Consider the following 60,948-nt stretch of genomic DNA (forward strand, 5'->3'; position numbering starts at 1 on the left):
AATCGACTGCGGGAGATTTAAACTAAAGTTCTATGGGGTTTAAACTTATGGCCTGCCATTACGTAAGCGCCAAAAGCGGTTCAAACGAACCGGTTTTATGTCTTGTTTCTTTATTATAACAGACACCAATTTAGAACTAGGACTGTTTCAAAATATCGGATTGGTGCCAATGCCCGACGTTAAGAGATTGTATCGGTACTTAGCCCCACAATGTATTTCGGAAGGTGAACCGATGTCAATAGGCCCAATCAGGATTATAGTATAAGCGAGGCAAGGCTAGAAAAACAAGCTTGCTCTGAGGTTTTAACCAGCTAGCATTTAGCTTGTGGATCTCAGTCGGAAGAGAAACAGCCCCGGTATGGCCGAGGTCGTTTTTTATTCAATTTTTAAACAGAAGTTTAATAAAAAAACAAGACTTTTTGGTTGATTGAAAACAAGACTTGCAAACCCTAGGTTGGGAAACATTGATTTAGCAGAAGCGTGCTGATCTTTATCGATAACGAAACAAAATATAAGGCGTCGCTTATCCCAAATTAACACCAACACAGGATTGCATCATGAAGCACATCATGCCTCAGTTCCTTATCAAACCAAGCCCCATCGAAGAGGATGGAGAAGATGGGAGTCGAACCGTAATTGGGAGCCGGGGCAAAACTCAGCTACAAGGAGACGAGAAACGTCTCCGACTCGCCACCCGGTGTCTGGCCATGCTGGCCGGATCCGTGGATATTGATCGCCTTCTCACGATCTCCCGTCTGGCCGGAGTTGCGAAGGCGAGTGGTAGGAAGAATGGTGAAGACCGCTTCGTTGGAGCCATCGCTTCTCTCCTCGAGTCAAGCGGACTTGATAAAACCGAAGTTAAGGTGAGAAGCGAATCCTCGCGTAGAAAAGAGATTTTTACGTTTTTTCGTTGATAAACTTTCAGTAGCCTCTCCGAAGGCATCTTGTGTACTATACATAATATATGGGTGTCGTTATCATTGGCCTGTACTACTCCAGAAGGAATGATTGTCGAAATATACGTTTTGTATTTGTATATTTCAGTTTACCCTCAATAGGTAATTAACTCCATTAGTGTAAAGAGCGCATTTTGTTCGATCAAAACTTGGTTCAATGCAGTTAAGCTATGGAATTACTAAGAGTAATGTACCAGTGTTGTAAACAAGTAATTTGGAAATGACTAAAGTCCCATTCAAAAGTCAATTCACCAAATTGAAGGTGAGGAGAGAAATAAGGTTAGTTTTTTTATTGGAAAATACCTTAAGTAGCCTCTCCGAAGGCATCTTGTTTACTATATACGGGTAACGGTATCCCTGACATAATGTATGTATGTTTCAGTCATACCATTGTATTATTAAATGTACGGTTTTAGAATGATTAGGCTAACAGACCTGTTCCAAGGCGATTATCGTCAGTTGGCACTCACTTCTAAGTCATACGGTCCACGTAAGCCGGAGGTCGTGAGTTCGAACCTCATCGTAGGCTAGTTGTATTGTAGCCTAAACTTGTTTGCACTACAATCCTGATCTGGCTGAATAATTTCGGTAAACCTCTATAAAGGCATGTTGTGTACTATATATGGATGCCGTTATCGTTGGCCAGTAGACTTCACAGGGCTTGATCACTGAATACACATTATGTATTTGTATATCTCACTTCACCCTCACTAGCTAATTCTTCTATCACTGCAAAGAGCGCATTTGTAAGATCATACTTTTGTTTAATAGAACTAAGCTATAGAAATCTTAGTGGTATTTACCAGCGTTGTTAACAAGTCATTTTAAAATGACCAAAGTCCCAGTCAAGTCATTTGTAAAATAACCTCAGTCCAATCAAGTAATAATTGAAGTCCTTGTCATAAGAATTACACATCCCCGTCCGATGAGTAACACCACAACTGAAAAATACCAAAATCTGAACATCATGTTGAAAATAAATAAAGAGTTATTTGATAAATGATACCTACTTCTATAGGTAGTACACCGAAAGCCATTGCGGACTCACCGAATCTGTCGATTAATGATGCAAGCAGGTCGAACAACTTATACTGTAGTTTATCTTCAAACTTTCCTTTCTCTATTTTTTCCAGGCTTGGGCCTCTTTCGTGATCCCCTTACTTGATGACAAACGCGCTTCCAAGAAGTTCAGTTCTTCTTCAATCGTTCGCAGAAATATCAACAAGGCTTCGTCCAACAGCCTTGCGACCCTTCGTAAGTTTATAACAATAGGAAACGTTTTTAGCAAGAGGAAAAGCTAGTTGAGTACGCCAATGAACGTCAAATTACCTAATGTTATTTTTTAATATTTTTCACTGAGAAAGCTCAATGGCATCGTTGTGATTTCCCTATGTTTTATAAATGATTGTAATAAAGCAATAAATTGCTATATGTAACAATTTTAAAAGGGAAAAAGCTATGTTAAGCACGCCCTGATAAACGCCAAATTAGATATTGTCATCTTTTGCAAATTGGATATTGTCATCTTTTACCATCTCTAGAAATTCCCATGTTTTTTTTGTGATTGCCCTATTTCCCTGCAGTGGCTATAATAAATTTCCTCCAAACTCAATTTAGGATAAAACAACGCGATAAGGTATTGTCTTTATATCTTCAATAAAAATTTGAATGATCAGACAAGTTTCTGCCTTCAATTAAGCGGAGAAAAGCTATTGTAAACAAAATTACCTCTCAAATAAAGTGAACTTGCCCACATCTCCATATGGGATTTGATGTTTTTTCAACTAATAAAAACGCTTGATAATGAATTGCTAAGTCAAAAAGGTCGAGTAAATCAACATCGTCTTGTGACCATTAACTGGATATGATATAAATTCGTATCGAAACGTCTCAATCAAGATGCTGTCGATCTACTCGACTTTTTGGCTTTAACATTCATTTTCAAGCTACCTTTCAGATCCGTGCATAGTTTACCCAAATAATAACTGTTTAACGAATAAACAAGAAAAAAAAACATGTTTCCTTTGCAGATGAAAGTAGTACGAGGCACCACGCGAAGCGAGCAAGTCTGGTTGTCGCTTCACAACATTCAGATCTCAACCTTGGCACTGAAGACATGTCCGACGCGGAAAGCTCTGCGCGAAACAAAAGGTTGCACAACTTTTTTTAACCTAGTGGAAGTTTAGATATAGATTAAGAGATAATTCTTGTTTTCTAATTCAATAGACAAGAACAAAATGCGGTTTATTCTACTCATCTAAGGTGTGATTTGCTTATATGCTTAAATTCTCGCTTTATTCTAATTTGGCTTTTACCAAAAATGCTACTTGGTCCCACAGAAATTTTAGTTTTCCAGTCGAAACAAATGATAGTACTCTTTGGTCGAAATGACTTTTTGTTGTTTTTTAAAGTTTAAAAAGAATGTGCTATGCCAAAAAGTATAAAAATAAGCACAGAAAATCGTAGCATTAAAGTTCCTATGTAAATAATTTGTGATTTCAATCAATTTGCTTGTGAAAAATTAACTCTAATTCTAGTTTTCAAGAATTTATAAATTCTAATCTAATTTAAAAAAACTAAAATTATCTATCTTTAATTTTAATTCTAATCTAATTTGGTAAAACTGAAATTCCTTGTAAAAACACCAACATAATCGTTTTTCAAAAAAATTAAAATTAATATTACATGATTTTTAGTCAGTTCTTTTACGATCATAAATTCGCAAAAAGTTCGTTCTTTGAAAGTGTTTAAAATAGCGAATAAACGTAACCTTGTACCTTTTGTAGCTTCAGTACTGGCTCGACCGAACAAAGTAGACGAAGTAGTTCAGGTGAGTTTTGTGTTCGTAAAACTAACACGATTTTAAATATGTTTAAGCACTCAGTTAAACTTGCTTTATTTTTTACACTTTTACCTCAATGCCTTCTACCGTTTTGTAAACCTTATTAGCCGATCCGTCGAATTTATATGGCTCCAGTCTCTTTACTATCACACTTTTATTGCCTTCAAGCCTATAGCAGGATCTGCTGATCTACCGTCAAATTTAGAACGATTTTAACCCGACCTAAAGCTATCCAAAGTGATCTGATCGGGCAAACTTTTTGTCCAGTATTAATTTTTCAGTAAATGTTCATTGTAGCACCAATGCAGGGATGCGGAGTCGGTTAAAAACAACCCAAGTTCGAATCTGGCCAAATGTCTTGATTTTGCCAGTACACTTTTTTGTCAAACAAAAACAACGGTTGTGTGGTTGTTGTTCGACGTGGTGTTGAAACTATTTATTGTTGGTTACCAACAATGTGCGTTAAATATATTCATCTGCTAATTTCCAATCTTGTGACTATTTAAACTGCATAACTCTTTTTAACCTGCATAACTCAGTGTTTCTCAACCCATGGTTCGAGACCCAAAGTTGGGTCGCCATTGGATTTGTTTGGTTTGCCGACCGCTGTAGTCTTATATTCTGAAAAAAATTGTCCAAATTATGATAAATTGTTTAATTAATGCGAATACATGGCACATATTTATTCAATTTTCATTTCTTAATGTTATCATGGTGTTTCTTAACTTCAGGCTTACAATATGTCCAATAAAGGGAATTGGGCCGCCAAAGCTTCGCTGCTTATATACTTATGCTTAGGGATGCCCGATAATATCGAATTATCAGTAAACCGATATATCGGTCTATCTCATCACAACTTAACGATCCAACATCAAGTACCCGATCAGGTCCTACCGGACACCCCTAATGACCCATTGACCCCGTTTCCAGGCAGGGTGACCGCCCCGGGCCTCAGGGTGTCGGTCCACCGCTCCACCACCACCCCTGTCCACTTCACGTCGTCCGACGATTTCCGGGAAAGCCCCCCTTTTCGGCCGGTCAGCGTCTCGGCCACGGTGACGAAGCATTCAAGCACTGGACTGCGGTAAGTTGTGAGTTTTTACGACGTTTCGAAGCAGGTCGAAAAATAAAGCATATATATCAAGTCTGTCCGATACTTTGCATTTATTTTCGATACCGATAAACGATATTTGGGGAAAAAATCTTGCGATCCGATCCGATACTTCATGACGTCATAAGCAAAATAGATTAAATTCCTTCGTGAAACGTTTAAAAAGGACTTGTGCAAGTTAATATGGCCAATTTTGCATTAGTGATTTGAAGGTTAATAATGATCACCTCTAATTTTTACCGACTAATAGGTTTTGATCAATTCATTTTACAACGTCAAATTAAACGAATTAATTTAGTGTCGTTTCGGCACCGATCTGATATTATTGGTCACCATAATTAGCAGTTTGAATTAATGTAATAAGCTAAACAAAATTGTCTGCTAACAACCTGAAAAAGAGCCTTTAAATAATTTCAATTTCGTTTAGTTTTGCTCGTAGTAGCATAGTAATGACGTCATTGGGTATCAGATCAAATCGCGATACTCTTTGTCCAATATATCGGGAATCGGTATCGGAATAAAATGTCAAGTGTCGGAAACTTCTCCGCTGCGAAATATGCATACCTTTCATGACAACTCAATATGTGCGACTTTAGTTCTAGCTTTGACAGGGCCATCGTTTGTAATGCTGTCGTTGTTAAGCACAGGATTTTTTTTAAGGTTTGGTTTGGGTGACCGCTAAGTAGTTTTAAGAGACCGCAAGTGTTTCATTTAAATACCAAAAAGTTGCAAGTCCAAAATTTGAGAAACCGCTGGAGAAAAGACACCTTAAAAAAACGCTGCTTAAGCGTGTCAAATGTACGCCAAATGTTTGCCCATCGCCGCTCCAATTCACTTTGGTTAATCCCGGGATTAAGGCAAGTGCTTGAGAGCCTTTGTTCGAGTAGATTGAGTCCCAAGTCGCGACACTTCTAAACTTTTTTTGAACCCAAGTAGTTCGCAACATTCTCCTCTTTTGAAGTCATTGGTTTCGGCGGCGTGCCTATACACAATCTTGTAGGTTTAGTTTTTGAAAAAAATGTGAAAACGAGCATTATCCAAATAACTGGAGTAGTTTCTTAAATTTTTACCCGCGGAGCACTTTTAGTTTGGAAAGATCCATTACGCCAGAACGAGTAAGTACACAAAACTTATTGTTTTTTTAGCTTGATTTTCATGCACTTGTTGCGAAACTACTTGCTTAACATTACAGATGCTTTCTGAAAATCTTGTCTGTAACGAAATAGCACTTCATAAAATCTTTTTACAACATGTATCTGCGGTAATAATATTACTTGAATTAAAAAAAAATCAATTTGAAAACCCTTGTTTGAGGTATTTTGTTCCATAATGCAGTGGTTATCAACCGGGCGCCATTTCTAATGCTCAAGGATGCTGAGTGATATTTGAGAATCTTCGAAAATCTGAATTTTGCTTAACTCTTACAACTTCTTTCGTAAAGATTAGAGTGGAATAAATCCAATTAAAACTTTCTACGCTGTGCAGAGTTGATGTGTGTTGTTCTAGTTCCGTTTATTGTGACATTCAAGTAAATTACCTACGAAAAACTCTCGTAGGGTTGCCGAAATCTAATTGTTATTTCTGAGGGGTGCCGCCAGCCATAAAAGGTTGAGAAACACTGAAAAGCGTTGAAAATTAATACCGCCGAAAAAACAAGCATAAACCGCAATGAGAATTAATTTTAAGATTTGCTGTGTTGCAGACCTGGAGCTTGCAGGTCAAAGGAAGACAATCTAAGGCGGGAATCGGTCCAAGTTCTTAAAGTAATGCGACGCGCGTCAGTCAGAAGCCACCAAGACCTCACTAAACTGCCGTCGTCAAGTAAGAACGTGAATTAATTGACAGTATTATAAACATTCTTGGTAAATAGCCGTGTTTGTCTAATTCTAAATAGAGGAATCAGGTGGCACTATATAAAGGCAAATTGTACTGAGTTATCAACAAGCTTTCGCACAACCGTGCTTCATCAGGTCAAAGTAGAAATGAAGACAGTAAAAAAGCACGTAAAAGCACGTAAAAGCACAACCGCGAGTAAAAGGCGATAAGAATAGTGGCGTCAAACATATCCACAGGCACATGCTGGCAAAGACGTGTGCAACTGACAAAAACAAACACTAATTACTGGAGGTGTGCGCTTCAAAGTGCTCTGGGTGTAGCAAAGCGTGCTATGTGGCGTAATGTGACATAAAGCCCAAATCCCGCTTAATTGAGCCCAACATTGGTGGCACAAACTTTTTGATATGCTTTGTTCGACTGTGAGACTCGTTTGGGTGCCGTTCCTTACTTTTTTGATCACATAAACTCGAAGGTATTTTATATTGTGTAATCCTTGGTTGAAATGTTCGCCAACAGGTTTGTGCATAACCAACAGGTTTGTCCATATGTCCATGCCTTGTTATGAACAAGTCAGTTTAAAATGACTCAAGTCCCAGTCATGTCATTTGTAAAATAATTGAGGTCCAAGTCAAGTCTTAGTCCAAGTCATCATTTGCCCAAGTTAAGTCATATTTTTTTTTTTTGTCAACTTTAAGTCACACCCTCGTCATAAAAAAGATGTTGTTGGAATTGGTAAACTCGTCCGAATGTGAACATTGAATAATAGCTAAACTAAAAAATAAGCAATCCCTACCATATATCCAATGAAACCTGAACACACATATGTGTGTTAACAACTTAAATCTAGCCATTCTGAAGCTGTTTTTTGACCAACGACTGCGGCTTACATATCATTAGTACACTGAAAGCCATTGCAGACTCTTTACCGAATCTGTCGATCAATGATGCAAGCAGGGCAGACGAGAAAAACAACCAAACCACATAGTAAGCAAAATTTTGCGTGCAAGAATTGGATAAATAGCTCAATTGTATAAAAAAAATACCTAAGGAAAACACTTCATTTCAACCCAAGTCATTTGTTCAAAAGACTTAAGTCAAGTCAAGTTATTTTACCCCCCAAAAAATATATTTATCGCAATAAGGTCTAAATGGATAAAATATCGTCTAAAACTGTAAGTAGAGGGTATGTGATGATCACCAAATTGTTTGCCCTGTTTGGGGTTATTGGTTGGTAATGGGTAGGGTTAGAAAATGGGTAAAAATTATTAGGGGAGTTAGTAATGTACTTAGGTAGGGTTTGGTATTAAGTAAAATGCTGTACACCTGATTCTAACAATTTGGGTCTTATTCCAAGAGGCTTAGGATTTAAACGGTACGACCATAATTTATTGGTCCTATTCTGGTTTTATTCTGAAGGGTATTTTATTCCGACTTTGGTGCTGTTCTTATCTCGGTTTTATTGCTTGAATCCCAAGAAACGTATAAGAGACTTAGGCAGGCGTCAGACCTCGCCCTAAGGGTCAGCGCCTTTATCACTCTTACACACCCGCAACGCTAAAACCCTTTATATCAGTAATTCCAAACCAGTGGGCCGCGAAGCTATTTCTAATGTTATAGTTTTCTATTAGATCGGGAAATCATTGCATTATCATTACGTAACATTTATGCAGCAATACCAGAAATACGTAACAATGAGAAGTGTTGAAACATGCATTAAAAGTGGCTCGCGAACTTAAAAAGGTTGGGAAGCATTGCTGTCAAAGATTGTTTATGCCAGTTACCGAAATGGTTTGTAAATTTCTATATATGCTGGTAGAGATAAAATGAACACACGAACTTGATCTACTTTCGTGTTCTAGGTCGCAAAGCATTTCTAACTGAAATTGCATTAAAAGTGGGTCGCAAACTGAAAAAGGCTGGGAAACACTGCTTTATACTGTTTTGCACAGAATTAAAATCAAACGATTCAATCCCAAACGCAGCGAGCCGTAATTGTTTGAGCGCGCGAAACAATGACAAAAGTTCAAAATCCAACCTGCTAACGCCCTCCAGTGGACACGACCTACGTCACAGCCCGGAACGTCACGTGATCGTTCCACCTACAGGATTGCGAGAAACGGAGAGTCTCGTTTCTGTTACGGTAAGCACAAATACGAATGGAAATTGTTAAAAATGAAAAAAGATAAAAATCATAAAAAAAAAAAAATGAAAATAATAAATAAAAACAATGAAAATAATAAAAAATAGATGGAAATATTAAAAAATTAAAAAAATAAAAAATGATGAAAATATTAAAAAAATTGATGAAGATATTAAAATAGAAAAACAATTTAATCACATATCTTTCATTTGAAAGATAAATGTATCAATTAGCTATAATGATATTGGTACACCTAATCATTGAGCATAGTGGTTGTTAACCTTAGTGTTTATCTTATTAAACACTGTTCCTAGTGGCACGATTTGCCAAGAACATGAACGTGTGTACTTTGTTCTTCATTTGAGACGAGACTTTGTTACTGTTACCTTCTACTTGTTGCGGTGTAAGTTAGGTTTTATATCTATTTTGTGTCGATTAATAGTGTCGGTAAACTTTGTGTATTTGATTCTATTTGAATAAGGAGCTAAGTTATTGCAACCATCATTGCGTTTATTGACTGTTAACTGTTAACAAGACTTCAGTCGACATCAACTTTGAAAAATAATTAAAAATAATAAAAAAATAATAAAAAATATAGAAATAATAAAAAAACGAAAAAAAATTAAGCACGTTATATCTTTCACTTGAAAGATGAACTTGTTAATAAGCTACAATTTTGTTGCAAAAAATTATACAACCCATATTTTAAGTCAAGCATGGTATTGGTACACCTTAATTATTAGGCGTAGTAGTTACAGCACAACAAGGTCTATCAAACAAGCATTTTATTGTTTAATTGTTTACCCTAAAAAGGCCAACTGGCGGCAATAAATTCATTTCACTTTTCTATTGGTTTTAAAATAGCTCTAAATTTAATTTCATCCTCAAGCATCCAGGGTACAAGCCTTTTTGCCTTAAATCACCTAGTACTAATACTGGTAATTTAACTTTGTAAGGCGTTTAATATTCGTTCTACGTCTAACTACAACCTCAAATTATCATAATATATATATATTCAAAACTTTTCACCTCTACAGTTTCCAGTTGACAGCCATATCAGTTTCAAAATTTGGTACTGCGCATGTCGGACTCGGGACTGGGGTAGTCTTGCGTAGGTTTACTCGAGTCCCGAGTCCGACTTCAGCAAAACAAACCGACTTCCTAGCCCTGGTTTCAATATTAATCGACATTTAAACATAAGCGTTGTGTTAAATTTTATTTGAAACGTTCACAAAATGAAACCGACTTTTGTATGTGCTTTACTATTCCTACTACGTCTAACTACAATATACTCTGAAGCCATTATTTAAGATTGATCGAGATGTTTAAAAATGGTAGCCCACTTCTTCATGGGCTGTTATATTCCTACTGTGTACGTCTAACTATTTCTAAACATTATCTTAAGATTTTTTCAAAATTTTTACAAAATACTACCTACTTTTGTATGGACTTTACGTCTAACTACGTTCTACGTCTAACTACAACCTCTAGCTAACATGTTCCGAAACTAATTGCAAACGTTTTACAGTCGAGCGAACCCATCGAGGAGCTGGTTAGTTTACCAAAAATTACTATTTCGTCCCCTATTCGTTCCGAAAACGCCAGTGAGCTCTTGTGTTCGTCGACGGAGGCAGAAGAGTGGAAATCGCAAATTCATAAGGTTCAGAATTGTACCTATCTGTACGGGTTTTAATGTCACATTTAATTCAACCTCCAACGTTGTCTTAAGTTTTATTACAAACGTTTACAAAATGAAACCCACGTTTGTATGTGCTTTAGTATTCGTTGTAGAATACAACCTGAAGGCATTGTCTTAATATTTAGTCGAAACCTTCACAAAAATGCTACTGGTATGGGCTTTGATATTCGTTGTACATTTAACTACAACCACCAGACATTTTTCTGTGGTTTATTCGAAACGTTTATAAAATGCTTTCTTATTCTGCATTTTCTTGATACTTATTTTACGTCCAACTGCAACATCAAGGCATTATCTTAAGATTTATTCGAAACGTTCACAAAATGCTACTTACTTCTCTATGGAAACAGAAAATGCCTTGGGGAAGATTTGCCGAAATCAGTCAGATTGACCAGGATTGTAGCGCAAGCAAGTCAAGGCTAGTAAAACAACTAGAAGGTCGTGAGTTCGAACCTCACCACAGGGCTAGATACCGTTATCGCTGGCCAGTACGACTTCAGAAGGACTTGATTACAGTATACTGTACATATTCTGTATGTATGTTTCTGTGTTTTAGTTACTTTTCTACGAGTCTAACATCACTTTACATCTAAATACAACCTCGAACGTTGTCTTAAGATTTATTAGAAACGTTTAAAGTGCTTTCTACTTCTGTATGGGTTTGATATTTGTTCTGCGTCTAACTACAACCCCCAACCAACATGTTCCGATTTTTTACAGTCGATCGAACCTATCGAGGAGCTGGTTAGTTTACCGAACATTACTTTGTCGTCCCCGATTCGTTCCGAAAACGCCAGTGAGTTGTTGTGTTCGTCGACGGCGACCGAAGAGTGGGGATCGCAAATTAACGAGGTTGGTGCAAAACCTTTGTTTGTAGTTTTGCTAAAACGTGCTTTTGTGATCTAGTGCTTATTGACATGGGGCCTATGGACCCCTGGGGACCTAAAAAGGGTAACAGGAACCGGTGAATGAACTAAGTTTGAAAATATTCAAAGGCGTTATTTTTTTTTATTGTTGGCTCAATACCTTGTAGAAACGTTAAAAAAAGTTGCCGCGTTGCACCAAGCATCCGACCCTGCTTCCCTTATTAAACATTATCGGTGAAGTAAACTGAAAGCCATCGCAGACTTACCGAATCTGTCGATCAATGATGCAAGCAAGGCAGGTTATAAAACCTACAGTAAGGAACTCACGACCTCGCTCTACAAACTGAGCTATGCAGGCTTGAAAAACAACTAGCCTGCAGTGAGGTTCGAACTCACGACCTCTGGTGGTCATACCGGGACTGGTGCTCTACCAACTGAGATGCACAGGCTCAGAGAGAAGCGAGTCGAGAAACAACCACACGCCAAGGCTTTCTCAATTTGTTAGTAAGCTAGAGATCGACTGATATCACTTTTTTGGATCGATACCGATATTTTTTATACCAGGAAAAGGTTTATGACTTAAACTAATTAAAAATAAAATCCAAATAACGTTTTAGTTTGTATAACTTTAATAATTATATCTTGTTAAGGTGTTATTTTGCATATTAAGTTAGCGTGATGCTAAAACCCAAATTTTTTTGATTAAAAATTGGTTAAGTTTTTTGTTATACAAGAAAATATATACCATATTTTCGCACTAAAATATCGGCCAAAGTATCGGCCTCGATTTACCCATACCGATATATCTGTAGAAGCCTAATATCGGCCGATATTATCGGTAAATCGATATATCGGCCTATCTCTAATTCAAGCAATTTCACATTAAAGGCGATCTCAGTAACATATCATCATTCAATGGAAGCTACACCCACATATGTGTTTAACAACTGTGTATTTTTTGCGCCCGTTGCAATAATTTCCGCAGCTTGGCTCTCCAGCCACCGGATCCGAACTCCAAAGCCCTTCGGATGCATCTCTGGAAGCTGAGGCATTTTTAAGCGACTCAATTTCGCAAAGCGACTCGCAAGATTGGCGCTCCATATTGAAACACCTGCGTTCTGTGCGGCTGCAAAATCAAGCCATCATATCTGCTGACTGCGGAGGGTGAATGTTATAACGTAACATATGATAGAAGTCTTTTTTAACGTTTGCTGAAACCTACTTGTGAGGAATGTCTGATTTTTTACATTTATTTCGATGCCGATACCCGATATTAGTGACAAAAGGTATCCCGATTCGATACCAAATGACGTTATTAATATGCTCAACCGGCAAAACGATAAAATTTTAAACGTTAAAAATCGTTTTTTCACGTTTTTAGTTCACAGTGTGCTTATGTCGTTAAGAAGTTTAGTTACCTTATGTTTGTTGACCTATATATATATATTTTTTTTTTAACTTTCGATGAAGAAATTGCTAAACCACGCAAATCATGGGAAGTAGGAGCATAATTTAGCACCTTCAGATGTTGAACAGGTACCTCAGACTGATAACAATTGCGTCCCATATCTTATAAGTGATGCTTGAATTGCTTCTCAGTCACATAAACTGAAGATGATACAAGCTCGTATCGAAACGTCTTAATCAAGATGACGTCGATCTACTCGACCTTTTTGGCTTTGAAATTTATTATCAAGTTACATTACCGATCCGTGCATAGTGTACACAATAGAAATAAAAACGGCATTTTATAGGTCTAGGAAATTGGAAAACCAATCGAAAATACTTTCACCCTTTAAAAACGAGGATGACACATTTCTTCGTAACAATAAAAAAAAACTAAGTTTAAAAACCCAAGTAAAACTTGAGTTTTATTGTTAATATACGCGTCAGCTAAGCAGTGATTCTCAAGCAGAAACCTGCTGCCAACGGTTTCGGATTCCATAAAGATATTCTATTTTAATATATTTTAATTGCTAAGTACGATACAAGCTAAAAAATTTAAGAACCACTGCTTTACACAAACTAAACCTCACGATTTTTTCGATTTGTTTTGCTTTAAAAGCAAAGCGTTTATTACGTCATCAACCGCAGATGGATACACTATTGGGAACACACAATAAGTACTAAAAAGCAACAATACCTAAAGCAGAAAAACCTATAAAACCATAGTATTAAGACCAACGACATAATAAAGCCTTATACTTTACTTCGTAGGAGCGAATCGAGTCAAAGACGAACATCTCTTACTCCGGAACAAAAACCAAGCTCCCACGGTCGCAACTCTCCGGCGCCACCAACCGCCACGTCTTGTTCCGCTCCACGGCGCCACCTGACGGAAGTGAAAGTGGCCAGGAGGTGGCGTGATTTCACGGGCGGTGTGCGCGATTGTGAGAGTCCGGCCGAGTGTTACGAATGGGAACGTCCAATGGTCTGCGCCAAGGTGCGATCAAAACTGCTGGACGCTGTTTGACCGTCGCCCGATGACCACTTATCAGCTTTTTCTGCATTTTTTTTCTTTTCAGCGGTCTCTGCCGGTTTTCTTTGCGAGTCTGAGGTGTCTGATGGATATTTTTTAACATTTTCTCCGAGGTAAATTCGTTGGATAATACCGGATTTGCCGATATGCGTAACATTTTGAACAATACACTATACTTAAAAGAAAAAATATATAGAAGGCGTAGCAATGACAAGAATTTAAATTACCTTAAGTTTATACTTACCTTTCTAAGTTCGGGTGATATCAGTTGAAGCACTAATAACTATTCATACATTATTGATTCAACTGACGAAATTTCATCGGATTTCGCAAATAGATGTTCCACTATTTTTTCGGAATTAATCTCTTCCAGCTTGGTACGTTATTGACTGGCGTTACTTCTACGGCACTAATGACCATCTATTTTTGCAAATCTAATACTGTTGCCGGTTTAAGGAGGTGCAACTTTAATTTGTATTCTACTCACGATTTTGCGAAGTACTATTACCACATACACACCAAACAATAGCTCACCATTTTTTGATGCGAAGGGGTAATATGTACGGCAAATGTGTAGATAAAATACCGAACACTAAACATATTAATCTATAGCACTGATCAATTCTATTTCATCTTCTTGTTAGTCGAGGTGAATTATAATTATATTAAGTGGGCCTACATTAATATACTCTACTTCTATGAGCATCTTCAGTAACTTATTCACAATAGTTAATTGCGGTTTTCAAATGTTTATTGTGCAGTCTTAAGAAGGTCTAAGTTAAATAGAATGTCTTACGATGCTTGTTCGAAAGTGCTAAAAGTCTCCCGTTAAGTTTTATGGTCTGAGAAAGCTTGAATATGAAAGTAGTAAAGCCTTCCGCTTACCTGTTAAACCTTCTACCTATACGTTAAAGTGGAGTGTCGTTTGCAAGTTCTGTAGCTCAACCAGACTTTGTGTTACAAGAATAAAAATTTAAGTCTTGCAGTGAAATTTGCGGCGCCCTGCGATTCCAACTTTTGCTAAACTATTTTTATATGCGTCTTTAAAAGAAGGCTCAATCAAACACTTATTTACAAAGGCTTTTATTTTACTTTTCTGGTTAAACTTGCTCACCACTAACTAGCTGAGCTAGTTTTAGCAACGTTCCACGCACAAAACGGAGTTCGACATTTTAAATGCAAAATGACTTTAAACATGAAATCAAATCATTTCTTGTTGTTCTACTGTCGTCAGCTTGCGGAAAAATTCGCTATTGCTTGTCAATTTGTGTAAAGGCCACTTAGAATACCCTGTCATGAAAGTTTCTGGGTCACTACGTTACATACACTTCTTATACATGGCTTATTTAGTCGAAAGTAGCAATAGCTTGTTGTTTTATTGCAAAACAGGAACAAATCGAAATATAAGCGTGAAAAGCGAGATACTAAACCCGACGTAAAAAATCAATCAGGTATATAAAAGGCTGTAACTCTTGTTAGGAAAAGAAGTAATAAATAGAGAAAAAGTTTAAAAAGAAGGAAAACGTAGTAGAAACGCGATTGGCAGGCGTGTATTTTAAGAATATTTTTTCAGATAAGCACTCAATACGATTCACGATAATCATGAATTGAACCTGGTTTGGGGGAAAGTAAGAATGTGTATCCGACCAATTCCAGAAACTCGGTTTAAACTCGACTCAAAACACCTGTGTTCAAAATGCATCATATTTAATTTTTTGCAAAAAAAATGAGTAAAAGTACTATAAAACATGATTGTTTTAGCACAAGCAAGTGTTCACTCTTCACTGTGAGCAAAATAAGGCTTCCTCGTCCGCTTAATTCCACCGTAAGCTCCTTAACCGTTTAGCGGCTTCCACTTCAGCCAACGCCCTCCGGTTATTCGAACCACAACAAATCAACAAAGCGCTGTGTTACGTCACAGTACGCTGTTGTCAATCAGTGTGTCTGCACTGTGCGAGAACGGTTCGCCCACGCTTAGGGTCCTAAAAACGCTGCAAGGGGTGGCAGCGTGGCTTCTTGACCCCGCAGTGGGGTCAGCGGTGGTCCTTGGGGTCAGGGGAATCCCGCAGGCCGTGTTGGGGCGCGGCGCCGGCCTCGTGGTTACCCTGGCAACGGTCACGGGCGTCATATTTATGCTGGAAGCGGCCGGCGGATAGCGCAGCGGCTGTAGGGCAGAGTTTGGTCGACGCGTTGATGACGGAAGCGTTTGATGACGTTGCACGAGGCGCGGTTGCGGCGTGACGTCATTCTGCATGTAGTGACGCAAGCGCGGTGTGCCCTGCTGGGGCTGGGGCGTCATGCCGGGGGCCTGGGGGTGCTGGCGCTGTGTTGGGGCCACGACTACAGAGTCGAGTCTATGTTCGTTGTTGCTGGTTGAAGAGCTGAGAAGCTGTGCGTCACGGTTGAGTGGCATCAGCTCGTGATGGTCGCGGTCGCTTTGAACTGATTCGCCTGAAAACGAAGATGGAAGAGCGTTAAAAAAATCGATTTCGGGTCAGAATGCCAGTTTGAAAGTAAACAAAAACTTGGAAATATGTTAATATAGCGAAAAACCTTGTGGTTAGGGAAGAGAAAGAAGTGCTGGTTGCCATATGAACATTCATAAATTCTTTATAGATAAAAACGGGAAGGGGCATAAAAGTACGGTGCTTCGTGTTTTTTTAAATACGATGTTTCGTGATTTGCGCTAAGTTAATACTAAGCAGGTTACAAAAAAACGACAATTGGCCGTTTTCAAACAAAATTGGAAAAGCACCCTAGCTAAAAAAATGATGGGTAATTTTAAAAAGTGTGGGGCTCCAAATATTTTTTACCTTCAGCGCTTCTTCCTGACGTAGTAAGCTTTCTTCGGCGCTGAGCTTTCGGAGTGACGTCGAATATTTGTGTGTAAAGGACAGCGCCCACTATGCAACCGGTAAGCGGGCCAACCACGTACACCTGGAAAGTAAGAAAGTAGTTGTATTAACAACTTGCTATTACACCGAAAGCCCTTCGATCGAATCAGTTAATTAAGATTGCGGTCTACTGTGATAAGTAAGCCGTTATCGTTGATCAAAAAGCGACTTTAAAAGGGATACATCACAGTTGTTGTACACTTATTTGTGTGTTTCTTTCATTTAATGAATACTAAATTACCATCTTATTTAAACAAAACGTTTATTTTAAACGTGTCGTTTGGCAGTCAATTTTTATTCTTTGATGTTTAAATAAAAACTAAAAGATCAGCAAAGTCGATTTTTGTTTAACGCACCACAAAATATTTTAAAATTGGGATATTTTTGTTTAGTCAGGGGGTAAATGCCCATAATCCAGAGGTACTTTTAATACGCCAACAAAAAACATAAACGGTGCATAAACTTTGAAGACCTGTCTCGTATAGGTGTTACTGCTGCTTATATTCGTCAAAACTAGTTAAACCGAGGTTTTTAGGTTAACAACTTACCCATAAGTCTTCCCATTGGCCGGTCAATACAGCAGGTGCAAGTGATCTAGCCGGGTTCATACTCGAACCAGTCAAAGAACTCTGCGAATATAGAACGGAAATTGTCAGTAGTGTACAAACTTTCAGTGCTCGGTAATTTGCAATATTGCCTGAAAAAATATTTAGTGGCTCTATAAAAGTGTATCAGTGTTTCATTTAATTTCTTTTAAATGTAAACATTAATTAGATTAAAATATTTTGGGCAAAATGACATGACTTGACTTCAACCTTTTAAACAAATAACTTTGGTTGAAATATACTGTTTACATTAAGCTTTTTTCATAAAATAGTTTTTTTATCTCAATTTTTTTCAAATAAAACAATTTTGCTTAAGTTATTGCTCATAATCAAACAAGTTTACCAATTTTAGTAGTTTAACGTTTGATTTTTGTGACAAGGACCTGACTTGCTCTAGTAATGATTTGACTTGCTATTTATACAAAAGCCTTGACTTGGACTTTAGTTATTTCACAAATGACAAGTCATTTTTACATGACATGTTTTAACAACACTGGTACTTACCGCCCACAAGCTGTTTGCCAGATAAGCAATGCCCACTGGGAGCGCTGAAGAGCCGAGCTGGGACTTGCTTGTGACGTAGGTGGCAAGCCAAGCTATTGTGACGATCACTGTTTGCAAAATCTCAATGCCGAAACCTTGCAGGGGTTGCAAATTCTCGTTGAGCTGTGACACCGCGTCCAACTTCTGGCTCGGGTTCGGGATCATGCTGTGAGCGAACAGGGCGATGATTATTACGTCACAAACGGCACCGTGATAGATTTTTAGATGTCGGTGTGAGAAAACCCGGGAAACGTGGCTGTTGTACGACGATGGTTTTCAGCTTTACTTTTTTTTATCAGTGATTCATTCAAACAGCCGAAGTTAAACATACGGCTAAAACTGATTTCACCTATAGCAGTGTTTCCAACATTCTTTCGTGGCAACACAAATACTTAGCGTTGAGGCCTGTTTACGCTACAGCTGCACTGAGCTGAGCAAAGCGTAAACTGCATTCAAATTATATTGTTTCGAGCTTTCCACGCTTTGCTAAACTCAAGCTCAGTGCAACTGGAAAAAATACGCTTTGAAGCGATTTTCACCCTTTGCCAAACTCAAGGCAGTGTACCTATCGAAAAACGTCAGGTTTTTTGGATTTCTACGCCCAGCTCAGCTAAGCGCAGCTGTAGTGCAAACGGGCCTTTTCTCTTAATTTAACTTTTTGCAATCTTAAAGTGAACAAAGAATAAATAGGACTGAATCATTAACAAAATCAATTTTAATAAATACGCGTAATAAATGTCTCCGTAAAAGGCTTCCGCAAATTTTGGAAAACTCTTGCTGAGGATCAATCTCAATAAATCCTAATCACTTGAGACTACGGCGGTCGGCGACCCAACCAAATCAAACAGTCACCCAATTTCGGGGTTGCGACCCATCGGTTGAGAAAAACTGGCTTACAGGCAGGTTTGCATACCTGCTTACGCACAACCAAACTTTTTTTTTTTTAATTTTATCATGGCGCATGATGGTACGAAACAGAAAGAAAAAAGTGAAAGTTGAATGCTTAAACAGCCAAAAAACTATCTGACTGAGAATTATCCTGACTGAGAATTAATCCTTGCGTTTTTCAAAGAGGCCATTTCTGCCGGCCAGTTCGGTACGCTGCTGCATAATCTCCTTTAAGCCAGTGTGGCTTAACTAGTGGCGAAAATTACAGCGGTTCTTTTGATAACGGATGATAATTTCATCCGCTGAAGCTAGCCAACAGCTGCCATTAGACAATCTGAAATCGTTGGGGCTCAAAAAGCATTGTTGTCCAGTGTGGGAAAAGTGTTAAATTGATTTAACACCAAATTGACGGGAAATGGTTACGGTTTTAAACGTTTGACAGCTTGTGATTTTTAAATTCTTCTAGAAAAGGTTGAAATACACAATATTTAGATTGCACTGCGTAGTAAGAATATCAAAGTCCATACAGAAGTGGGTATTATTTTGAACGTTTCGAATAACTGTTTGTTTATATGATGTTGAAAATGTGGAACGAATTATTCGAAACGTTCAAAATAATACCTACTTCTGTATGGGCTTTGATATTCTTACCACGTATTGCAATCAAAATATTGTTTTTTTTGCAAACTTATTGCACTGTAATAAGAGTATCAAAGCCTATACAGAAGTAGGTATTATTTTGAACGTTTCGAATAACTCTTTATTCATTTTCAACATCTGTCGAAACTTTTAAAATAATACCTACTTCTGTATCGGCTTTGATATTCTTACTTAGAGTGCATTAAGTTCGCAAAAAAAACACCGAATATCCATCGCTTTTTCTCACGCAGCGACACATCGCCTCTTAGCTTTTCTAAAACGATCAGCGACAATAAACAACTGCGTTTTGCAACAGTCGCTAAAGAGGTTCGCTACAAGAAAACAAAACGGAAAAACCCACAAAAACAAACAAGTGCAGACCCGAAGCCATAAACACCTCGACCACTCTGCAAACAAGGGCCATTCTGACGTAAACAAACGCTTATTTGTTTGCTCAGGGCACTTGCGTTGTTTGAAAATGCTCGAAGTTATGTCGAAAGTGGCGAGATTTGCAGCAGTCGTGTGTGCCTTGTTTGTTTGCGATGTTTTTGATTGATGGGCGCCGAAAACGTTAAATATTTATTTACGTATGGGAGTTGTTTTGGACGAGATTTGTTAATTTACTGTCGTAGTTTTAAAACTCTGTCAAATAGGTTGAACTAACAAATGAAAAACAGTAGCCATTACTTGTTTCGGGCGATTTTTTTTGGGGTTGATTTGAACCGTTAAAAACTTAAAACACTTATTAAAAAACAAGGGTCAGTTCTTATTTTGGGCGATATTATTTTGCATTTAGTTTTGGCTATTTTAAAACGTTGACAATTTCATTTTATGAATAAATAAAAAAATAAGCGCCATTAATTTTTTGGGGGGCCAATTTTATGAAGTAATTTCAAGAGTTTTATCATCAAAAAGTTGATCGAAGGCAAGCAGATTTACGAAAAACCTAACGTTGGCGAAAAACACCTTTACACATCACTTAAAAATAGGGCCTCGCTGTTTTTCAGTTCAGCACCAAAACAAGTTTCAGTACAAGACGAGCCCTTGAAAAAGCAACGGCCCCAGTCAAGATTGCGCAGCGGACAGGAAATTTGGTCGAGTGTCTTTTTCCGAGTCGCAAGCGCTAGTAATTATGACGTCACACAATAGTTTAGCGATTCTCTCAAAGGGCGGGCAATTATGGCAATCTTAGGCTGTCCCTTATGTCAGTGCTTCCTAAACTTTTTTAGTTTTCTCCAGATTTTATTCACCCTTGTCTTATGCTATCGTCGATATATAGCAGTACAAAATAGACACACATATCCGCCCTGCTCGCAAGCTATCATCCATTTTTGACGGTTCACCCCTTCATTCACCCCTTTTGTTGGTTCACCCCGGCAAACATTTTATTCACCCTGGGGTGAACCATTCACCTGCTGATTAAGAAACACTGCTTTATGTTACAAGCGGGCTACTACAGGGGCACTGAGATTACAAATTGATAATTATTTCAGCGATGATTTCCGATTCAACGCAGCGATTCTATCTTAAGTAGTAAATTTCTTATAAAATTAGGAGCGAAACAACCACCAGAGTTAACTAAACTTTTTAACGCTAACGGAAGATTTCGCCTAAAATATTCATGAAATGCTTCTGAATTTTTTAATTTCGTCTATTTTGCTTGTTTGCTATAGTAAGAAACTCCAGTCGTACCTATCAAAAAAACTTTGAAGCATAATGGTTGGAGGCTTAAGTTACATGTAATAGGATTATTATCGAATAAGTAGAATAAATAATGTTAAAATAAATAAAGAGCACTTCGAAACGTATTTATTTTTCGAAAACAAATGGGAAGACCTGCTTACATGGGTAAACCGAAAGTCATCGCAGACTTACCGAATCTGTCGATTAATGATGCAAGGCAGGCTAAAAAACAACTAGCCTGCAGTGAGGTTCGAACTTACTACCTCGGCCAAAGCGGGACCGTCGCTCTACCAACTGAGCTACACCGACAATTACTACGTATAATATAGGCTTCGATATTCATACCAGGATTTAACACAATCCGACTCTTACCCGTAGCAAAGAGCCACAGCTCCGAATGCGCCGGTCAGTTGGGCCACAGAGTAGACGGCCGCCTTTAGGGGGGTGATGTGGCCCGCTATCACCATAGCAACGGACACAGCCGGGTTCATGTGGCCCCCGCTGATGTGCTCGAAACACTGGATGAGCGTAGCGTAGGTGAGCGCAATTCCAACACTGGTCTGTATAAAAAATAACAAAAACCGTGTTACAAAGTCTAAACTTTTAAATGTGGCCTGCGTTGCGTCACTTGAGGTAACACCGGTTAACGCAGTCGTTCTCAAAACTGGGGTCCGCGGTCCTTTTGGGGTCCGCGAGACAATTTTCTGGGACCCCAAAGCACCTAACAAAAATCAACTAGACCTCCTGGAGGAGAACATTTTAATTTCAACGTGTTTGCGCTCGCCATCAAAAGCTACGATTAGTTGTTCATTCACGTGATTTCATGCTTTGAGCTGAATTGTGCATTGTGACGTCATAATAATGCGTTGTGCTAATAAGAATTACATTTCTACAGCTTGCTGTGCTGCCATTGTGTGATGTACGGTCGCGGTTTTAAAACTTATCGTGATTGCTTCACTCAAATAAAGTGATTTTGTTAGCGTTACAATACTAAATACGGCACCAACAAGCCTACCTAAGACTGTAAGTGCCCCCGTCCCATCCAAACGTGTTATTTTATGTTTATTTGTGTGTAAGGGGACCGCGAGCAATTGAAAAAATTGCTTGGGGACCGTTGCGTAATTTTTTAGAAAAAGTTTGAGAACCACTGGGTTAACGTCACTTTATGCTTTGTTAAAGAACCTCGTGCTGCGTTTTGTCTTATGCGATGCGTATGATCTGTTCTTGTTATGCTATGTGGCCATTTCTTAAATGGCATTTTATAAGGGCTTTAGCCTGGTAATGTATAGGTATTCAATAACTGTTGTTTTAATGTGTTTAGTAGAAGTTTAATCCTTTACTTAGGAATGACAGAGTCAAATCGGTATGTGACATTCCTTAATGAGTATGTCGAACAGAATTACAAAAGCAACAGTTCAAATACAACAACAGAATAGGCCTCTATTGGTACATTCTTTGGCATATTTTAAATTATATGAGGCATTTTCTCTTCATAAAATATATACTCTAAGTTCTAATCTATTGAAAAAATGAATATTGTAACAAAACATCACCTTTTAAAGACAAAAAAAATTTTTACAGACAAAAAAATTACCTGTAGGTTGTTATTGACTTTGGGTATTTCCCGCCTTGGTTCCATCAAACCTTCAGCTAAAAACAAAAAAAAAACAATTTTTTTTTAAAAGTGAACTGAACTTTTTATGATCTAAGCCTTGACAAATGGTTTTCACGGCTGTTGTATGTCGCTAATTCAACAAATTTAAGAGATAGACCGATATATCGATTTACCGATAATATCGGCCGATATTTGGCTTCTACCGTTATATCGGTATGGGTAAATCGAGGCCGATACTTTGGCCGATATTCTAGAACGAAAATATGGTATAATTTTTCCTGTACAACAAACAACTTTTTAGCATCACGCCAAGTCAATATGCAAAATAATAGTGTACTAATTAATATACGTACATAAACTAAAGAGTTACATAAAGATTTTTTATAATTAATTCAATAAAAAAATCTGTATCGGTCCAACAAAGTGATAGCGGTCGATCTCTACTTAAACTACAGTTCTGGTTCATTTAAAAGTAGCACCTACCTCGAGTTTGAATGGGAATCATGTGCGTAATGCAAACGATGAACATAAAGATGAAAGTGGCCAGGAATTCGGCGGCCGAAGATCTCCACAGATCGACGTCACGCAACTGACGTTTCACCCTCTCTACCGCCCACTTGCGACGAGCCATGCCGCCGGGACGCTTCGTGGTCACGTGATCGGAACCGCCCTGGCTCAGGTGACGTCCCATTGGTCAATCGATACTGAAAAAGGGCGGTGTTTTGATGATGAAAAACTCACAGTAGGTTCACTTTATCAAAGCCCATACAGAACTAGGTGTCATTTCCAACGCAGAATTTTCTTGAAACGTATGTTTCAAAAATATAGTAGTTTAAAAGGGGACACTAATTGGGTTTAGTTAGGAATTAAGCTGCAGTCGATTTAACCCAGCGTTTTCTGAGTTACAGGTTAGGACAGTGGTTTTCAACCGGGATGCCGCGGCACCCGTGAGTGCCATTTCTAATGCTTAAGGGTGCCGAAAGATATTTGAGAATCTTTAAGAATCTAATTTTCGCCCAACTCTTACAACTATTTGTGTAAGATAAGAGTGTAATAAATCCAATTATAACTTCCTACGTTGTATAGAGTTGATGTGTGTTGTTTCAGTTCTGTTTATCATGAAACTATAGTAAATTACCTACGGAAGAATCTTATAAGGGTGCCGCTGCCGCAATCTATTTATTATTTTTGAGGGGTGCCGCAAGCCATAAAAGGTTGAGAACCACTGGGTTAGGAGCACTGGAGCACCGATTATTCGTAAAGAGTTGGGCGTTAACATAAAAACAAGATAAATCGCAATGCACATACATCAGCTGAAACCATCTTAAATTCTAACGACAGTTTGCCTTAAAAAGGTTAAGCGTTCAGAGGTAAACTATTTTTAGATTTTAGCAAATCTAAAAGCACAAACGCGCAACCTAATCGTAAAACAGCAAACTCCTTTAAAATACGCCCACCCCTTTATGGCAAAAAAAAAGCTTTAAAAAACGCGTCTCCGCGATTTCACAGGGCCACACCTTTTGCCATGCTAAGCAGCTTAGCGCCTAATCCTTGTCTGAGAAGCAACGAAAAAAGGAGATATAGCGCCTTGGTCGCGTCTTGCTATCTACTCACCCCAACTTAATGCGCTGGCCCGGGTCCAAGATCCGCAAATCCTTCAGCGGCTTCAAAGCACAAGGACGTGTAAATCCCTTTTGGTTCGCCGCTAAGAACAGACGTGCATTCCTCGATGGATTAGGCGTTACAGAAATAGGGCCTTTGGTGTTGTTTTAGTGAAAATATTTTTTTCTGTATATTTTGCCAATATAGTGCTGAAAAGTAAGAGAGAAACCGTTATGATGGAATACCATTCTCGTAAGTTTTTTATCGTTTTAAAATTAAATATTTATATATAAATTTACTACGTTTCCAAAAATTTCCTAGGACACAACACTATTGACTTTGCAGTCAAAGCACTTTTACCTAATTCTTAAAAAAATCCTATTCTGCCATTGCGCCTTAATGGCCTAATGGTAGGGCGTGGTGCACAAACGATGAAAACCCGCATTCTCACTTCTCATTTCGGCCGAAAACAGTCGTGTTGAGCGCAAAAAAATCAGTTAACCAAACAAACACAGAAGCAAAAAACCCTCCGGTCCGCCATGCGCATTCAGGCCCGTCTACTTCGCGCGTCGATCCATTAGAGCGGCCCCCGACAGACCCTTGACCCCCTAAAGCCCCAGCCAGGAAAAAGGGCGCTTTGCACGACAGCAAAATTGCGAATCTAACGGTCGCCGAACCCTGAAAAACTGGCAAACCCAGGTCCCGTGTGTTCGTGGTTCGGCGACTTTCTAACAGCAATTTACGCTCCACCGGTTTTCCGCCCCGGCGCCCCAAACAAAAATACGACGCAGTTTGACCCAACTCAGGAAAATGGGGGCTGGGTTACACGTCCGCTTTTTCAAAATCGCCGGCCACAAAACTTCATAAAACCGATTTATTTGGCCAAATTGAAAACAGTTGGATGTGGTTATTTATCATTCTGGTTTTAGAGCTTGACTGTAAGAAAAAAAAAACGTTTTACCTTTTTTCAATATTTCGACTAGTTCATACCACCAATGTAAAACAACAGTTGTCCCAATATTTGTAATACTGTTTTTCGTACTGAGCCGTTCAAAAAAAATAAAAATAAAACTGTTTTTCTGCCCTTTTCTAAACAACTAGCCATTCCCAGTTTGTAACAATTATTATAACCTATAAGAAAATAACCATGAAATCGTATAGAAGAAAAAATCCAATAGAAAAAAATCCATGTTTAAAAAGTGGATTTACCAACTGACCGGGGCAAACGAACCGCAAAATTAAAAGCAAACGATTTTGAAGAGTCAACATGTTGCATGGCGCGTGGATTTTCAACAAAGGCGCTGAAAGGACACAGCAACGAACCCAGCCTACGGGCCGCTGAATTTCGAGCCAATTTCCTGCTGTTTCCAAAAAGCAGACCTCTGCCCGATATCTTTTTACGTTCGTCAGCCGCTTTTAATCCTTTCCGTCTGTTTGCGCGTGCTCGCCCACTCGAAACTCAAGTCTTCGGCGCAATTATTTGACCGCAGCGCTCGAGAACTGAGTTTAAACGCTAGATCTTGTCCTGTTTGCTTCCTAACCCAGTAGTTCTCAACCAGTGGGCCATGGAACATTTTTAGCAGGACACAGAGCAATTTAGAATTAGCTAGATTTATTAACGAATTTGGTGTCATCTGGGTCACTTATAATTAATTTTACAGAATTTTTTTTGCTTCGAACCTATTTTGTAGTTTGTTTTTTTTTCTGTTAGAAAAATTTTTTGAGCCACATGCTTTTTGTGCAGCGAAAAAAACGCGAAATTTAAGAGACGTTAGCGCATAATTTAGCGACTTTGAAACAAAAAGCTATAAAAACGAAAAATCCAGTTAAAAAAAATATAAATCCTAAGATTGTTAACACAAAAATAACAAGACTTAAAGGCAAAGTGTAAAAGACTTTTGAACGAAACGCATAAAACGCAAAACTTGGAAGCATTTCAAAGCACAAACAAATTGGACTCAACTACAAACTGAATGCCAAACCAAAATTAAACAACACTTTGGTTAAGTTTCTCATTGCCGTTACTTTCAATAGAAACTTTGCAAAATTTAAACGTTATGCAATACTTTAAGCAAGGCAAATGCTGCTATACTGAAAGAGCAAATATCAAATTTAATGCAGAGGAGGCAATAACACTTCCTAATCAGCACGACATCGCCATAAAACCGATTCGCAGAACGAGCGAATGATTGACTAAACCAGTCGTCTGGCCTTTCTTTTTTACCGACACTTCGTTTAAACCATTTCGCCAGAATCGATTTCGGATTAGAAAGAAACATATACGCGTCACTTGTGTTTTCAAGACAAGCATGACGGACTGTTGAAGGCCAAGAGTGAAAGATGTTCAAGTCGTTTCCGCATCTACTTTGCTCAGCCATTTACCAATCGCGTTGGTCGCTCGTTTATTAGGCTCGGCTTTTGAGCTTCAAGGTAAAACTTTGCAAAGTAAACCGGTGCCGTAACACGTCACTACTGTCTGACAGTTACATCACGTAAGATTTACGACAAAAAGTATTTGCAATTACGCATTTCAACTTCCTTTAACACAATATTTAAAACCGCATGAAAAAATCAAACGTTTTATTGATTTGCTAAAAAATGTACAGGTTCAACTCCATATTACTATTTAATTGCAAAAGCTTTTTCATGCTTCTTATGTTTACACAAAATACTGTTCAGAATGTTAATAATTATATTTGTAGACAAAATTGTTTATCAGCAATCTTTTCAATAAAACGACAGACCACATTTTTCACCAAAAGCACATTTCTGATAAACAGCATATTCTGCGTTCAGGGTTGTGGTATCAAAAACCAAAAAAATATTACAGACTTGGTTTGTTAGCCTGAATGAAATACCGTGTGTTACCCAGGTTAAACAAAGAATTTACCAGTTATAATACTATGGAGCCTTAAGCTTGGTCTAAAAGTCGAAATAGTATTTATTATGTGCAAAATTGTATTTTTAGGTAGTATCGGGTACATGCTATATTGCAAATATTTTTGATAATTGCTTTTTCAGCAACTTTTTTTTTCTGTTTGCTTGTTTGTTAGCTTGGAATTGCCGGGCAGTTTTTAACAAGCGTCGCGCGCATGTAGACAAAAGGGCGACGCTTCACAACTGTACAACTACGACGACATTAAAAAGCGGCCCGCCAATTCCACAATAAAACAATCGAGCGCGACCGGCGATTGAAAGTATCGAGTGACAAAAGACTCGGCGGGCCGCGAGCGAACGTCGTTCTGATAAAGCAGTGATGCCTAGGGGCAACGTAACGCTATAATGGCGGAATTACCTGAGATTTGCCTGATTTGGATGGGTTTGTCGCCAGGCCTTATTCTGTTGCCATACGAAACTGCTGCCTTGACATCGAATGTAAAGAATCAAGTTGTCTAGTTATTTGGGCGCACTTGATTGTCGTTTAAAGGCTGTACGCCGACTACAGATGGACAAACATACCATTTCCTTTATAGATTCAAGCAATATAGTATTGTATCCTTATTAACCATCGCTAAAGTATCTCATATCTGTTTGGCACTTCATTATGGGTATATTTGCAGTTTAGCAAAGGTAAACTGGTGGGAAAATAAACTTTAGTCCATCACTGACTTTTAAAACAATCGATCAATACTTTTAAGTTTTAACTAGGTAACCTCACATTGCACATATTTTGCTTAAATGTTAAGCTACGCTCTACATTTTGCTTAACTTTACCTTTAAAAGCTGTTAGAAGTATTTAACTTCAAACCTTTCAACGTAAAAACACATTAACTTCTTAAAAGTACAGTACCACGAACAGTTAAACACATTTTTGCCAAGATCATGTTATCATTGCTGTTATTTCTTACTCATTTTTTGCATATAAATCACCGAAAATAGCTTACAACTTTTAGATCTACTCTTTAAACACTAACGATCACTTTTCGCCAACACCACTTATTTTTGTCCCTGGCGACAGTTTGTCCTGAATGTCGGGTAAACTTGACAAACTAAAATAAACAAACCAAGCCAATAAACACGGTAAAACAACAACTTGTTAAACTCTAGAAAATCATCAATGAGCTGTGTATTGTCAAGAAACAATAAACCGAATGTTCCATTGTTTCGTTAATCATTACAATCCGGGTGAAAAAACTCAGGAGTTCTACTCTGTTTATTTGAAACGAAAAAGCACCAGCTGAATTTTGTAAGCTGCATGCGTTTGATTTATAGCAACAAGGCATGCTGTCAAATATATATCAGGCACTTAATATCTAATCAACCTTATATAAATAAAGATTTTTTTAACCTTGCCAAAGCAGTTCACATGTTTTCCAATGATTTAGGTAAAATCTCGTTTTACTTATTAAGTTGGCGCTGGCAAGCGTACAAAAATCAAAATAAGCATCTATCTGCTTTATAAGAATACAAGGTTTGAACTGTCTTCGTTTAAAAGTAACTTGGTGCTGGTAAGGCAAAACTTCAGCCCAGCAAAATTAACGGCGCTGCTCTAGAATCCTATATTGTGCGTTGCTTTATTAATTGTTTCAACGCTGTGGCAGGATTCTAAACTAGCGCCAACACAATTACCTCTTTCACAATAATACCCTTAACAATATTCTAATACCCTTAACAACCTTTCTAGTACCGTAATCTCGCCCTGCTGTAAAGAAAAATAAGTAAGGGCGAGGGTCTAGACTCCTACCACAACACACATTATTTTGGGTTAGGGTGCTGGTTTGGGTTTTGGTAGGTTAAGCAATATTAATAAAAGTAATACTCGGCCCACCCTTACCCAAACACTAACCGACACCTTAACCCAAATATTGTGCGTAACTTTATTAATTGCTTCAACGCTGCGGTGGAAAAACTCTTTCGTAATAAGTCGTCGACTTCTTATAGGCCTACCCTTAAAAAACTGTTCTAGCACCGTAATCTCGCCCTGCTGTACAGAAAGAAGAAATAAGGGGGTTGGGTCTAGAATCCTACGACAACACAAATTATTTTGGTTAGGCTGCGGGTTAGTGTTTTGGGTTAGGGTGGTTCAAGTATTATTATTAAATAATCAATATAATAATACTTGACCAACTCACACCCAAACGCTACCTCGCACCGTAACCCAAATATTGTGCAAATATTGTGCGTTGATTTAATAATTGCGGTAGGATTCTAGACCAGGACCGAAAAAAGACCTAAACTAAGTACATAGCTCGCTAACAGTTAAGCACTTCAACAACCGTCTTCACTCAAACACCTTCACAAAGAAATTTCTTCGCCATTCGCGTCACCGACCGCCGTCACGCCTCATCGCACACAGGGCAAACGCCGAGCTGCAGCCGGTCGACATGCCAGGGCGTAAGTGATCCGTAAGGCAGCGAAAAAATATCCAATTCGAGCGTTAAGGGCCGAACAACTTCACTCTAAAAGCTGCTTACAAGGCCACTTCAAAATCAGCCGCTTTTCTCTTCGGTTGCGCCCTTTTGTAAGCCTTAAAAAAGGGAACTGGATGATTTTTTTTAAAGAGGGGAGCTAAACAAGCCAGGGTCAAATAACAGCAGTTTTTTCAGCTTTTTTTAAAGGTTACATAACCTACGCTTGTGTCTGTTCTCTCTCTTCAAACTGAACCGCGGTGATTTTAATCGCCAAACCATTCTAGCCTCCTGCTGGCAAAACGCCTCAACTTATCAACTGAACAGACTCCTTTTTCAAGTCAGCTGTCTCCAGCTGAGTTCTAAGAAACCTACGGTGTTTGCTATACGAAATTTACTCCCAGCACTTTCATGCTGCGAAACCGTGCAGCCCACCACTACTGAGCCAGCAGTCAGCGCTTTCAGCAAAGCCTACTACACTTCTTATCAGCGCAAACTGAAATCTGGACTTCTGTTTGACGAGCGGCGAAAGAAAAAGGCAAAGCTGCGCTCTCTTGAGCAAACATAGAATTTCGGCGGGAAGCGACTTAATCTGCAGTAGTGGAAGGATTTCGTGCGGATTATTGTTTTAGCCCTGCATCCGATTGGCCACGATAACAACTCCTGCTAATAAGTCGAAATTTAAAGTGCATGTTTACTCAGCCCTCGAAGTTTTTTTCCGTTTCCGTTAAGAAAATTTTCGATCGGTTTCGCGCGATCCGGTTTCAAAACAAGATGAGATAAAATCAAATTGGAAGGTGTTTATTTTGGCACGCTACTATTTTTGTTGTGTTGCGGGCATTACAAAATTACCACTATTTTAAATTTAAGTTTGTCATACCTACGCCAGTTAAAAAAAACCTGTAACTAAAGAGTTGTGTTAAACAGCATTTTTTAATTATGTTGCCATTTTACTCAGGCTTTTGAGATAAAATCTCTGTGTAAAATGGGATTTACCAGTGTGTTTTACCTAAGTTTCGAAAGTAACTGTTGATGTTAAAGTGTTTTGTGCCTTGTGTTACCCTTAGGACAGCTTTTCCAGGTTTTGTGATGTTTCAAGGAATAAAAACGGTCTCTTAAACCTCCCAAACAAAACCGTTCACCTCTGCCTACAAATTAAGTAAAACATTAGTTTTAAAAACCTTTTAGTAATTGGCCGAGCCATTACTTGAAAAACGAAACTATATGAACCGGCCAAGCGAAAAAATTCCGCGCAATTGAGCTCGTTACAAGACGCGAGAAGACGTTTCAAGTCAGACAGGCAAATTGCACATGCTGGCTCATGCATGCCCGCCGCGCCGTGCAAATGAGCGGCCGTGAAATTCGGAGTCGGTTAGGCCGACGTGCCCGCCAATCGTCGCACAATTTCACAGTCCATTTTCGGGCGGCTCTTCTCACGGGTATGTGTCCTTTGGGGTTCAGAAAGTTGTAATTCAAGCGGGAATGTCGTTTTGGCTTCTCGAAAACCGCAGGCTGGGGTTTCGCATTTTCTCCTTATGTATCTAACGCTACAAAGTACACAACATACAGCGCAATGCAATGCACTTGAGTGGTGTTGAGCATGATCTCCACAGCACGAACACGTGGTCAACTGGTTATGAAAAACCTAAAGTATTTTACGAATAACCTTTAGCCAAAAAAATCCAATAGACACTTATACGGAGTATCTAGTTTTGCACAGTTAGTCATACTAAACAGCAGCCACGTTAGGTGCATAACAATAACAGCGGTTTAGAAAAAGTACCTCTTCAACGAAACTACCAAATTAAGGCGAACATGCTGAACTTCCCTTAACACTAATATTTCGCCTTGTGCTCAATTTTTCGAATCCCGGTCGCCGGACAAAGGACAAAAGTCGGCGAAACTCGCCCGAAATTCGTCAAACAATAACGGGGATGGAAGGGCAAGGGGCCGTATCTCAGCATGCCAGAAGACGCGTCTGTCTCACATCTTGCGCCGCCAATGTACGTCGGGCTGCGCCTACTCGAAAGATCGCCGTCGAAATCGATGTTTAGACGCGACAGGAAACAAGGGGAAGTGGATTTTAATTGTCTGGGGACGCGAGATCAAACGTTCATACAGACTTCGAGATAAACGTTAGGAAATCGTCAACGTCCGATCGGGTTTTCGCTTTCGATTGTGCCGATTTAAGTTCGCCTGTGTTTTAAGATTTATAACAACGTTTTGCTTCTTGTATTGTGTGTTGTTTTTAAAGCAATTTAAATCGTATCTCACCTGGTGTATAAGAATCTCGGTGGAAACAGTCAATTTTAAAACAAGACAGTTTTATAAAATTTAATAGTTTTTGATTTTCTTCTAAATTTCCCAATACACATAAAAAAACTTCACTTCCCTTTGTCAATATTGACTGCTTCCTATTTTAGCCTCGCGATAATTTTTTTACGTTTTTGTGGTTATTGTTTAGCAGTGGTGCAAACAAGGCATATTGAAATGACTTCTTGTCCAAGTCAAGTCGTTTGTGAAATTGCAGTAACATCACGAATATAAAAATAAAACGTCGTACGTTTATATAATTAAACTAAAAAATAAACAACTTGAAGCACTCTAATTGATTTACGTGCAATATAATTTGCTCGATTTTAATAAATTGTTAAAACAAAACACTAAATTCACCAAGTCATTTGTCCAAGAAACATAGGTCAAGTCAAGTCATTCTACCAAAATTACTGAAGTCAAGTCATTCGAAAACAGTAACTTAAGTGCTTTTCAGTCAAGTATTTGACAAAAATCGTTTTGTGATCTGCATTTTTACGAACCAATTTACCAAAACAAAATAAATATAAAAACTGTTTTCATCTTTCGTTTGTTAATATAACCTTTAACCTCACAAGCTTACAACGTTTTTTTCTTGACTTTTGTTAGTCATTGGTTTGCATTAACGTGTCTAATAGTTATGTATTTTGGGTATTCTTATTGCTGTAGGCCACTTTGCAAACTTATCAGAAATGGTCCTAAATGTCTGGAAGCATTTCCTAGTGTATAAGAATCGGAGCTGAAAAGCTCAATTTTAATACTAAAACAATGTAATAGATTTAAATCTTTTTGTAATATTTTTATAAATTAATTTACGAAACTAAAATTATGTTAGACTTTGTGCCTTCTCAGTTATATTAACGATTTTTTTTTTTTTTGCTTTACACAACAAATCACCCGTTAACGGATATACAGGGTTCGGTTTCAATCAAGTCCAATTCAGACAAGGGCTTGATTTATAGTTTCGCCCCAATTACTACAAGCGTTAATAACAGTGACGCATAGAAGCGACCAAGAGTTGAGGACAAGCGACGATGCATAAACGCCACAAAGCAAACCAAAGGGCAAAGCGTCGCAGCATCGAAAAGCCATTTCCCGCTTAGCCGATTAGACCGGCAAACTAATTGCCGGAAAACCTTGTTTGTCAATCGAGTGCTTCGCAACAAAACATCGCCGGGCACTGACCCTATTGCCCCCCTCCTAACAGGGGCATTGTGACGCGTTTCACACTCCGATGAGCACGCACTTTACCGCTAGACGTTGAGATTTGGTCTCGCCGTGAAAGCTTTTTGTTCTTTGCTGTGGGCGTTAAACGTGAAAAATGGTTTGCGCGGGATATGGTATAGTTAGGCGCGCACAAGTGCTTTGTTAGTACTTGAACATGTACGAAACGCAACCGAAGTACAGAATTTTTAAAATGTGTTATCGTAAAATAAAGGGAAGTAAATTTCTGACATTTTATTCTGATACCGATGCTGAAAATTTTGGCCAAAAATGCATCTACGAAACGCAACCGAATTAGCGAAATTAGCGAAGTGCGTTATCGTAAAATAAAGGCGTAGTAAGAATATAAAAACTTATACAGCTTAAATCGTACAAACTTGTATGTTAGATTGTAGCGTAGGTAAGTCCATAAAAATTATACGTCCTCGCGCCTTTTTTTATTCTTACTACGTCTTACTAAAAACCTCCAACCATTGTGCTCCTGAAATAAAGGGATCTCCTTTTCTGGCACTTTATTCGGATACCGATCATGACCGACATATTGGGCAAAGCATATTGTGGTCCGATGCCAAATGACGTCATATATACCTTTAAAAAAGTAAAACAGATAAAGTTGAACCTTTCAAAGTAATTCTTCCAGCTTATGAGGCCCAAGCTTTCCTTAGCGTTAAGAGTTTACTTACCTCCAGATTAAACTTTGGGATTTTGATAAATTTTCCTTTCAAGGTAAAATCGCTGCATTTGTTCGCAATTAATTGCTGGAATACCTTTATCAATTGATGTCTGATCGGAACTTGTAGGCTATCGGTTCTTTTCGGACATCTCTCGTAAGAACTAACCACGATTTGCTCTACAAGCGATAACCGCAGATAGTTGCTCGTTGGCCAATTTAATGTAATAACGATAGTATATTACTCACAGGGAATATTCCTATCTGAGCAACAATCCAAATCGTACCAATCCCGCTTTTTAATAGAGTCAAGAGAGCAACTTCGCCATATACTGATAGGTTTTAGGACCAAACTAAAAAGTGGCCTAGAGCAGCTGAAAATGCTTTGCATGATTTTGATTTTTGATGTCCTGCTGAAATAAGTTACGCAGTTAAATGTCGTTTATATATAATGTACAGAAACTTGCAAGTTTGGTTGATATTTTTATTATTGCAGCATTTTTTTAAACCCTTTTTTACAGAGTTGATCGTTTTTTTTTAGTTTTTATCTGTATCATAGAAGAATGATGCGTAAGCCGCAAATCATAAAAGATCAGAGATGTCGTACACGTATCGTATGTATCTTTCATCCGTATCATTTCACAATTTCTAACTGTTTAACTGTATTAACTTAAATTCTCTTTCGTCGCAAAGCGAACTTAAGATTATTTCTTCAAGAAAGCCCTTTCCTCCCTAACATATCAATAAAGTGTGGGAAACAAGCTAGACTTAATTGTGTACATAATGCGACAGCACCCGGCCCATTATCTACTTTGCTGGAAATTTACGCCCGGGCATGAAATTTTAATCACTGTATACGATACGGCATGTCGTCGCAAACAGCATAGGGATGGCGCAGGCGGCTCGGTCAAAAGGCTGCGCTGCCAACTGAATAATGCATCGCGTAGGGCGCGGGCGTGGGAACACGGGAACCGGGGGGAGCGTAGTGGCGAGGCCGCGGCGTTTCGATTGTTTTGAGACGCGATTCCCACGCATGGCGTGGTCCCAAAGGAAAACTGAAGTTTGACCGGGGAAGCAATCTGGCGTTTGCTCGCGAACTAACAGGGCGACTGAGCATAAAGAGAGAGAAAATAAAAAAGAGAGAAAGGAGCATCGGGTTCCTTTTTTCTTTGATTTATCTCCTCTTTCTTTTCTGCTTAATCGTGATTGCTTGATTAGATCCTATTGGTAATTTGAGCGCCGATATGAATTATTGTTTTGCATGGCCGGTTTATAATCACCCTCCCCCCGTTTGTCACCCCTTGTGGGGGAGGGGGGGTATTAACCGCCCTTAGAGGATAACAATTTGTTAAAATTTATTATCGTATAGGCAGTGGTTCCCAAATTGGGGTTCCTGAAGCTGTTTTTAGGGGCAATAAATTTGTTTGTCCGATGCTTAACCCAAAATAGGTGAAGCAAGTAGTCCATCTTCACTTACTTGGTTATACATTAATTAAACGTATAAATTTTATATGTGTTTGACATATATTTCAGGGTCTTTTATTTAGTAACATTTAAAAAAAAGTTGTTTATATGTCAAGGGACTGCGAATCTTTGCAAAATCTTTTGCACAACAAAGAAGTTTCTCAAAATTTGATATAAACTATCCAAATTGGCATGCAACAAAATATGTTTCAACAGAAATAATCATTTAATTTATTACACGATTTTTGACAACGCATTTTTTTTGCATGATTTTTTTAAACTGTTTTAAACGAAATATTCATTGAGGCGAATATATTGCCCAACGTTTTTACAAAGGTATAAACATTTCTTGCACGAAACTAAAAAAATAAAAGAGTGTATATTTATAAAAACGGGTCCCTGTTTGAAACGGAAAACAACCGTTTGCATCTTTTTTACGGGAATCAACTTGTTTGATATCATCGCATTTCCGCTTCTTTATCAATAGTTCGCTCTTCGGCCAAAAAATATTGTTTAAAAAAAATGCGTTAAACGAAATATTCATTGAATCGAATCTATTACACAACGTTTATGCAAAGATATTTCTTGCATGAAACTAAAAAAAACTAAAAGGTTTACAAAAACTGATCTATGTTTACAATGGTTTGCCCAGTTTTCCGGCAATTGGTTTGATGTCGACAAATTTCTTTATTTATAAATCGCGTTTCGCCAAAAAATGCTTTAAAAAGAAATAGTCTTTGAAGCGAATTTATTACCCCAACTTTTTTTTACAAAGGTATAAACATTTCTTGCAGGAAACTAAAAAAATAAAAAAATAAAAGAGTGTATGTTTATACAAACGGGTCAATGTTTAAAATGGAAATAATCGTTTGCAAAACTTTGTTTCGAGAATCGACTTGTTTTATGGTCAAAAAAATAGTTAAGAAAAAATTGCTTTAAAAGAAATATTTATTGAGGCTGATGTATATAACGCGATGTTTATGCAAAGGTATAAACATTTCTTGCACGAAAATAAAAAAAATAAAAGAGTGTATATTTATCAAAACGGGTCCCTGTTTAAAACGGAATTAATCGTTTGCAAACTTTTTTTCCGGGAATATTCTCGTTTGATGTCGACCTATTTCCGTTTCCTTTTTTATAGTTCGCTCTTCGGCCGAAAAATTGCTTTAAAATACTTAAATATTATCTTTGAGGGGAATGTATTACCTAACGTTTTTGTAAAGCTATAAACATTTCTTGCACGTAACTAAAAAAAATAAAAGGGTTTGGAAAAACGGGTCTACAGTATGTTTACAATCGTTTGCCCAGTTTTTCGGCAATTTGTTTGATGTCGACGCGTTTCCGCTTCCTTATTTATAGTTCGCGCTTCGGTCGTCCTTGTTCGCAAGACGGTGTCGAATTTCAAACAGAGTCGCGCGATTTCTCGCCTTTTTGCAAGCAGCGGATATTATCGCGAGTAACAATGCACACCGCGTCTTGTCAAAGGTGAAACCGGGGTTACCTGGTTTCGCTTACATATTTTTTCGAGGCGATTTTAATACACGAATGTGACAGATGACGTCAGGAAAAATTGTTTACCCGGAAAACAATGTAAAAGTTTTAAAACTAAAATTTTATTATGATAAAACAGTGGTCGGCAAACTTTTTTGTCGTGGCCCAAAGTATTCTTTTCAGAGCTTTCGAAGGCCCACTACGTTGAAGCAGTACGAAAACAGTGGCGGACACAGGGTATTTGTTTTTAAGGTGAAATATTACACGACGCCGTGAAGCCCAAAACACTGCCATGCCAATGTAAAACATACTATAAAACAAAAAATGTAAGCGCTAAGCGCGAAAATTGCGTTAACATATAGTTAAAGATAGCAAAAAATATAGTTCGACAGGCTGTCAGGACCACATTTAACACGTGGGCCTTTCCAAGCTGAGCCAATTTAAAAATTACATGACACCCACTTTTAATATAACGTGCAATGAAAGTACGTCTATCACGCGGCCCAACTACATTATAACACTAAGCTATTCAAAAGTAACTCGCGGTCAACGAAAAATGGCTCTGCGGTCCACATTTGGGCTCGGCCCACAGTTTGCCGACCACTGTGATAAGAGGTAGGGTAGTCCTATAATATTGGACCGAAGGTCGAAGTCAGTACCCGATACCAAGTTGTGGTATCGCTACTCGTCCGATACTTTCAGTCATGATTTGCGAACTAAATCAGCGATTAAAACTTACAGGTAAATTTATCGAAAATTATAGTAGGTTAACGACTGGAGGTAGAACTTAACTTCTTAACCCCGAAGCAACTTTTAAAATTTATTAACCTGAAAAACGACCTTTGCATGTTTCAACTTAATCTGGTTTGCTTGTTGGAGAATAGAAATGACTTAATTTGGAATCGGATGACGATACTTTTTATATAAAATATCGGGTATCGGAATAACATGTCAAGTATCGCACATCCCTATTAAAAATGTCACAGTGATATTATAACCATTAACTGTTCAACAGATACCGGACATTCGTCTTTTTAATTAGAAAATAAGGTTTTATAACACCTGTCCAATGTCCATGGATGTCTTAGCTCAATTGTTTCACCTGTGTAAGCGTTAATCAGCACACGTACAAAACGAACAAATCGTTAATGCGGTAATAACCTGTTTAATTGGGCATGACAAAGCCGGTGGTGTTGGACAATGGTAGTAAGGTGAATATTCCTAGCGATCACAGATTGACAGTTATTGTACGATAACTTGATAATTAAATACATTTCATTGTTTTAAACTTATGTTTTGGTCATAATTCGATTTCGATCATATTCCGCCATTAGCTTTAAGACCCATTTTGGTCTTATTGCGAACTATTTTTTATTCCGACGTTGATGTTATTCTTCTAACTTCAGTATTATTGCTAAATTTTACCTAATTTTCGACAAATTCAGCACATTGATTGATACGTTTACCTATAAATAAAAATGCACAAACACAAATCGTTAACCTCAGAACAATTTTAGTGCCGATTACCATTGAATTAAAATAAACTAGGTTGCTAGGTTTTAACCGCAGTTTTTCTCATGCAAATCGTTCATGATCCTGCGTTGTTTCTCAATTTTTATACATTTCTTTTAAAACTTCGTCAAAATGCCAGCTTTAATTTTATAAACATTTCTAAGAATATAACGGTAAAATATAAACTTTCACAAAATGAGATAATATGCCATTTTTAAACCTGTAATCATTCAATGTGTGGAAGCTTGAAAATCTAAGTATTTCACTCTCACGCAATTCTTTGTATATTGTCATACTTTTGCTGGCAAAAACAAAACCTATATGGGACATAAACCTTTAAACACATAACTACGCAGTGTTGTAAACAAGTCATTTTAAAAAGACTTAAGTCCCAGTAAAGTCATTTGTAAAATAACTTAAGTCCAAGTCAAGTCTTTTCAAATAAATAACAAGTCAAGTCCCAGTCAAGTCATAGTTAGAGAAAGTCAACTTTAAGTCAAGCCCTTGTCACAAAAATAAACCTTTAAATTATGAAAACTGGAAACGCCCCCAATTATAAGCAATACCTGAAGTAAAAAATAACATAACGCAAGCAATTAATTTGTTTTATGTGCATCTATTAGGATAAATAATACAATTCTGTCAATATTGGCTTAACTGCACTTAGTCAAGTCATTGACTTAAGTCATTGAAAATGTAAGTATAAGTTTAGAATAAAAGTGTTAGTGTACGAAATCTTGATTAGGTTGAAACGACACAAACGCGATTTTAAAATATGTCGATAAATTGCACCAATCGTCCGTGATGCGATGCAGCACCTGTGCCGGCATATAACGTGAAATTACATGCTCGTTTGAGGGAAATTACAAGGCGATTAGCGGTCGGTGTCTCTTCAAAGTTTTAGAAGGGCGTCGGGGTTTAAACCGCGTGCGAACTTCTCAAGTGTTTCAAGTTACGCGCGGCAGCCGACGAGCAACGATTACACGGCCTTGTAAACTATTGCAGTCGATCGCAAAGTTGCAATGTCGCCAAGGCCGTCGCCGCCGACGCGAACCCGTAATTTGCATTAAGCAAGCGTGTAATCGTTCCTTTTTTTCAGCTTGATTTTAAAACTGTTTTAGAGCAGTGGTTCTCAAACCGTTGGTCCATGAGAGAGTGACAATTGGGCGCTCTAAACATCTTCTTTCAAACTCAATCCAATTTCTTTCAAACTCAATCCATTTTTTTTTCTTATTTTAGTTAAATTAAACCATAAGTGCTGTAGCAATACTCGAATTTCTTTTATGGGCTCAATGCGCCAAGCTTCCTTTTAAATTAATAGTTTTTTTCCAAGTATACCCAATTTTAATATTTTTTATCACGATTATATTATATTCGCTGGTGTTTTTATTATTACCAGTTTTATGAAGTCGACTTGTGACGTCATCCCTAAAAAAATTATGCCCCCCTACGTCGAATATTCTAGATACTGTCCTGACACTAGTTTGTATAGTTCGGGGGGAATTAGTATAAGCGCGTAAATAGGTAATGTCTTTGATTATTTTGGTCAAGCGAAAAACAATGAAATTTATCAATTGTGGTCGCATGGGCTTTTCCGAATTGAGAACGCCGTCCCGGATTAACCGCAATAAACGTATGTTGCCATACGCTGTTGCAATTTCATCGACAACCTAATCTTTCGCGTTTCTTTGTCTATTGGGCGACCGGTCGTCGTTTGTAAATCGAACAACAGATGTGATGGAAATATAAACGAAAACCTGATGGAAAATGCATTTGTTCCATGGACATTTTTCTGTGTACCGAAAAAAAAAATTTTGGACACATGTTTTTTTGTCTGAATTTTTATCTCCAGTCAATATTTTTGAGGATCAATTTTGACAAAAAAATTACTTTGAACATGAAATTTGAGAACACTCAACGTCGGGCCACATACGCTTTTGCCTGCTAAAGCACCTAAACGGAAAACAACATTTGGGAGTATATGGACAATGACAAATAAGACCCGTTGAAAGAAGATAGAAAATCTAGAGATTACGCCCCTGGAAAAATATAGCGGAACAGCGCTATATATACCCCCCTTGTATAATATAGTAGAACCGCGATATACCCCCATGGTATAATATTGTAGAACCGCCCTGTACCTCCCTGGCAAAATATACATCACAAAATGTCTATATTTTTTTATTATTCTTTTGTTAAATAAATTTAAACGGCATTTCCGCATGTCTATCTTTGTATTATTTTTGTTTTAATTTAAGCAGGGTCAAAGCAACCGAAAAATTGACCTTGGTCATGAAAATGAACTACCTGAAAGATAACCGACCTAAAAATCTAAAGTTTATATCACAAATCGATTTTAAGCTGTGGAGGCGTAAACATTAAATAAATTGCCGCTAGGTGGTATCCATAAGCCTAATGTTTTGTAAAAAATGTATTTTCAAACTTATAGATAATTATAAACTTAGTGGTTAAATTGTCCATACCGATTTTCAAGTTGCCTCACAGTATCTACCACCCCAAGAAAAAAAACTAAATAGGTTTCGCAGTAAAAGAACCTGCATCAGCAAAATTAACGAGTAAGTGGTAACTTTACACCTAAACCTGTCACAGATCCTTTGTGACAATTTAAATTCAAAACACCTGTCACCTGTGATTAACACGTAACACCTGGTAGCTGCAATAACTCTTTCAGACAACCAATGACTACAATAGTTGCACGGGCAACAAACTGGTCAAAACGATACAATACTTGCTTTAGCAACCATCAAAACAAGCATGCTGGTAAAAATTTAGCAAAAACAAGTTAGAAGGTATATCAGCTGTTCCTGAAGGCAGGAGTTGCCAACCCTTTGTTTCACATGCGCCATTTTTGATCACTTGAAATTTACATATTTATTATTGTCAAGCGTATTGTCAAGCGATTATCATCATATGCTAATTAAATCACTTCTGTGCATATGCTTCGTGTTGTAATTACCTTTAATCACACAAAAAGATTTTATATAACCAAATAAATGCTATTAGAGTCAGTTGGCCTACATCTCTGTATATAGTATATTAATGGCGCATTACAAAAAAAACACCAGCAGATGCACAAAAAACAACAAAACTAACAAAAATCTCTCTCGTTATACATAAATTACCTTCATTTAAGTTCACTTTTATCTGAAAGTAATTAAATATTTCCTGTTGTATTTTACTAGAAATCAGTTATTATTATTTTTACGAGCAGTCATGCTTTTCTTTTAGCATTACTGATGTCATAGCTAGGCAACCTCTGCACTAAAATTCAAATCAACCCAGCTGTCCAATTAATACACCTGTCCAAAACCTCACAAAAAAAAACAGTTTTGAAGCGGGAAGCCGAACAAATGTTACCTTGGTGCCAGGTTTTCGCCTTTATATCGTCAAAGACACCTACGAAACGTAAAAAAAAAAACGACCCTAAACGATTTCACGTAGAGTTACTCAAAAAATACTGTTTATTTTTCTAAAATCATTATTATTTTTACGAGCAGGCATGCGTTTTTTGCGGGTTACTAAAGGCATAGCTTGGCCACCTCTGAACTCGACAAAGCACTAAGATTCAAATTAAAATACCTGCTTAAGCAACACACCTGTCGAAAAGTCTGGAACCGCAAAGCCGAAGAAATGTAACTTCGCGTCAGCTCTTCGCCTTTATATCGTCAAATCCACCTTTAAAACGAGAAAAAAAAACAGCAACGACCCTAAATGATTTCACGTAGAGGCGAGGCTTAAAAACCAGCGGGAGTTAAGCAATCAGCAGCGGGGGTGCAGAGCCCCTTTCAGTGCGCATTAAAGACATCAACAGAGCTCGCTGGGCGGGCTGCGCTAATCGCCAAACACAACCCTCGGTTTCTGGCTGTAAGTCAAACATTTGTTGGCACCCGCAGCGGTTAAACTGTGGGCAGATATAACGGAGAAAGCGCTCGTATACGCGTGGATAATTGTAAGTGATGAAATCTATAAAAATATTCGTGACAAAAATTGAAAATAAAGTGTCTTCGAATGCATAATTGCTGATGATAAAAATATAAAAATGATGAACAAAATGATGAAAAATGAATATTAAATATTTAACTTGAATTGTTTTTGAGAAAATTATGACTTGTGAAAAAGCACAAAATGGATTTAAAAAAATATAAAAATGAACCAAAATAATATTAAAGCGTCTTTGAACAAATAACGACTAGTTTTAGAAACATAAAAATTCAAAGAAAGGGTAAAATGAGTACAATACGTAAGCCGTTATCGTTGGTAAAAATAAGCGACTTGAAAGGGGTTAGATGAGAGTTGTTGTACACATAAGTGTATGTATCTGCCGTTTATTAACATGGTAATATAAACCACATTCAATGTGGAGCGGCAAGCATTGGCGTCATGAATGTTTCAAGATTCGCTCCCCTTTGAGTCTTTTTCGCTCAGTTGGCAGAGCGATGGTCCCGGCGAACCTGACTACAGGCTAATTTTTTTCTAGCCTGGTCTTGTTTGCAGCATTAACCGACTGTCATTACGGCTTGTTAATCTTAATGAAGAAAATGTATTATCCGCGTATTGCTGAAAAATGGATATTCCAAGAACTCGTAAAGTAACTTAAGCTAAACAAAACTTTTTCAACAGGGGAATGGTCCACTGGGGTTCCATGGGTTGGTGTCGGGGTGCATCATGTGTTATTTTAATTTTTGTCAGCATTGTTTAAGGACCACTGAACTAAACAATGGGGTTTGACTAACTTTATGTTTGTAATTCTGATCCTATAACAAAAGTGATGTAGATAAATACTTTTAGCTTGTGTTTTCTAAGCAGTTGGTTTTGATTCGACAATTCCTTTCTATGAAGACACACAGTGTTTTCAATCCTTCTTAATACCTTCGTTCTTGAGAAAATTTTACAGAAAGACATCAGAATGTCGAGATTATTCGAACTTTATTCTGCCAACACAATTAGTATAAATTCAACAAATTCGCAAATATGTAACTGCAAAGCCAATAAGTTGTTCGTCTGCTAAACAATTTTAGCAAACGTTCAACAGCATAGGTCGAAATAAATCACAGTATTATTGACGTCTCCACTAAAACGTGAAAACACAGATTCATCATTGTGACGTCACCATAGCGAAAGATTCCGGTGCTTTTTCCTCAACAGTTTTGGCGCGAAACAACTGAAATAAAAACAAAAAAATAAATTTCAAAAGGGATCAATGACTATTCAAATATAGATGATTAAATATTGTTAAATATTTGTTAAATTGCTTTTTAATTCTACTTATGGTTACGTTTAATATTTAGTAAAATGACTTTCGGTAAAATGACTTGACTTGGAGTATTTTGGACAAATGTCTAGACTTGGACTTAAGTCATTAAATCAAGTGAAGTGGGTTGAAATAAAGTGTTTTAATGTATTTTTTTTGTTTATTTAGCTTTTTTGTTGAAAGTAACAGCTCTTTAACCTCACACTTTAACACAATAAACGCATTGTGTGGTGTTCTTAAGATAACCTTGTTATGACGCCACGTTTAGATTACTTAGTGACGTCACGATCTGACGGAAATTTGTGCCAAAAATCAAGCCCCAAAAAATAAAAATCATAGATCCGCCCTTGGCCGACACCCATTTACATCAGTGCTTCTCAACCTTTTCTCACGGTGAACCAAATATTAAGTGTAAGTATGAAGACCAAGGTTTGGCGACCCAATTGTTTTTTCTTGTAAGCGAACAAAAAATAGGCATAAGCATAAAGAATTTCGAGTTTTAATAACTATACATTATTTGTATTGCTTCCTTAAATTTCCAAATTTCTTTCCTAGAACTAATCTCAATTAGTATAAAAATGTGAGCTACTACAGTCAGCGACCCAACCAAATCAAACAGCGACCCATAGATTGAGAAGCACTGACTTAAAGTATAAGGTTTTTCCTCGCAGTAAATCTTACCTTGGTAATGCTTTCGCCTCTTCTCCAAGTGACAATGACTTTGTAGATCGCGAATCCCGGAATGAAACTAACGGAGCTTAAACTGATGAGATGGCACAGGACTTGGGCCCAAGGCGGATAGAGGTAATCTCGATAGGTTAACGGCGCCGCGTTGGAAATGTAGTAAACGGATAGGCACTGCAAACAGTAGGATTGAAATTCTGTTAAAGGTTAACATTATAGTTCAAAAAAAGTTTTTATGGGGTAATTTGGCGGCATATTTTCTTTGATATTTAAAGGCTAGTTTTTCTTTTTCTCTCGACAATTAAAGGTTTAGCCCAGGGGTGTCCAACTCAAACATGCCGACGTACCAATTTTGATCTTATAACTTCTTCCGTGCCAAAGTTTAGAAACTATTTTTTTTAATATTGAAAGCGATTTTATACAAAAAATAAAAACAGTATAATGTTATAATATCAGAAGTAACTGTTTGTTGACATAATTGGTGGGAGTGTTTTGTATTGTAAATAAACAATGACAATTGGCTGTATGACAAATTTAGCTTTTTTGACAATTGGCTGTATTTTTGGGGGGCTTGCGTGCCATTTTTTATTATTTTGGCACGCGTGCCTCATGATTGACACCCCTGGTTTAGTCATTTAAAATAGAGCTGTCTCATAAAATCGTAATGCGGCAAAAAAGGCTCAACCTGTAACTTAGGCTAGTCGTACATACTTTTGACGTAAATCTAGACATTTTACTATTTTAGGCGGCATTTGGAAATAATTTGTCTAGAAATTCGAACATTATGCCAATTTTAACGTTATTCTAACCGGCTTTGGTTCATGATACACCAAAATTAAGGGGCGCGTAAGTTTTTATAAACTGAAAATGGAAACCACTCGTTTAGACTAAGCAATGAATAAACTTGGTTGCAGCAAAAATACAATCGCATTAAAGTAACGTCCATACATTTAACGTCCATAAATCCATCCATTTAAGAAAAAACGACAACTAAATGCGCATCTCTGTGTAAACAATTGTTTAAGACCAAGGTGCGGCCTGCAAAACGTGTCGCATCACACAGGCTTAAACGGAATGTCGTGCTGTGGTAGCATATCAAGTACCAGACTAACAGTTCAAAATACTAGCAGAGCTAACAATTCAGGTAAGACACAATTAACAGATCTTAAAATATATATATATATACATATATCGCCAACAAGGGCATCGTCAGTATATCTTAATTCAGAAATGATAAGTAATTTATAGAAAAATTCATAATTAAGATATACTTACGATGCCTTTGTTGGCGAAATATATATATATTAAGGTCGACATTTATCTTGCAAGGGTCAAGGTGATTTCTATTATCACATATTCAGTGCAACAAGTAACAGACTATATACTTACAGCGCACAAAACCGGTCCCACAAACAACCAGCTGATTTTCAACCATCGTCTACCGGTCCTTGGACGGCTCATGTCCATCATTTCTTGCCAATACCTGTCGAAGCCGTACAGCCAGGCCACTGACACGAACTCACATGCGCCAATCAGGAATGCACACCAACCCGTTGCGCCGTAGTTGTTCAAAATCTCGAACACGTAAATTCCGCCCTGAAACGTTTCAATTCAGTAGAGGTGTATTGTAACAGTGCTCTAACAATTCATCATGAAATGGCAGTATTGTAATTTTTTTTTAAATGACTTTAGTCCTAGTCCAGTCATTTGAAACGAAACTGGTCCAAGTTAAGTGTTTTTTAAACTAACTTAAGACCAATCTAAGTCTTTTTGAATAAAAAACGTTTTGTGTGCAAAACTAAATACTCAAAATTTATAAAAAATAATGCTTAGTGAAAACACTTTATTTCAACCCAAGTCATTTGTCAAGAGACTTGATTCAATCCAAGTCATTTAGCCCAAAAGACCTAAGTCATTACAAAACAATGGCTTAAATGCCCTTAAGTAAAATCCTTGCCTGACTCATGAAATGACAACTCTTAGCAGTGTTTTGTACTTATGTCCAAGTTAATTTATTCAAACAACTATTAACAAAATTGTTATCTTGTCAAAAAATCAAATTACCTCAACTAGATAATAACAAGAATGTACGGTAATATATAGAATGCGATTTGTTTGGGATGAAAAATTGAGATAAATTACCAAATTAAAAAAACACTCAAATGTAACCTAATTTATTTGACACATGACTCAAGTCAATATCAAGTCATTCATTGCAGGTTAAGTCCAAGTCAATCCGTTAATAGGAGTAAAACTCTAAATTATGTTTATAAACTAAAAAAAACTGTTTAAACTTGAGCAATGTGTTGAAAAATAATATTCCAAAAACAACACCAAAAATGAAATTGAGCAAAACAATGCAATTAAAAAATCCAGTTCAACCCCTTGGGTACATATCTAAAAGCAAGTCAAGTCATTCGGAAACAAAAACGTGATGGCACTCAGCTAAGTCGCCAACTTTAACCAGTCACAACAACACTCTCGACCTGCATTAGGGTTACATATCACTTTTAAACTTTCAAGTTCAACCAACCTCAGTGACCATAGAAAGACCGCAGAGCATCATGAGCAAGCAAGCGAGGCCGTGCACGATTTTTCTCCTCTTTTTCAGGGCAGGGTAGTTGTCGTAGAGGAACGCCACCACAACTTCTTGTGATACAAACTAAAAAAACATTTCGACCGTTTTACTGTTACTTGTCCTGTAAGCTTTCCAGTGGGGCATTTGTCATAAGGGGTCAATGGCAGACTTTTATATATTACTATACAATTTACTGTATATATTACTATAGAATTTACTGTATATATTACTATACAAGTTACTGTAGAAATAACTATACAATTTACTGTATATATTCGTATATAATTTACTGTACATATTAATATACAATATATACCAGTATACAATTTACTATATTATACTTTACATTTTTTCTTGTCCCGTAGCCATTACAAGGTTGTACTTAACTATACTTTGAGACCAATTTGTCAAAATAATTTATTAAAATATATAGTGAGCTTTAATTTTACTAAAACATTATGGGCTATTAGTTTAATTTTGGATTTATAAAACGACAGTAACTGGTTTACTAAATTTGACAAATCTGGTCATCCCGGGACCCTAGGGAAATTTTTATTTTAGACTATTTGACTTTACTATTAAACGAAGAAAACATGACAAAAATGAATCAAAAAGATATAGTGAGCTTTATAAAATTGTCATTTACTTTAATAAAAACAAACTATATAACAATCAGCATGGAATTGGATGCGAGAAACATTCCCGTAATAAAGTATTGCTGTCTTTTTAGTCACTATTATTGCAGTTGTAGTGTGCTAAAACAGAAATTAAACCTAAATTCGAATCGATAGCCCAGTTTACACTTATTGCTAATATACTCGATGTTCGTTTGATTTCTTTTTAACCGACTTCTCAGCTTTGCCAACAGCCCAGTTTGCAGAGTCTTATTAAACTTATGACTATCCGAGGAGTTATTTTACCTCACTGTCGAAGCCAAGAAAGATCAGAGTTAAAAAGAAGATGGCGCACCAGAGCTGAGGTAAGGGGAGAAGCGCCAGAATAGACGGGTAAGTAATGAAGGCCAGACCAGGACCGGAGGATGCCACTTGTTCGATTGTAGTGTTCTGCAAGTGCAAAAATACTATAACTTGTTCGGTGTGACCAAAATATCCACCATATGCTATTCCACCTTTACAATTTCCAGTTGGCGGCAATATCAGTTTTACAATTTGGTACTGCGCATGCGCATGTCGGACTCGGGACTCGGGTAGTTTTACGTAGTTTGTCCATATTCAACAGATAATGACCTGGTACGGACTTGCATTGTCATGTCAATCTCGGACGTATAGGCCCAAGTCAATATTAGGCTAAAGACGTGAAATAGTCCCGCACTAACGTTTGTGCCCCCTTTGCATACATATGGAAACAAAACTTGCCTGGTATTGAGCCATAAATCCCAGCGTGGAAAAAACGCCGATTCCACTTGCGAAACTCACAGCTGCGTTCATCAATCCAATCACTATGCAATCTCTTAAAAAAGCAAAAGAGATTCCATTTAGAGCATGCAGGGGTTCCCAACCTTTTTACTACCTCGTACCACTTGGACGCTCTGTAGTGTCACGCTTACCACTTCTTGCAGAAAACTAATTTGATCGAATCATATTTTATCTATTTTTGGCCTACAACAAGCATTATTCAACGCTATTTGTAGCTGAAGCTATAAAACAGTAGATTATATCAATTACTGACAATTAGGAGCAATCGTTTGACATACTTAATGCCCACTGTTCCACAGCGTTGTACGCTGCACATATTCCGATACTTCATAGTTTATCGTTATATCGATCCAAATAATCATCTTGCTGCTACAAACGTCAGGCGCGGATCTGGGATTTTTTTGTTTCGAGGGGAGGGGGCATAATTTTTTGTATAGATGACGTCACAAAGTTAATCTAAACGAGGCGTCATAAAGAAGTAATTTTAGGATCACTTTTCAGTTCATTCATTTTAGTTAAATTTTAGGTTAGAAATAGTTGTCAATCGGAATGCAGAGCTAGACTGCAAAGATTTTATTGATTCGCGCAAAGCGACAATACGAAATATTTGTGAATTTACGTAGTTAAAATAGAACAAGATACAGTTTTGGGGCGAAATGGCCATTTGAATCCGCCAGGACCAGCGCTATAGGTTTTTTTTTTTAACTGATTTACAAGTAAATTGGGACAAAACAAGATATGCTTGAGGAAAACTAAAAAAATGCACTGGTAGTATTCCTGTCGAAAAAAACGAACTCCACTTTTAGAAACAAGTTTAAGAACCACTGATATAAAAGCTTAACAGACTCGCGTTTCAATAAAATATAAAGTTTTAAGGAAGTGCAAGCCCACCTCCAAAAGTTGTGGTGATAATCATTGTAGCTTCCCAGGGTTGTTAAGATTCCGGCGCAGGTCGCAAACGAGTAGGTTACCTGAGTGGCGGCGCTCACCCAAACCTTCACACAAAATCAAGGGTTTTGAAAAACAATTTCAGTTTTTCTATATTTTTTTAATTTCGTTTTCAGTCTGAGACCCCTTTAAATTTAATAAACCGTATAGAGTACATTAAGGTTTCACATAGACAAAAAAAACGTGCTGCGTGGTTCGAACGGCGTTTTTGAGTAATGTACAATCAGACGGAATTTTGTCAAATATTTTTCAAAAAACAAATCCCAGTCAAGTTTTTGATAAAGAAACACAACTTCATTGTTTGTTTTTTTAAACAACCTTACACTATTATAATCAAATTTTGAGCAAAACCTCAAATAAAAAAAAAAACTGTTTTACGACTAAAACAAAGCAACTAAAAATGATGAATGAAAAGACTTGTTTTCAATTTAAACATTTGACTATGTATGACTTTAGTCCATGTCAAATTATTTGTCCATGAGATTATGTCAAGTAATTTTATTGAAACTACTTAAAAGTCAAGTTAAGTGAAGTCTTTCAAAACGAGAGGCTTTAGTGCACTTATGTTAAGTCATTGACTTAAGTCATTACAACACCGGATTGTTCTACAGTAAACCTTATAGATGTGCTTTAAGTAGAACTGTTCTGCATATAGGATTGTACGTGTATACTCTGTGATAAAACATTTTAGTCAAATATTACTAAGAATAAAAAAGATGGTAGAAAGAATATCGACACACATGCAAAAGTAAATAGCATCTTTAAAAAAAATATTCCACACGTTCAACATGCCAGCTACTTCTATATGATCTTCGATATTTAGTTTCGTCTAACGACAATCTCCTGCCATATATGCTTTAAAATATCGTTTACTAACAAAACATTGGTATGAACTTCCTATTAAAAAGGAACTTGTCGACTAAAATCAAGTCAAGGTAAGTCATTCAAAAAGAGTGACTTGAGTGCACTTTCGTCAAGTCATTGATTACAATTGTTTTCAACTTTCACATTCATTTAAACTCGCTTTAAAACACGTACTTGTGGTCACCTGAAAGTTTAGTAGCTTCTGCATATCCGGAACCAAGTAAAAGTACAATCCCTGGCCAGCGCCGTCCAAAGTGACCCCGCGGATAATCACGACAGCAAGAAGAAGAAATGGCAACGTGGCCGTTACGTAAACGACCTTGGCCGTCCAGCTGATGCCCTTGAAGGTCGACAGGTAGATGCCGATCCAAATGATGGCGAGATAAAGCACGAGGTCTTTGTTGAGGTTTCCGGATTGCTCAATGCCGCTTGTAACACCAAGAACCTCGTTCCTGCATAATCAGGAAACCTTATTTATCCGTCTGTCGCGTTGCAGTGGCGGCAGAATACTCTAGCAAAGCTAGCAATTCAGGTGCGAAAGAAAATAACTTCTTAATTTTAATGTCATTGTCGCTTTTTTTTAGATTTTGTGGTTGAAACATTTTGTAGAGCATTTATAACTAATTTTTTAATTTATATTTTACTAAATCGATGCCCCAAAAGATTGCTTAACAGAATAAACAAAAACACGGTAAGCTTTAAATATATATATATTTCGCCAGTAAAGGCATCACAGCATATCTTTCGAATGAATGCTTTTAGTATAAACTTGAAACTTGAAGCTTGAAACTTTAGTATAGTGTCTAACCAGAATTGCTAGCTTTGCTAGAGTATTCTTCTGTTACTGATCAGAAATTAAAGTCGACATCTTGCAAGGGTCAAGGTGAATTCCACCATGACATATTCAGTGCAACATGAGTTGCAGTGCTGTGATATACTTGCAGTGCTGTAAACAAGTCATTTTAAAATAAATTAAGTCTCAGCCACGCCAACGGCAAAATAACTAGTCCAGGTCAATTCATTTTCTAAGTAAAGCCTCAGTACAATTTATTGTCGCAGCAAGCTATTTGCTTTAAAGTAAAATGTTACACTAATTATTAAGACTGGCAAACTCGTAACTGAATTAAGACCTAGTAAAGCAATTTTCAAAATAACGTAATACCAATTAAGTTCATTTGCGATGTCAAGTCCCAGTCCAGTTATTATCGTAGAAAGTACAATCCAAGGCATTTAATTTGCTTCAAAATAAAATATTACACTAATTAAAATAAAAAGATAATTTGTGACTTTTGTCCCAGTAAGGTCAGACACAAAATAAGTCAAGCCAAATTTATTTCATTTGCGAAGTCATGTCCCAGTAAAAGTCATTTTCATAGCAAGTCAAGCACAGGCAAGTCATTTGTTAAAAAAATAAAATGTTTAACTTTTAAAACTGGTCTACTCGTCCGTCAAGAGCGAAACAAGAAAAACGTGACATCGATTTGCCCCTTAACTGTTATCATTCTGAGTTTCTGTAGTTATTCAAGTTGATGTCGATCTACTCGACCTTTCTTTGCAATACATCATGAACGCACATATTACATAGCGTGCATTTAGCAGACAAAATAGTCTTTACTTATGCGCACTCACAGCCAATACTCTTCGGCGGCTGACGTCGAGTTGGTGCTGACGTCATCGCTCGAATTGAACGCTGATTGGTTGTCGTGTGTGACGCAATGCTCGGTGTTCCAGGGGTTATCACACGAGGCCCAGGGAAGAACCGGCGAGAAGCTCTGAACGAAATACTTGAGCGACCAGGCCAGAATAATCGCGTAACTCATGTTGAAGTAGGTGCTCAACACGACTTGTGCAAAGGCTAGTCCTGTGTAGAAATACAAAAGGCTCGAATGAGTGTATCGCTTCGTGTGACCTGTTGCTATTTGCAGTGTTGTAAACAAGTTATTTTGAAACGATTCAAGTCCTAGTCAAGTCATTTGTAAAATTACTCAACTCGAATTGCAGTCTGTTTAAAGCAGGGGTTAATGAACTGTGGTCCATGGACCCCTTGGGGGTCCGCGAACTAGTTTTATAAGGTCATTAAAGCCAAATTGAAATATTAGTGTATTTTTAAGAAGTAGTCAATCTTTTAAAGAAAACAGTTTAATTAAAAATTAATCGGTGGAAACGCTAGGCCTGTGTCGAAATGCAAAAAACGCAAATTTGATCACTCCGTGTTACTTGGAGCTATAGGTAGGCCTATGTTACATGCTGTGTTGTGAACAAGTTATGTCCAATTCAACTCTTAAGTCCAAGTCATCAGTTTCCCAAGTCATTTGTAAAATAACTCAAGTGAAATTCAAGTATTTTTAAATGCATTACAAGTCTAGGCCAAGTCATTCAAAGTCTTAGGCCAAGTAAATAACAAAGTACAATTCTGTTTAAAGGCATAACAAGTCAAGTACAAGTTTCATCAGTTTCCCAAGTGAAGTCCCAGTGAAGTCATAATTAGAGCAAGTCAACTGTAAGTCACACCTTGGTGATAAATATCAAACGTTAAACTATTTCAATTGGTAAACTCTTACGATTATAAGCAATAACTCACTTGAAAAAAAAACATATATCCAGCGATTGGTTATATGTTCAAAAAAAGGCTAAATATCCCAATTTGGGAAAAAAATGACTTAATGAAAATATTTTCTCTTTACCCAAGTCGATTTAGTTTTCTTCAGTTGTTAATGTATTATGATTCGGTATTTTTTCGGTACCTTTTAAAGTAAAATCGTTACGATAAAGCCCAAATCATGGTTAAAATGCCTATAATATAATAAAATGGCATCGAAAGGGCACAGAAACCAATTTTGTATCGGACGAGTACCGATATTACCACTTGACAAATGGCATTTGATCCGATCCGATATTATCGGACAAATTACGTAACATCTTCTTTAGAGGAATATAGTTATACCAAAATATTGTTAAAAATGGTATGATGCTTTTCGTCCGCCCAACAAGTTGTTAAATTAAATATTATTAATTAAATATTTCCGCACCATAAGAGTAACGCCGTATAAAGTATATATTATAGGGTCCGAACGGAAGCAGCATTTCATCGACTGGCGTGTTATGATATTTATTGCAATTATCCGCGTGTCTGCCAAAAAATATTAAACTTCTTCGCTTTTGTAAAACTAAACATCTCATTAGAAATATGTGACAAATTCCGCAGCGTGACAAAGTCAAATTTTCACCCACAAAGTTATTTTAATTACGATGCGTGAGCTTAGCAATTTTTTGAAAAACAAAAACGAGCTTGCCTAGCCGTTTTACATTGTTTTGCCAAGCTTGAAGCTTATTTGAGAAGTTACGACTTATAAGCACAAATGACTTACAGGAATTGACATTACACTTCAATAAGTACGTCACACATACTATACCACGGAGTTCACCGCAAAATTGAACTATGTGTTGAATAAAAATTAATTTTTTTTTTTTAAGTTAAAAAAATGATTTTTGCCTTTGGATGGTCTTTTTGGAAGCTGAATGTCATAAAAAACAACCCAACCTACCTTTGCATATCGGTACGATTTCCCAGCTTTGCGCGAGACCTTTACGAAGTTTTTGGCCAATCGAGGTTTCAAGGATGACTAGAGGCGTTCCAATGAGGAACGCAAAGAAGAAATACGGAACGAGAAACGCGCCTGAAATGAAGCATAAATTAACGATTTGATAATAATGAATTGCGAAGACAAAATGCTCAAGCAGATCTACATCATCTCGATTAAGACATTTCGATACGGACTTGCGTCATCTTCAGTTAATGTGACTGAGAAGTAAATCAAATCATCAAAGTGGGACGCAAATGTTATCATTCTGAGTTTTTGTAATGGGAGCATTAATAAGCACTTTCAGGTGTCGAACAGGTACAGCCGTGTTTGATTTATAGTTATAGCGACTAAAACACATAGCATGTTTAAAAACTGTAACCTATTCTTTAAAAGGATCAGTCAACAAAAGATGGAAAAGGCATACAAGCAAGGCAATGCTAAAAACTAGCCTGCGGTCAGACTTGAACTCACAATCTAGCCCAGGGGTGGGCAAATATTGTTTTACTGCGGGAAAGAGAGATGTGGAAAGTGATGTGGCGGGCGTGTTTAAGAGAGAATTTTAAATACGCCCAGTATGATTTGTGTTTCTTTTAAATAATGTCGTTAGCATTGTTTTTGTGAAAAAAAACACAGGTTATTTGTGAAAAACCCTGGCCCGAAACGACTTTACAACAGTGTTGTAAACAAGCCATTTTGAAATTCAATTACCTTAGTCCAAGTTAAGTCTCAGTTAAGTCATTATGAGAGCAAGTAAACTTCTAGTCATGTCATTAACATAAACGTAAAGCTTTAAACTATTAAACTTTGTAAACTTGTCCGATTATGAACAACAATTTAAATAAAAAATAACACTAACGCAATGTACATCTTTTAGGAGTTTAAAGTTTTTTTTATGAAGGACTTGACTTGAACTTTGAATCTACTTGGGACTTGACTTGGGCAACCGATGACTTGGACTGAGACTTGACTTGTACTTATTGTTTTACGAATGACTCGACTGTGACTTGAGTCATTTCAAAATGTAACGTTTTCAACACCGATGATATTAATTTGTCATCGGATTATTTTGCAGCAACTATAAAGAACCACAAAACATAAACTGACCTCCGCCATTCTTAAAGCACAAGTAGGGGAACCTCCACACGTTGCCCAGGCCAATCGTGCTCCCCATAATTGCAAAGATAAAGTCCCAAGACTTCACCCATTTCTCGCGTGGTGCTGTCCCAGGAGACATCTTTTTCACGGTCTTGGATAGTAAATTGTATAAACATGAAAAATACCAACCTCTTGTATTCACTGTATTAACTATAATTCATCGCCGGAAATATACAGGACATTATTATATTATTACGCATTGACGAAGTCGGAATATATATTATGTACTATTACTCATTATCATTGCGAAAAAAATGATAATTAAAGCGAGAGTCAACTAAAAGAAAACACTTGAATTTAATTGCAGCTGGCTTGTGTAAACATGATGAATAAGTCTCTACAGAAGTGGGAAGCATTTTGTAAACGTTTCGAATAATTCTTCATTAATTTTTAGTATCCAAAACGTTCACAAAATGCTACTTCTATGTGGGTTTTGATATTTATTGCACATCTAACTATACAATACAATCTCCAGCCATTGCACTCCAGTGCCTTGTATATGGTTTTACAAATATACCTTCTCTTCCTAGACGTTTGACCACTATTTTGCGCGTCAAAAAAATATACAGGCTCCTCAGTATTCGATTCTTTGAACTTTCTGAAAGGCTATCCCCTTTAAAACTGTGTCAACATAGAAACTAACGACAAAATTCCATAAAGACCAGCTATAGCGTGCGCTGTTGCATATCGCCTTGTCTAAATCTAAAGCTATAGGCTTACCTTAAGTCCCGTTTCAGCCGGGACAATGCCGATTTTCAAGGTTTAGTTTCGGCGGTCAGTCAACCAAAAAGGCGGTCAGTCAACCAAAAAAAAATAAAACTTTCCCTACATTACACGGCAGTGTTGTAACTTGTAATGACTTAAATCAATGATTGCACTTAAGTCACTGTTTTTAAATCAATTAAAGTGCTTTGGAGAAAATGACTTCACTCGACTTGAGACTTTTCAAAAAATGAATTGACTTGACTCAAGTCTTTTCAAAAAATCACTTGGGTTGAAATGAAGTCTTTTCATTTATGCATTTTACTTAAAAAAAAATGTTTTTTTTTAATAATTAATTTAACGTTTAATATTTATGACAAGGACTTGACTTGGAATTGATTTGCTATAATGTCTTGACGTGGACTTCAGGTATTTTACAAACGACTTGCATGGGACTTAAGTCATTTTGAAATTGCTTGTTTACAATTCTGCTACACGGATAATAGCCTTGCTTGCGATTAATTTGTTGAACCGACCCGCCAGGAAGAAAGCTATCTGTGTTTTTTTACTGGTTTCTTTAAGTTACATGTTTTGTTAAAAAAGTTACATCTTTTTGTTTTTGTGGCTTCATGTCTCAAAACCCCAAATCCTGGATACGCCATCTGCTTAAATTAACCAAACATTCACGAGTCTCATGAAAAGCAAAGAGTTTTATGGGCAAAATTGGAAGAATTTTAGGTATTTAAAAACATTTTTATCTAGTAAAAATACTTGTGAAAGATAAATCATTTGCCCTAATAACTTAAATTCAGGTAACTTATACGAAGTCAATTTATTCGCGAAAGTCAATTTATTCGTCCAAACTTCAGCCAATAAAGTATTTTCTTTTTAAATAACATGTGTATGTTGAAATCCTTTATACAACGGTTAATTCTAAAGTGTTTGCGTTATTAGAACGTTGTTTTAAACTTCTAAAATAGTTTCGCTAAATTTTCAGACCAAGGCCACACGAGTTTTGGAAAAAAAGCAAGTTTTAAAAATCCGCCGTCTTATTGCGGTTGGAATACTTGCTTGGCATTAGCGCACCTAAACATATAACAACTATTAATACTAAAACGACTTTGATATAAATAGCCTCTAATTATAATCTATTCTATACTTTCCGTAGCATCTAATAGAAAGTATTCTCTATAATCAAAAGTTCAATAACATTTTTCCAACTTTTCCAAACTATCTAAAAAAGTACACTCTCTACACTCCACATTTAATAAAAAATTTAAACCTTTTCCGAACACAACTAAATTACATTGGCTACTACTATAGCGTTGGTAAAAAAAAACAACAGCTAGTTGCATGAGTTTGCTTGTTGCAGCTAAAATGTAGCTAAAAATTAGTACACATTTGTGCTTAATAACCGCTGAGCCACGCGTTTTTGGAACAAGGCGTTTAGAACTTTAGGCTCTGGTGTTTCTCAATCCTTGCCCAAATGGAGAGGATATCTTGACAATATACGGTTTTTAATTAACCTGAGCAGATAAATAATGGTAATCTAAATGCTTGAAAAAATCACCAAAACCTTGCCTATACAGTATACCCACTGCCTAATGCAGTCGTTCGTTGACGCATTTCAACCATGACGGATTTCAATGAACCACTTTTCAAAAATAACAAATAACAACTTGCAATCAATTAGTAATAAAACATACAGCAATGATGTCATAATTTACATACAAATGTCGATTAAAAGTATAATTATTGGGAAGATTTTTTAGGTGCTCTGATTTACGCCTGAAATAGTCCAGTGTTATTCTCGCTAATTCGCCACGACAAGACTCAAATTGTTGCTTTCATGCACACCCCTATTTTTCATGCTTTCATGCTGACGCGTATATTAACAATAAAATCAAAGTTTAACAACCTTACCCGCTTTTTTTTAAGTTTGAGTTTTATTGTTTAGAAAATACTATGTCTGAGAAAGATTCGTAGCCTTTAGAAAGCCTTTCATATTCTTCTAAACGCCATCGTAAGGACTAACTGAGGCAATTACAACTAAATTGTTGAAAGCCTGTCTTTCTGGAATAGCTTAAAACGTGTATAACATGAAATGCATGCAGCTTTGGCAAATGTCCAAGTCACACCTGTGAAATTCATTGCTGCTGTAGGCGTAGGCCATTTAGTTACATGCGTACATTATTTGTATTTTGTAGCTCGCCGGGATATTTGCAGCTGTATTTGTGCAAGCTTGCAAATATAAACTCTGGCCTAAGCACTGCAAAGCTTTTGCAAATGTCCCTAACAAAATTAAAAGTAATTAAAAATAATTTGCACTGCAACGCTTTATTTTTTTGGTTTTATCAATTCACTTATTCCTTAGTTGTCAATGACTTTTCTTTGACGTTAAACATTTTTTTACACAGCTGATCATTAATTGTCAGGAAAAATTCTTATTCGGCTAAAGCCGTTTATTATTTAATATTTGCATTTTTTAGAAACATTACTTCTGCGGTTAGAAAACTTAGTCAATGTACGAAAAAATAGGAGATCTTAAATTAAATAGTGCACTTGGACCTAAATTACGAGTTACGGACCTTTTAAATATAGGAGTTACTTTTAATACAAAATAGCTACACTACAAATGGGGTTATCGATTCGCACAAAGCAAAAACAAAATCCGTTACATGATTTTATGTTGCCAACACCTTCATTTTCGTGGATGCGCGATGAAGACACCAATGGGCTAAAATATTAAACCAAACTGCCTAAAACATTTCAACAAAACTCAAATTCGGATTGAGCGCAGACGGTTTAATTTATGTATAGCTAAAATAACCCAAAATAAAGTTTGGAGGGCATGGCGAATTGATGCGCAATATTACAGGTCAAATTTATTACTTTAAATTAAAAAAAAATAATGTCCTATAGCAACAATTTTATTTGCCTCACTCCATACGGATTATCCCCTTCGGCGATTTGTTTTACCTTTAGGAGGTGGTAAAATCCTACTACTGGTCGCCACTATAACCATAAACAACCTCTATATTTTTCTGGATGCAATATTATCGCAAATTTTTTTATAAAGATGTTACACTAAACCCAAAGAAAATTAAAATTCAATTGCCACTGTTGGCTTGATAACTTTTTAAACTTTTCTTAAGAAGTAGCGTAGCTGTTGGCGGCGACACTTCTCTCACAGCAACTTTTCAGCAAGTGTTTTTATTGTTTTCCCAAAACATTAAAAATGGCCTGATTTGAAAAAAACGCCGCTTTATTTTACCAGTACCGCTATACACAGTGTTCACAATCCGAATTCTTCGTGGTTTGCATGCGTAATGTAAACATTGACCGTTTTCTCACGCTACCGAGATGTTTCAGCATTTGCCTCGCCATTGCATGACGTCATTTTTACGAAACATGCGCCAGTCTATAGAACGACACGAGGTACTTTTGTAGCTCATTTAAATCATTTGACATGTGAAAATACCTAAAATGAATCCATGTAGTTTTTTATAGATAACAAGTAGAGGAACATGAGTTCAACATATAGGAATCAATATAATATGATTTAGAAATATATAGATTATATTTATATATTTTTTTTGGTAATATAAATATTTTTTAAAGTAGCGAACTTACCGGATTGGTCTTTTACACTTAAACGCAAATATTTATTGATTTAGATTAGGGTTGGGGTTAGCGTATGGGTTTGGGTGGCGGTAGTGGAAGATTTAATTTTCCGAGTTTTGCGTAATTGCAATGATTTTGTTTTTCGGAAATCGATTTAAATAACTTTTTTAGCCGGGTAAATAGCCTCAAGAGCTGCCTATATAGGCTATTTGACCGAATCGATCTTTTATGCTTGTTTGACTAATTAGGTGTCCGGGTGAATAGCCTCTTCCTTGATATTTATTTTAAAGTATCTGGAGCGTCACGGGGTTGTAGAAATATTTTTTTTTTTCAGTAAAAGGCACTTTATGTTGTGAATTTAAAAAAAATAGAATAAATAGGTTTTTTTACGATGTAGGCTGAGTTCTTCCCATCGACCAAAAAAGTTGTCGGAAACATCTGACTAATACAGCAATGAGCAATCCATTTGAAACCTGTCTCCCCTAGTGTGCATATGCTTTAAACAACATATTTAAACAAGAGGTTTGTCTTAAGTGTCAGCAATTCTCATACTGTATACCTCAAGAGATTGTCAAGCGTGCCGGAAACTTTTGTACATTTGGAAAAATACGTTATTTGTAATACAATTAGGCATACACACAAGCACTTCATACCTATTTACATACAAAATAAGATTGATAATATTAACACATTTACATATAGATTGTCGAAATATTTAGGATTTTCTTGTACAACAAGCCAAAAAATTTTGAGGGTCCCTGGCCACAATACATCGATTTGTTGAAATCTGCAGAGTCGGTTATCCGCAACCCGAGTCCAAATCCGGCCGAGAAAATATAGCCGAGCTTCGAGTCCGAGCCAAATTAACTGATTCCGTCAAGTCCTTAGTTCCTCTCTGGCCCGACATCCCTGTACTCCACCCATCTCCCCGAAATCAAAATAGGCTGGATAATAAAACATTATACTTATAGGGATATCATATAACTCACCCAACAATAGAACATGCGTGGAAAGTACTACACCCTAAACGCTGGATCCCCTTTATTATGAAGTTGCTCGTACTAACATATTGAGAAAGCAGTGGCGTACGGTTATTTCTCGACTCGCTCCTCTGTGAGCCTGCATAGCTCAGTCGGTACAGCGGTCCCGGCTTGACCGGAGGTCGTGAGTTCGGACCTCACCAAAAGAAAACCTGAATATATTGCCCGTCGCCTAAAGACGGAAAAGCTTCCATTGAAATGTCCCTTTACCCTTAAAATGGTCTGAAATTTATGTAATAGAAAGAATCGCGCTGCGCAGATTTCTCGATTTTCAGGTAGTTAAAGCTGGCGGAAAATATAGTTTGGGTAGCATGCTCCGTTATCTATTGCCATGCTTTACAATGGCAATTAAAATTAAATCGCTTATCAGCAGATTTCGGCCGGGTTCGATTCAGGTTCAGGTTGCTTCCACATATTCGGTTCAGTTTAAGGTCAGCATCTTAAAATGGTACAAACAAGTTTTAGGTTTTGTTACTGTTTTGGAGAACAAACGGGCAAAAACCCGTTTATAAGCTCAGTTACCTGTTTTGCATGAATTTCCAAAGTGTATAGGCAAAAACACAAAAACAGCCTGTTGTAGTAAGAATATTAAAGTCATACAAAAGTATAGGTATCATAGGTATCATTCATAGTCTATGTTG

General features: G+C 37.2%; 2 protein-coding genes across 2 annotated transcripts; both read right to left on the bottom strand.

Moving 5' to 3' along the window:
* Positions 1-15,586: 15,586 nt before the first annotated feature.
* LOC146136994 (aquaporin-2-like) lies at positions 15,587-24,597 on the bottom strand. The gene is made up of 8 exons (XM_083395810.1): positions 24,411-24,597; positions 23,280-23,500; positions 22,776-22,831; positions 21,554-21,741; positions 17,933-18,137; positions 17,372-17,452; positions 16,743-16,866; positions 15,587-16,380 (listed from the first exon to the last, which is right to left on the bottom strand). The coding sequence occupies exons 2-8, from the start codon at positions 23,485-23,487 to the stop codon at positions 15,845-15,847; spliced, it is 1,398 nt and encodes a 465-aa protein (XP_083251936.1). The 5' UTR covers positions 23,488-23,500; positions 24,411-24,597; the 3' UTR covers positions 15,587-15,844.
* Positions 24,598-43,435: 18,838 nt separating this feature from the next.
* Positions 43,436-55,065, bottom strand: LOC146136995 (sodium- and chloride-dependent betaine transporter-like). Its single transcript, XM_083395248.1, has 11 exons — positions 54,891-55,065; positions 53,748-53,879; positions 51,832-52,063; positions 50,387-50,654; positions 49,282-49,385; positions 48,331-48,424; positions 47,875-48,018; positions 46,910-47,038; positions 45,766-45,972; positions 44,374-44,550; positions 43,436-43,602 (listed from the first exon to the last, which is right to left on the bottom strand). The coding sequence occupies exons 1-11, from the start codon at positions 55,018-55,020 to the stop codon at positions 43,537-43,539; spliced, it is 1,683 nt and encodes a 560-aa protein (XP_083251374.1). The 5' UTR covers positions 55,021-55,065; the 3' UTR covers positions 43,436-43,536.
* Between the last annotated feature and the right edge of the window lie 5,883 nt (positions 55,066-60,948).

The sequence above is a fragment of the Ascidiella aspersa genome, chromosome 8, assembly GCF_963924565.1.
Source record: "Ascidiella aspersa chromosome 8, kaAscAspe10.2, whole genome shotgun sequence".
Taxonomy (NCBI): Eukaryota; Metazoa; Chordata; class Ascidiacea; order Phlebobranchia; family Ascidiidae; genus Ascidiella; species Ascidiella aspersa.

What these genes read in the sequence shown, in the direction of transcription:
- LOC146136995 (XM_083395248.1), bottom strand. Translation starts at nt 55,020, where the DNA reads ATGTCTCCTGGGACAGCACCACGCGAGAAATGGGTGAAGTCTTGGGAC. An exon ending in AGAAGCTACTAAACTTTCAG is followed by an intron (nt 49,386 to 50,386) that starts GTGACCACAAGT and finishes TTTTGTGTGAAG; the next exon opens with GTTTGGGTGAGCGCCGCCAC. An exon ending in TGGGACCGGTTTTGTGCGCT is followed by an intron (nt 44,551 to 45,765) that starts GTAAGTATATAG and finishes TACTGTTTGCAG; the next exon opens with TGCCTATCCGTTTACTACAT.
- LOC146136994 (XM_083395810.1), bottom strand. Translation starts at nt 23,487, where the DNA reads ATGGGACGTCACCTGAGCCAGGGCGGTTCCGATCACGTGACCACGAAG. An exon ending in TGGCAAACAGCTTGTGGGCG is followed by an intron (nt 17,453 to 17,932) that starts GTAAGTACCAGT and finishes CTATATTCGCAG; the next exon opens with AGTTCTTTGACTGGTTCGAG. An exon ending in GCCAATGGGAAGACTTATGG is followed by an intron (nt 16,867 to 17,371) that starts GTAAGTTGTTAA and finishes CTTACTTTCCAG; the next exon opens with GTGTACGTGGTTGGCCCGCT.